Source organism: Pseudochaenichthys georgianus, chromosome 11 (assembly GCF_902827115.2).
Source record: "Pseudochaenichthys georgianus chromosome 11, fPseGeo1.2, whole genome shotgun sequence".
Lineage (NCBI taxonomy): Eukaryota > Metazoa > Chordata > Actinopteri > Perciformes > Channichthyidae > Pseudochaenichthys > Pseudochaenichthys georgianus.
Window position 1 is genome coordinate 1,159,065 of NC_047513.1, and position 71,986 is coordinate 1,231,050.

The 71,986-nt window shown below is 43.2% G+C and overlaps 1 protein-coding gene and 2 long non-coding RNA genes across 5 annotated transcripts; 2 read left to right on the plus strand and 1 right to left on the minus strand.

Moving 5' to 3' along the window:
* Positions 1 to 2,601: 2,601 nt before the first annotated feature.
* Positions 2,602 to 37,530, plus strand: LOC117454837 (high affinity immunoglobulin epsilon receptor subunit beta). 3 transcript variants are annotated; one of them, XM_034094046.2, is made up of 9 exons: positions 2,602 to 2,869; positions 21,721 to 21,820; positions 22,613 to 22,726; positions 23,087 to 23,143; positions 33,400 to 33,537; positions 34,647 to 34,694; positions 34,845 to 34,958; positions 35,631 to 35,718; positions 36,684 to 37,530. In XM_034094046.2, exons 2-9 carry the CDS (start codon positions 21,725 to 21,727, stop codon positions 36,701 to 36,703), a joined length of 675 nt encoding a protein of 224 aa, XP_033949937.1. In that variant the 5' UTR covers positions 2,602 to 2,869; positions 21,721 to 21,724; the 3' UTR covers positions 36,704 to 37,530. The 3 variants fall into 3 exon arrangements, with proteins under 3 accessions (XP_033949937.1, XP_033949936.1, XP_033949938.1); XM_034094045.2 differs by having other exon boundaries at positions 2,603 to 2,869; positions 21,718 to 21,820; XM_034094047.2 differs by lacking the exon at positions 34,647 to 34,694 and having other exon boundaries at positions 2,604 to 2,869; positions 21,718 to 21,820.
* On the plus strand, positions 25,082 to 27,214 carry LOC139434816 (uncharacterized). Its single transcript, XR_011644114.1, has 3 exons — positions 25,082 to 25,393; positions 26,305 to 26,401; positions 26,940 to 27,214. It is a non-coding gene; the product is annotated as an uncharacterized lncRNA (long non-coding RNA).
* On the minus strand, positions 27,103 to 28,903 carry LOC117454838 (uncharacterized). Its single transcript, XR_004553034.2, has 3 exons — positions 28,792 to 28,903; positions 27,687 to 27,778; positions 27,103 to 27,313 (listed from the first exon to the last, which is right to left on the minus strand). It is a non-coding gene; the product is annotated as an uncharacterized lncRNA (long non-coding RNA).
* Positions 37,531 to 71,986: the final 34,456 nt, after the last annotated feature.

The following is a 71,986-nucleotide window of genomic DNA, read 5'->3' on the forward strand; positions in this document are numbered from 1 at the left end:
TAGAGGAGGTGTTTGTGGGTTTTCTATCCGGTTTTTTTGAGCATATAAAGACTGGCTTTTTTGGATTTTCGGGGGGAGAGAGGGGGAAACCCCTGGTATACTCTCTCCTGGTAAGCTCTGTCCTTCAGAGCTGGGTTAATAGCTCTCGGTAAGGTTCTCTCAAACTTGGTAAATATCTCTTGATTTTCTTCATTGAAAGCTGAGTGAATTTCTTGGTTGAAATGCTGAGTGAATTTCTTTGATGAAATGCTGAGTGAATTTCTTTGATGAAATGCTGAGTGAATTTCTTTGAATGCTGAGTGAATTTCTTTGTTTGCTGAGTGGAATGATTTGAGGGGGAGAGAGGGGGAAACCCCTGGTATACTCTCTCCCGGTAAGCTCTGACCCTCAGAGCTGGGTTAGATGGCTCTCGGTAAGTGGTTTGCTGGAAGAAGTTGCTAGAACTACCAGAATACATGATTTGGGCTTTTGCTGGAAGATGTTATTAGAACTACCAGAATACATGATTTGGGCTTTTGAATGAATATGAATTAAGGTTTTAGATAAAAAATATAACCCCAGCATGATATGTTTTGTATGATTATAATGTGTTAAAAGGTAAATATCTCTTGATTTTCTTCATTGAAAGCTGAGTGAATTTCTTGGATGAAATGCTGAGTGAATTTCTTTGAATGCTGAGTGAATTTCTTTGTTTGCTGAGTGGAATGATTTGAAGGAGAGAGAGGGGGAAACCCCTGGTATACTCTCTCCCGGTAAGCTCTGACCCTCAGAGCTGGGTTAGATGGCTCTCGGTAAGTGGTTTGCTGGAAGAAGTTGCTAGAACTACCAGAATACATGATTTGGGTTTTCTGCTGGAAGATGTTATTAGAACGAACCAGAATACATGATTAGACTTTTGCTGGAAGACGTTGCTAGAACGACCAGAATACATGATTTGGGTTTTTTGCTGGAAGATGTTATTAGAACTACCAGAATACATGATTTGGGCTTTTGAATGAATATGAATTAAGGTTTTAGATAAAAAATATAACCCCAGCATGATATGTTTTGTATGATTATAATGTGTTAAAAGGTAAAGACTCTGTATTGGTTTGGACCTACTTTTTCTTCAAATAAACTGATCTCACCTTTTGGATTGGGACAATAAAAGGGAAAACCTGTGCTCTCCTCTCCTGCTTCAAAGGTAAGACTGCACCCTGCCACACACATGTTTAGGTAGGAACACACCCTATTTACTGATACCAAAGTCCTTCGGGATCGCTTAAACAGATTAAAAAGAGTTGTCTGAATTGAAACAGCAGTTAATTGAACCTGGTTCTTCGGGGAGTTAATAGAGGTGAGATCTTGCTGACGTTTGGTGGATCTGAGCCAAGCAGTAAACTTACATAGACTCAGTAACTTCGGTCAGGTCAATTAGTGAGGTCAGAGTAATTTACCGGAATAAATTATCAGGACCTCACCTATACTCTAAACAACATATAAAACTGCGATGGAAACCCTTCTTGTCTGTCAGTGTGATTATGACTGATTTTAATAAGTAACGAAGTAACGCGTGTCGGGGAAATGTTAGTAACTGTAGTGCGATTACTGAATTGTAAAAGTAGTGCACTACTCCCTTACCGACAAAAGTAATATTATTACAGTAACACGTTACTTTGCGTTACACCCAACTCTGGTTATTTTTAGTTACTCTTCTCCCTCTGTTTGTGTGTGTGTGCGTGCGTGTGTGTGTGTGTGTGTGTGTGTGTGTGTGTGTGTGTGTGTGTGTGTGTGTGTGTGTGTGTGTGTGTGTGTGTGTGTGTGTGTGTGTGTGTGTGTGTGTGTGTGTGTGTGTTCTGGCGTGTTTTCACTTACTGTAAGTAACATCTCGTATGGTGGAGAAAAGAAGATAATGAGCTGCAGTGTTGTGGACAATAATTGGATGCAGGCTTTTTTTCACCAAATACAACACGCAAGTGTAAAGAAATCTCAAAATAGCACGGATAATATCACAGCCACAGGGGATGATCTTCAGGTGTATAAGTCACATTTAATGTAATGTAATAACCCAATATTAAAGGGGCACCACTATTATGTCTCTACTGGGACATGTCTCCATGCTTTAATGTTCTAAAGCTCTTTTGTCTCATACTGCCTGTGCTGCAGCACCTCTTTTCACCCTCTGTCTGAAACCAGAGCCCAGTCTGCTCTGATTGGTTAGCTGGCTCTGTTGTGATTGGTCAACCGCTTAGAGATGTCCTGCCCCTTAGCCTGTAACGTACAATGTGTTGGAGTGCTGGCCAATAGAAGTGCAAGCGATACATAGTGATGTCACTATGTTCTGGAAGTAAACAAAGGAGTCAAATGAAGGCGTTTCAGACGGGGTGGGGGGAGACTCCCTCTGAAGGAACACCGGGATTTTAACCATTTACATCTCCACTTACATTTACTTTATTGCATTCCACCACTGTTAATGAATTCCTCACGACACATCAGGGCACATTTGATGTGTCGAGGAATTCAGCTGAGACTAACTTGTTTCAATAAATCATATTCAGTGTTGCTGTACTTTTTATGAAGGAGCAGTCTACGTAACAGGAGCTGTGGGCGTGCATGTGAACTGCATCAGACTGCAGTCTCCGACGCTGCAGCTTCATAGCTACTATTGGCAGCATCACACACTGCTGCAGAGATCCTGAACACACACACACACACACACACACACGCACTGCTGCAGAGATCCTGAACACACACACACACACACACACACACACACACACACACAGTGCCGCAGAGATCCTGAACACACCCTGCAGACCCGATCATCCGGACCAGCAGCCCCACAACACGGACTGTACAGAGCCGGATCACACGGAGACCCCCAGCTGAGGTAAGACGCCCCTCCACAGCGCGCTCTGTCCCGCAGGAGGACCGGCAGGTAACCGGGCCGGGACAAGTGTCATTGAACACAGCGCGGAGGACGAAACAGTCTGCAGCTGTCCTGCAGCATCACTAGTGTGTGTGGGCATAGCCTGTGTGGGGACACTGTCCAAAACATCCTCCCGGATCTCTGTCACTGCGTCCCAGCATCCTGTCGGAGTTATCGTGACAAACTAAGGGTCGTCTGCTGCTGTCTGGGGTTAACGGGAGAATGCTCCGGTGTGTTTCTGTGTTTGTGTCTCTGCCCTCTCCTCGTGTATCAGACGTCCTGAGTGCTGCTGACTCAGCGCTGCTTGGCTCCGCTGCGGACATCCCGTGATCAGCACCTTTATTCTAGACAAGGTGCACGCGCATCACGGCCCGACCCATCTGCATCAGCTGCAGCCTCAGAACACAGGCGGAATAAACAGAGGCGGAAGAATACTCAGATCTTATAATTAAGTAAAAGTACTAATACCGCGGTGTAGAAATTAAATAAATAATCTGCATGCAAAATGTTCCTATGTAAAAATACCAAAATATCAAATCGGAAAGTAGGCCTACTCCTGATCCAAAGCTACCATTTTTGGAATAATATAATATCACTGGAGTTGAAATAGTAATGCATTATTGTCTATCATTTTAATTATGCAGTATTAGTTGATCTTATTATTGCATTGATATAATAAAACTGCAAAAGTATCGTGTAACTTGTGTTGTGAATAATTGTAGTGAACAAAGTACAATATTTGCTGCCAAGAGTGATTAGATTAGTAGTAGCATAAAATGAAGTACCTCAAATGAGTACCTGAGTAAATGTACTGAGTAACTTTCCACAAAGGAAAATAAATAACCTCTGCACTAACTTGACAACACGCGGCAGGCAACAAGAAAACATTTAGCAGCTTGATGACACCCAAAATAATCACTTTAACGTCACATGCACAGCTTCTAGAAACAGCTCTGCATCTTACAGTCGGCTGTGCGAGGAATTCAACCCACAACTTCCCGCGTGGACGCCATGTGATGCTCTCTGCTAGGAGAGGCTGTTGTTTGTGGATTATGACGTTCGTGATGTCAGACATCTGTCAGTGTTGTTCGGGAGGAGTATTACGTTTTTTGGCTCATTTCATTTCCTATTATATTACATATATGTTCGCCTTTTGCTTATTATTAGCCTGTCAAATAAACTGATCTGACATAATGCACACAACATAAAGCTGAGTACTCTTCTTCAATGCCTTTATCTTTGTTGAAATTCTCTTTACAAAGATACAGCCATTTACAGTATGAATAATATGCACCAAAAAGGAAATAAATCTAATAGGCGCCATCTGTAATGTAATCTGTAATCCATTGGACTGTTTACATCCGTGACATCACCTCGTAACACTCACACTTCTATTGGCTAGCGCTCCAACACATTGTACCTGATAGGCTAAGGGGCGGGACATCTCTAAGCGCTTGACCAATCACAACAGAGCTGGCCAGCTAACCAATCAGAACAGACTGGGCTCTTGACTGGACAGAGGGTGAAAAGAGGTGCTGCAGCATTGAATATTAGAGCATGTACAAAAGTGGTGGGGCACAAAAAACTTAGATGTCTATAAGCTTCTGCAGTGAGGTTCATGGCTGGTGAGGCACTGGCACTGACTCTTCAGGTTTACAAATATTATATTTTGACCTAAATCAAAATATAATATTATTTTCAAAAGCTTTTTTTGTCTGATGCTTCAATTAATTTTAAACAGACAGTTAGAAAAATGTAATTTTATCATTTAAATATTGAATTGTTCTCTCTTAGTAAGATCCCATTTTCAATAAAATTGCAGTCTTACCTTGACTTGAAGATGAAGTCCATTTGCCTATCCTTCTGGACAAAAATCTCTATTACTTTTTTGTAAAAGTCCTCCTTATGTTCTTGTAGTTTCAAAAGTCTATCATAAATCTAATCTAATCAATAGATTTATGATTCGAAAATTATAAAAGTAGGGTAGACATGTGGATATTATCCGGCTGAACAAAACGTACATTTATCTAACAGGTTTGTTTCCCACAGATCTTATTTTGAGCTATTTTCTAAAATCCTATGGAGAAATCTCATTGCTTTTAGGTCGAGGGAAGCCATGCGCAGTTTACTTCCGGGTTTTAGGACGCCTCACTGCAGCTCTCTCGTCTCCTCTTCACACACCACACTTTTCGCAGCACACGTACTTACAGCCAATCAGCTCTGAATTATGTGAGATGATGTATGGTGGGGATGGCAGCTCAATGCCCCTATGGTCATTATTTTTTTGCCACACACATTAAATAGGACAATACTCTGAGTATGCGCAGTGTAGTTTTTACAGTCACCATTTACTTAAACAGGGAGAGGGAGGGGCAGGATCGGGTTTTGTCCCACATGGCTCTAAACAGCTCAATAGGCACACTGTAGACACTAATTAGAAGAGCACAGACTAAAACAGCAATGTACAGACGAATCAGATGATTAAACATGATCTTAAAATATATTTAATATATTTTTGCATTTTTTTTTAATCATTATTTTTAATACTTTCTGCTGACACTAGGAAAATGTGTCGGGCCGCTGCAGATCCTGTGTCAGCCAACATTATATTCACTCTCAGATCAATGCTGGAACAGAAACAGTAAATAATGTTTAAGGATCAATGTGACAGTCTCATAAACTCAGACTAATTAAAACATTATTATTACTAAGCAGTGGCGGATTTAGGATTGTAGGAGATCCGGGGCTTAGCCCAGGAGTCGTTGGGTTGGGGGGGGGGTGCAGGGGTACAGTGCTATTTTTTATAAGTGGGGGGTGGACCGAACATCCTTTAGGGGGGTCGTCACCTCCTCTCGGGGGTCCGGGGGCATGCTCCTCCGGGAATTTTTTTTTTTTAAATATTGAAGTTGAAAGCATCAATCTGGTGCAACATTAACCCTACCTTAATAACACCTTAAAGCGGACAAAAGGCACTGGAGAACACTCATTAACACCCTTTAATGAAGCAAACTAATGCCTTAACTCACTCAAATAGTAATTTACTTATTAAGGTGAAACGAATGTGCGTAGAGTTTTAAAGGATGCGGATAGTCTCACCTTGATTCTGGCGCATTGCTTATCGTTTTATAGATCTATTCTCATCCACCATCTTTGTTTGTGACGTAAAGAGTGTAAGAGTCACGTTTCTGAATCGGACACTCTGAGTGGATGCAGTCACAGCCAATCGGAGTCTGATTCAGTCAGTTCTGTTGTTATGTGTACTGAAATATACGGTGGCCCTGAAGTGCAAGACACCACAGCATTTCACAAAACGCCACAGCATTTCACAAAACACTACAGCATTTCACAAAACACTACAGCATTTCACAAAACACCACAGCATTTCAGAAAACACTACAGCATTTCACAAAACACCACAGCATTTCACAAAACGCCGCAGCATTTCAGAAAACACCGCAGCATTTCACATTGGACGGAAAGGGTATTCCTTTAGGGAGAACACTTCTTGTTTGTGATTGGACAGAGCAGCCAGAGAAGCACTGCTGTGATTGGTTGTTTTTGCTGCCAGTCAAGAAATGACCCTTTCCGTCCAATGTGAAATGCTGTGGTGTTTTCTGAAATGCTGCGGCATTTTCTGAAATGCTGTGGTGTTTTGTGAAATGCTGTAGTGTTTTGTGAAATGCTGTGGCGTTTTGTGAAATGCTGTGGCGTTTTGTGAAATGCTGTGGTGTTTTCTGAAATGCTGTAGTGTTTTGTGAAATGCTGTGGTGTTTTCTGAAATGCTGTGGTGTCTTGCACTTCAGGGCCACCGTAGGAACAAGAGCCGGTATAATTCCACGCGCAAAAACAAAATAAAAATTGGAATACGTTATTTTAGTGTCTTAAAAGTAGACTGAGGTATGAAGGGTTAACGTTACATCTTAGAATAATTTGTAGTCATGTTCTACTAACATATAAGGGTATACTTAGTGTGGTTACTCCATGTTTACTAGCTATAACATTGACGTTACATCACTCTTTTTCACTTCTTACTCAGAGTGCAGATATCACCATTAGATTCACAAACCTGAAACATCATCCATTTCTTCACTGCTGGTGATGACATTGTTGTCAGCTGCTGATACTGCTGCTGCTGCAGCTTGTGGCGCCTGCTTTGATGACAATAACTTTCTAATATCCATCACTTTATAGGCTAGCCTATTAGCTTAAAACTCGTCAGGCACTAGGAAGGATCACTTCTTCACTCAGGCTAATGTCCCACAGTGGCTGCCTCTCTGGTGGACTCCGGTACTGGACATTACTCCCGAGACGTTTTTTTTTAAATAATAAAATTAAAATTAAAAAAAATGTTTAAGTGAAACATCCGGGGCTTTTCAGAAAACATCCGGGGCTTGAGCCCAAGTAGCCACCCCCTAGCGCCGCCACTGTTACTAAGTGAGCTAGTTATACGCCATGGTGGCAGGGAACATTAGGAGGAGAAAGTTGTAGCATCATTATATTAACACTAATTTGTACCTGGACAATAGTCGCGGGACATCTCCAGAAAAGTGTTTTTGTATAAAAATGGATATATCTCTCACAGGCTTCGCCCTCTACTGGACTCTATGGGTACTACCTTATCATGCACGCATTCACCTACTGAGACTTCGAGAGACGTAGCCCGGGATAGGCCTACCTGAATGCGCGCGCTTCTCACCGTATAAAAGGAAGCCTCGTCTCCTGACCGTCATCCCTTTCTCTTCAGCGAGCGGAAGTGAACACTGAGCAAAGACGTGAATAGGCTCTGTGCACAAGATGGCGTCTATCAACTTCCGGCGGCTGAGTACTTCCGGTTTGAGTACAGAGTTTTGACAGCTTGACAGCTTGACAGTTTGTTATGTCACACCGAGAGCAAGAAGGAGCAGATTTCGGGGTAAAGAAAAGCGATTGGCCTTCCAGCGTGTAAGAAAGTCGGCACTACATTGCTGTGTGTCCCTTTGGACAAATCCGTCCCGTAGAGGGGGAAATTTGCAGTGTTACAGCAGGAAAGAGCCACAGACAGCTGATAGTGTTGAATATCTTACATGCGTTAAAAAGTACTAAGTTATAATATAATAAACAATATGCTAAAAAAAAGATAAAAAGTTACATAATTTTCAAAAATACAGATAAAAAACAAATCAAATCCTGTAGCAGTTCTTTGGATTTAGCAGCCCGGTATATATTACAGTTATTAATAGGTATATAAAGTATATATTGCACATAAAGCACATAGCTTGACGGTATTTAACAGCAGCAAGTTACACAATGTTATAATCGGGAGATAAGTTTCCATTCATTACGGCAAGCCTGGGCAACAACGATTAAAAGATTTCTTGCTCCCAAACCAATTGTGTATTTCATTACAAAAAGCAGTTATACCATACTATGTTTAGGTACTAATGAATTATATCCTCAAAACAAACGCACACATAAATAACAAAGGAAAATACTTAATTTAATAAATCCACAATATGATAACATTTTACAGATTAATTTAATAAACTTTTACAAAACATAGGTTGATGTTATATCGGGGGGAAAAATACATATTTAAACATTTCTATTAGTCTCTGCATATTTAAGTAATGCTAGTTTATATAACAGATGAACAGATGTACAATATCTAGAAAGTAGATGCAAAAATATATATAATGTGTGCATTTCCAACATATCCTCTGAAAGAGTGTGAGTCGTTGAGTTGAGTAGTGAGCCATTCGTTGTTTTTTTCGTGGTGCGATGTCTGCTGAGAAGTCCTTGTATGCCTCGCTGACTTTGAGGACATCTGGGTCTGGCAGCCCCCCCCCCCGCACGGCCTTGTAACATGTGTATATGATAATTAGGACTTTAAGAACAATTGTACACTCAGACAACAATCACAAAGTTGGAGCAGGCTACAATTACTTAGGACAATATATATGACCTTACACCGTCAGCAACTGTAAACTGCTTTGGCTTAGTGGAAGTGAACACCATGTCACTCACTCGCCTGGTTCCACACCCTATTCATTACACAAAAGAATTGTCAAATGAATTGAAAAGGTCGTTGATGCAACATACGAGATCCGCTCTTGGCACAAAGGAAATACTCATTAAACCGTGGATTGGTTGTGAACACATACTGTACTTGCCATGGTTCTTGGCCTGTGCCATCGCTGCTCTGTTTCAGTGCAGCTGAGGACAGGGGGACAGCAGCTGAGGACAGGGGGACAGCAACCAGGTTGAGTGTGGAGTTGTGTGCGCTCTGGAACAGCAGTGCAACATTGTGGGTGCAGAGTGCTGTTCCAGCTACACAGGAACACGTTGCCACTGCAATCTCCACAGGTGAGCAGTTCTTAAAACAACATGTCAGTCGTTTTACATTTAGGACACTGCTTCGATACAACACGGACAAATGAGAAAGCTGCGAGCAGGCTGATCAGTAGTAGTAGGTGTGGGAAAAGGCTAAACCATGGCAGGTTGTCACATCCAACCTGATCTCACCAGAATGCGTGACTCCACCACGACTCCTTAACACCGCATTGCGTGGTGGAGTCACGAACTTTGTTACATTTACGTGTCGGCACCACGCAAACAACCCCAATGTAAAGTGAATGAGGCTCTTTTGTCGTGGTGCACACACGCATTTCTACAACGTCCCGCAGTGAGCTTTTATTCTATAAAACGTTTTTAAAATCTACTTTATAGCTTGTAGTAACTCACGGGAGGCTTCTTTTATTTTATTTGTATTCATAATAATTTTTATTTTTCGTCAGAATGTATTATGGTGCATTATTTACGTTTTTTTGTTCTCTAAAAACAGTGCATTGTGTGTAATACAACTGTGATTTTTATTAAATGAATTAGTTTTTAAGGAAGGCCAGAGCTTCAGCTGTGTCCAATAGATTGTTCCCTTTAGTTAACGTTTTTTAAAAGAACATTATATTCCGATTTGATCATGTCCCCTTTATTGTATTACGGAGAGCAATGTGAGCGTCCATTCCCATTGGATAACGGAGAATTTTACCCCGGAAGTAAGTATTATCCTTACTGTCGATTGATTTTACAGTCCTATCTGCATTACTGATCAACTCAAAAACACCAGATTATCCTTGTTGATTACACAACATTGATTGGTTTAAGTTGTGTACAATACTTTTGTAATTTTCCCCTTCGATTCGGAGAAACAAAGATTTGTTCAGTTTAGGATGGCCGAAGACACTACACTACCCAGAATCCTCAGCTATTGTTCCGCGTTGCCTCAAGCTCTGTGATTGGTTGACCTCCAACTGCATTCCATATGAAAAAAACGTTTCGTATTCAGCAGTGCTTTCTTTACTCTTTGAAAGTCATCACATGAATGCATTGTAAATAGTACACATCTGTCGTAGTTCTTTCTTTATCTACAGAGATCTGGCCTCAAAATAGACCGGAAACTATTCTTTTACCGTTCTGTTTTAATTTCACAATAAAGTTAGTAGTAATAATTTGTTTTGATATTATTGTTTAATAACAGAATATATCGGTCGTAAACTAAAGCAGAAACAGCAGTATATTTTATTTTGTTAACACTGTAAACTTGACAGCTTTTTAACCCAAACCACCTACTGGTTAAAGCACGTTATTACACGTTTAGAGTAATATTGAAATCTTGAAAAGGGATGTCCAAAATAGCAATTATATACAGTTTTTAATTAACTATTTGTAGAGAATAACGAGTAATGTATATACTTTATAGGGATCTGCAGATAAATATTTAGTCTTCTCAAGCACCAACAATCATTACATTACATTACATTGCATTTAGCTGACGCTTTTATCCAAAGCGACTTACAATAAGTGCGTTCGACCAACAAAATACAAGCTTGAAGAAAACAGAATCATAAAGTACATCAGGCTTCATAGAGCCAAACATTTCAAGTGCTACTCAACTGGCTTTAGATAAGCCAGTCCTCCAATCAAATATCTCTCCTGATTGTTGGCACTTGACAATCACCTTCCCTGTATTTTACTCAGGTGTAACTAAAGTCTGCTTTAAGGGTTGTTTATATTTCACATCATTAATCAGAATCTGTAAAGTAACTAAAATAAATGTAGTGGAGTAAAAATACCAGGTTAACCTTAAAGAAAGCCCTCATACTGACGCTGTGTACAAGAAGGGGAGGAACAGACTCTATTTTCTGAGGAAGCTGAGATCCTTCCACGTGTGCAGCAAGATGCTGGAGATCTTCTAGTCTGTTGTGGCCAGTGCCCTCTTCTTTGCTGCGGTCTGCTGGGGGGGCAGCATCAGAGCCGGTGACACCAGCAGGATCAATAAAGTGATCAGGAAAGCTGGGTCTGTCATCGGCATCAAGCTGGACCCCTTTGAAGCTGTGGTGGAGAGGAGGACACTGAACAGGCTGTTGTCCATGATGGATAACCCACCCATCCTCTCCACCAGCAGCTGGACAGTCAACGGAGCTCCTTCTCCAACAGACTGCTGCAGCTCCGCTGTCACAAGGACCCATACAGGAACACATTCCTGCCCACTGCAATAACTCTGTACAATAAATCACCTCTGGCTGGAAGAGAACTCTCTGCTCCATAGTTTCTCTAATACAACCTCGCTGTACATTGTACACATATATCATCTGTTCAATATTTGATATTCCATATTCCATTGTCATATATTTTTGAATATGTATATTTGCATATATAATATCTACATGTATGTTTTCTATTTCAACACGTAGCCTATATTTTCTATTTTCTTTTTTTTCTATTCTTGTTTGTTTGTAGTTTTGTTTTATTGTAAAATGCCTTGTCTTTTATGCTGCTGCAACAAAAACAATTTCCCAAATTGGGATCAATAAAGTACCATCTTATCTTATCTTATCTTACATCCGGACTAAACCCACCAGACTCAGGGACAGTTTCATCCCACAGGCCATAAGACTATTAAACACCTGAACTTTGAAATAACATCCATAACATTCATCTGGCTGCTGCTTAGAAATGATTTGTCTAATATATCATATATTCCAATCACTTGTATAGACTCTTATTGCACTATTTCACTTTTTTTCTTTTTGTATTGACTTGCACTATTTTTTCTGTGTATCTGTTTTATTGTGTTGCACTGTTGGAGGAGCCTGGGACCTAAGGGGGGGAGGGGGGGGGGGAGGAGACGTTCGATTCCTGTTTTGAATAGTGTGCCGTGATGGGTTTCATCCCATTTCAAAATGCTGTTTGTCGCTCAGCGTACACTTCGCGCGCTGCCACTCCAACATCCAATCACAGAGGTTGAGGAAAACTGAACACATATTTGTTTCTCCAAATCGAAGGGGAAAAATACAAAAGCATTGTACACAATTTAAACCAATCAATGTTGTGTAATCAACAAGGATAATCTGGTGTTTTTGAGTTGATGAGTAGTGCAGATGGCACTGTAAAATCAATCGACAGTAAGGGGAATACTTACTTCCGGGTGTAAAATCCTCCGTTGTCCAATGGGAATGGACGCTCACATTGCTCTCCGTAATACAATAAAGGGGACATGATCAAATAGGAATATAATGTTCTTTTAAAAAACGTTAACTAAAGGGAACAATCTATTGGACACAGCTGAAGCTCTGGCCTTCCTTAAAAACTAACTAATGTAATAAAAATCACAGTTGTATTACACACAATGCACTGTTTTTTGAGAACAAAAAATCGTAAATAATGCACCATAATACATTCTGACGAAAAATAAAAATTATTATGAATACAAATAAAATAAAAGAAGCCTCCCGTGAGTTACTACAAGCTATAAAGTAGATTTTAAAAACGTTTTATAGAATAAAAGCTCCCTGCAGGACGTTGTAGAAATGCGTGTGTGCACCACGACAAAGGAGCCTCATTCACTTTACATTGGGGTTGTTTGCGTGGTGCCGACACGTAAATGTAACAAAGTTCGTGAGTCCACCACGAAATGCAGTGTTAAGGAGTCGTGGTGGAGTCACGCATTCTGGTGAGATCAGGTTGGTCACATCACATACACAGAAGTTCTGCTGTTTGGAATACTGTAATTTAAGGACATTCAAAACAGATACGCTTGTATAGCCTGTCTCAGCTCTCTCCATGTATTATCTTATATTATAACTACATAAAATAGTGTTAGTAGAACGTTGAACAGCTTAACATAGATGTAGGGTACAAAACCAGCACTTACCTAACACTGGCCAATACAAATAACTGGACCCTACATGGATGATACTAACCATTCAGTAAAGAACAGCAGCCGTCACAACCAGTTTCTGGGGTTTCCATGAAAGCAGAGACGGTTTTCAACCTCTCATTAAGAATCTTTGATGAAAGCTAAGTTTGGGTTTAGCTAATGTATTTATCATTTTACGCAAGAGGGTTACAAAACGAAAATAAATCTGTAGCCCCTTCATGCTACACACACATAGCTAGCTACCAGTTGATATGAGCAAATGTATTGTCACTATGTAATCTGTTGCAACACGTCAGCTAGCTGGGATTATTTGAATCCTAAATCACAGGTTACCTACTCTAGCCACATCAAAACCCCAGAACATGAACCTGACTGAGGCTTTGAACCGATGAACACTTTTTATTGTCCTCCCTACTCTGAGATCGTGAGGCTGTTCATGCTTTCTCATGGACCTGTAACAGCTAGCCCTGACGCTCACTCTCCCTGAAGGTAGATCTTTGTTTGAAACTGTGGGGAATTGGATATCATTCATGTTATCCAAAAAAACGTAATAGTATCAACATCAGTAACTGTATCAAGACTGTCAAGTTGTCAAAGTTAGCCAGTAACTACAGCTTTGTTTGTCACTTATCTTCATAATTGTCGACATAGCTGGATATGTACATCTTGAACCCCTTTTCTCTTTTTCTCCTCGGGGCTGAGCCTGCCGCTTATACCAGCCGATGTACATCACTGATGTTAACCTTCGGTAGGTCTTGGAGACATCGAGTGTAAAATAGTGCCTATATAATATCTATACGCTATCTCTCTCGCTATCTATACGCTATCTCTCTTCCCTCTACCGCTCTACTGTAGACTGGAAGTTTACAACCGCACACCCAGCCGCCGGAAGTTGATAGACGCCATCTTGTGCAACTAGCCCATAGAGAAAGAGAAGAAAAGCATGGACTCACCACTCCCTGCCCTGGCCTGATCGCTGGCGGCAGAGCGTGTGGGCCTACCGCTCCCCCACCGCTGCCACCGAGGCCAGTAAACCGCCCTCGACAGGGGTTTTACGGCCCAGTGCATCCTGCGCAGCCGGCGCAGCCGGCCTTCGTCTCGCCCCCGGTGCCTGATATCTGGTAGTGTGTGGAGGCGACTTGGCGGCAGCCATTGAGGACGAAGGCCCCGATAGCAGCCATGGCAGGTATCATCAGGTTGCAAGGCCGCTCAGACACGGCGTGTCCCGGTGTGCCCCCCCTCGATGAGAGTCTGGCGGCCCATCTGCTTCCGCAGGCAGCTGGTTGGGCGGAGGGAAAGAAACCTCTTACCCCGCTGCCGCAGGACCGAGACACCTTAGAATATTTGGATAAAATATTCAGGCTCGGGGCACAGATGGCGGCTGCAGCGAATAATCTCCTCGGTGTGTTAGGTGCCTCCCTGTTTACCCCTCAGACGGACACCCCCGCCCGGACCGCTGCGTTGGTCAGATGAATAATCTGATCCATGGAGTGGCCGCCACAGCGGGGCGGGTGATGTCCTTGGCCACAGTGGCGTCACGTCACGTGTGGCTAGGACTCACCGCCCTATCCAAGAAGGACTGAGAGGATCTCCTTGGAGCCCCTGTGTCCACGGAAGGGCTCTTTGGATCGATATCCTCGGTCACCCAGCGCTTCAGCCGCCTAGAGGAGGAGAAGGTGCAGCTTAGCCGCATGCTACCGCTGGCTCTTCCTCAGGTGCCGTAGCGCGCTCCTCCACAGGCTTCCCTGCAGACGAGGGAGCGCAGCGCGACGGTGAGACGAAGGGAGATGCGCCGGCACCGAGCTCCAGTGCCCATCCACCTCTTCGGCCGGGCTGCCCGACCTCGGCAGGCTCCGCAGCAGCAGAGAACGGCCGGGTGGAGTGCTCCGTCTTCGCGGAGCTGACTTGCGGGGGGAGGAAGCGCCTCGACGTGGGGAGAAAATGTCTCCACCCGGGACGCAAGGGCGAATCCCGCCTCCTCCCTGTATAATGCAGATATCCCTACGTTATCCAATAAACATGAGGTTGATCTGTATCCAAGTCTGAGTGTCATTTGTTTCCACAATTCTACACTCACACACAATGTTGACCATATAAATTCCCCAACTCGCTGCCCCGGTTGTAGCTCCTGTAAAGGAGGTAGCTAGTGGGCATGCGCAGATGAGTGATAAACCGCAGGAAGTGCTATCAGAGCGCTATGCGGGTACAGGGGCATTATGGCCGGCGTATTACTGCCAGGGAACACACTACGCCTAGAGTAAAGACTCCGATTATTGCACTTTACCGTAGTGGGGATATTATGGTGGAGCATGCGCTCACACAAGAGCGCGCAGCGGTGCGACACTCAGACCGAACCCCTCCTTTGTGCCCAAGAGCCTAAGGAGTGCGTTCAGGTCGAGGGCTATTCAGGTCTTCCCCCCCATAGTGGGCCCAGGGAAGCTAAACTGCACCTCCTCTGCCCGGTGCGTGCGCTAGCATGTTATGTAGAGCGCACGGCTGCCCTTAGACGCACCGAACAGCTGTTCGTGTGTGTGGGGGGCGGTGTGATCGGGAAAGCTCTGTCCAAGAAACGCCTGGCAGGCTGGCTCTGCGAGTGCATTGCACATGCCTACGGACAGGCGGGGAGAGCCTGCCCCGCGGGGGTCCATGCACACTCCGCACGGGCTGTAGCTGTGTCAACAGCCTTATTCAACGGTGTGCGTGTGGAGGACATATGCACGGCGGCGTCTTGGTCAACGCCAGGTCCCTTCATAAAGTTTTATCTCTTGGATATGTCTGGCTCTCTATCCTCGTCTGTGCTTCCTGGGGCAACACAGGACTGGTGAGGAGGGGGGGGGGGGCTGTGGGTCAGTGGGCATCTGACCCCTTGGCTTACATTTTTTTCTGGGCCCCCTGGAGGGTCCCGGGGGATGTAGTGCGGGGCGGGAGGGCTGTCCTCGCCTGCTTGGGGGCACTCCACACTATAGTCCACACACACTCTGCACGGGGTCAGTGTCTGAGTCTGGGGACATGGGGGGCACTTGCGCTCTCCCCGTGCTCCTTAGGGACTCGGGAGAGGTGGTGCATAGTGAGCCCATACAGGGCTGGGGACTCTCTCCGGGGGGAGCCCTCAACACTGTTTTCCGAGCACACTTTTCGCGAGGTAAGCGCGTGCTCTGTCAGCCGCAGCCCGGACTTCTACACGGTTACAACCGAGGAAGAGGTGAGTGAGGCGCAGCGGCTGCTAAAGCCGGTCAGGGACAGTGAGGTGGAACGGTGTTGTTGGACGACAGTGTGTGTATACATCGGGGCTCCGCCCACTGTACCCATAGAGTCCAGTAGAGGGCGGAGCCTGTGAGAGATATAAGGAGGGGTTACGTATGGTAACCCTTGTCATATTAGCACAGGCGGAGCCCTCTACTCGGGGCACTGTCTGTCCTATACCGCTCGCTGAAGAGAGGTGTAGGATGACGGTCAGGAGGCGAGGCCTCCTTTTATGCGGTGAGATGCGCGCGCATTCAGGTAGGCCCGAACCGGGGCAGGCTACGTCTATAGAAGTCTCAGTAGGTGAATGCCTGCATGATAAGGTAGTACCCATAGAGTCCAGTAGAGGGCTCCGCCTGTGCTTATATAACAAGGTGTTACGATGTGTGAAGCAGGTAGGACCCAAATGCAGATTAACGTCAAATTCCTTTATTTCAAGGCTAAAATTACAATGACAGAACAGAACACTCACAGAGGACAAGCCAATACACAAGACGAACCGACCAAGACAGAAAAACCAGAACTTAAATACACACAAGACTAATCACACAAACAAGACACAGGTGAGGAGGGAGGAGAACACACAGGGGCCACAGGTGAACACAATTGGGTAATCAGACACACCAGGGAAACTAACGACAGGAGGAAAAACACAGGGAAAAGGACCAGACAATAACCCAGGAGGAAAACATGACAGAGAGAACAGCAAAAACACCCAAACCTAGACATAGAAATGTGACATGACATGAGAATCGTGACAGAACCCCCTCCTCAAGGGACGGATTCTAGACGTCCCTAAACACCAAAACAAAAATCCAACAACGTCCAGCAGGGTGGGTGGAGGGGGTCCGGAGGACGGGCCTTGGCTGACAGCCCAGGGCAAGGCAGAGTTCAAAGAGGGGGTCTCGGGTGGACGGCCCGGGGGCAAGGCAGAGTTCAAAAAGGGGTTTTCGGGCGGACGGCCCGGGGGCAAGGCAGAGTTCGAGGAGGAGGTCTCGGGCAGATGGCCCGGGGACAAGGCAGAGTTCGAGGAGGGGCGAAGACCACAGCGGGCGAACTCAGGGGACCGGGCTCGATGGCGAAAGACCGGACAGCTCCGAAGACCGGACAGGAGCCGGTGTCGACCGGACAGGATCCGGAGCCGGTGGGACAGGTGTCGGCAAGATTCCCCACGGAAGAGGACATAGGGCCGGCAGGACCACCGGCAGGAGAGCAGTCGGCGGAACCTCCAACGGCACAGGACATGGAGTTCGCAGGACCCCCAGCGGAAGAGTAGTCGGCGGGACCTCCAACGGCACAGGACATAGGGTTGGCAGGACCCCCGGTAGAAGAGTAGTCGGCGGGACCCCCAACGGGACAGGACACAGGGCCGGCAGGACCCCCGGCAGGAGAGCAGTCGGCGGGACCTCCAACGGCACAGGACATAGGGTTGGCAGGACCCCCGGCAGAAGAGTAGTCTGCGGGACCTCCAACGGCACAGGACATAGGGTTGGCAGGACCCCCGGCAGAAGAGTAGTCGGCGGGACCTCCAACGGCACAGGACACAGGGTTGGCAGGATCCCCGGCAGAAGAGTAGTCGGCGGGGCCTCCAACGGCACAGGACACGGAGTTGGCAGGACCCCCGGCAGACGAGCAGTCTGTGGGGCCTCCAACGGCTCAGGACACGGGGTTGGCAGGACCCCCGGCAGGAGAGTAGTCGGCGGGGCCTCCAACGGCACAGGACACGGGGTTGGCAGGACCCCCGGCAGGAGAGTAGTCGGCGGGGCCTCCAACGGCACAGGACACGGGGTTGGCAGGACCCCCGGCAGGAGAGTAGTCGGCGGGGCCTCCAACGGCACAGGACATAGGGTTGGCAGGACCCCCAGCGGAACCTCCAACGACACGTGAGTAGGGACTTGAGTGGGAACTCGATAGAGGGCTTGAGAGGGAACTCGAGAGGAAACTTGAGAGTTGACTTGAGATGAATCTTGAGAGGGAACTCGATCGGAGACTCGAGAGGGAACTCGATCGGAGACTCGAGAGGGAACTCGATCGGAGACTCGGGTAGGAACTCGAGAGGGGACTCGGGTAGGAACTCGAGAGGGGACTCGGGTAGGAACTCGAGAGGGGACTCGGGTAGGAACTCGAGAGGGGACTCGGGTAGGAACTCAAGAGGGGACTCGGAAGGGGACTGGAGAGGAGACTCGAGAGGGAACTGGAGAGGGGCCTTGAGAGGGGCCTCGAGAGAGGACCTGTAAGGGGACTTGAGAAGAGACTCGAGAGGAGACTTGAGAAGTGTTTTGAGAGGAGACTTGAGAAGTGTTTTGAGAGGGGACTCGAGAGGGGACTCGTGAGGGGATTCGAGAAGAGACTCGAGAAGAGACCTGAGAGGGAACTCGAGAGGAGACTTGAGAGGAGACTCGAGTAGAGACTCGAAAGGGGACCTGAGAGGAAACTTGAGGGGGGACTTGGGTAGGAACTTGAGAGGGGACTTGAGAGGGAACTCGAGAGGGGACTCGAGAGGGGACTCGAGGAGTGACTTGAGGGGTGACTCGAGAGGTAGCTTGAGAGGAGACTCGAGAGGGAACTGGAGAGGAGACTTGAGAGGGGACTTGAGAGGGAAGTCGAGAGGGGACTTGACATGGGTCTTGAGAAGGAACTTGTGTCAGTCGGTACGCCGACAGGACACGGGGAGCTGGCGTCGGCTGGAGACCCAGCAGGAGACGAGGTGCTGGAGTCGGCCGGTACGCCAACAGGCCTCGGGGAGCTGGCGTTGGCCGGTACGCCGACAGGACTCGGGGTGCTGGCGCCGGCTGGACAGCCAACAGGAGACGAGGTGCTGGAGTCGGCCGGTACGGCGACAGGACACGGGGAGCTGGCGTCGGCCGGAGAGCCAGTCCTGGAGCCGAAACTGGAGTTGGGACCATGGCTACTGGGGCCGGTACTGAAGCCAGAACCATGGCTGCTGGGGCCGGAGCCATGGCTGCTGGGGCCATGACTGGGGCTGGGACCATGGCTGTGTGGGCCGGTTCTGTAGCAGGGACCATGGCTGCATGGGCCGGTTCTGGAGCCGGAACCATGGCTGTGGGGACCGGTTCAGGAGTCGGAACCATTGCTGCTGGGCAAGGAACCTGAACACGGATCCATGGCTGTGTGGGATGGTACTGGAGCACAGTACCATGGCTATGTGGGATGGTACTGGAGCACGGAACCATGGCTGCTGGGTCCGGCACTGGAACCGGAACCATGGCTGTTGGGGGCGGAGCGGAAGCCTGGACCCTGGCTGTGTAAACCAGGTAATGGAGTATGGACGCGTGGCTGCGTGGACCGGTACATGGATCCATGGCCTTGTCGGCCGGTTCTGGAGCCGAAACTGGGGCTGGAACCCTGGCCTTGCGTCTCTTAGGAGTCTTTTGGAGGCTTCGTGGACCTCCAAACGCCAGACCAGACCCCAAGAAAGGGTCAGAACATGCAGACTGGCACTCAGGGCTACGTGAGAAAACCCTAAGCCACTCGGGCAACAAGCTCCAGAGCCAGGGCTTGCGAGCAACCTCCTGACGTGCCTCCTTCAACGCAGCCTCTCTACCCCGTCTAGATGAGGCGCCTTTCCATGTATAAAAAATGTATTCCAGAGAGTATCCAAGACATTCTGCCAGTAGCATCAAATGGGCTGAGTCTGCTGGGTCCATAATGGTCGGTTCGTAATGTTACGATGTGTGAAGCAGGTAGGACCCAAATGCAGATTAACGTCAAATTCCTTTATTTCAAGGCTAAAATTACAATGACAGAACAGAACACTCACCGAGGACAAGCCAATACACAAGACGAACCGACAAAGACAGACAGAAAAACCAGAACTTAAATACACACAAGACTAATCACACAAACAAGACACAGGTGAGGAGGGAGGAGAAAACACAGGGGCCACAGGTGAACACAATCGGGTAATCAGACACACCAGGGAAACTAACGACAGGAGGAACAACACAGGGAAAAGGACCAGACAATAACCCAGGAGGAAAACATGACAGAGAGAACAGCAAAAACACCCAAACCTAGACATAGAAATGTGACATGACATGAGAATCGTGACACAAGGGTTACCATACGTTATGTCTTGTAAATGGCACTGTTGAAGAACCTGCTATCTAAGTTTGTCATACATTACATAATCACACAGTAGTTGTGTATATGTTATGACAATAAACCTTTGAATCTTGAATCTTGAAAAATTGAATTGCTAAAAAACAGGTGGATCTATATGCTATGGATTACAATGGAAATAAGATGACATGTGTTGTAGCCCCATGCTCTCTGATTATTTTTGAAATCCTCTGTGGATTAAGAAGTGGAGTCCCATGATATCTAAAATCAAAGATTCACAAAATCAAATCCACCCTTCGTTGTTGAGTAAAAATAACACCATCATCCCTCCACTTCCTGTCTAACACCAGTGGATGTCAGCATAGTCTTCTAAACCTGGCACACACACACACACACACACACACACGCACGCACGCACGCACACGCACACACACACACACACACACACACACACACACATACACACCAGTATGACCAGGCCTGTGCCTCCTCAAGAGATCTTTGCAAACACGAAGTTAGAAACTGCAATGTTTACATCAATCAGCTGGCAGGTTGATCCTCCTTTACATGTCTGCCTTCCAGTGTTAGGAGAAGTACTCAGATCCTATACTTAAGTAAAAGTACAAATGCTATGGTCTTAAAAAACTGCACTTCAAGTAAAAGTCCTGATTTCAAAATGTAACTTCAATAAGAAATGTCATACTCATTCTCACAAGAGCCTATTTCAGAATAATATAAAGTACAGAGGTATTATCTTTAGTGTACTTCAAGTAATAACAGTTAAAGTACACATTATACAGAATGAACATTATTTAATCCTGTTTTTATACTTGTAGGTGCATTTTAGTATTGTATTTGTTCAAATGGTCAAAATGTAGATTCTAGAAATACTGTGCAGATTAGTATTACAGTACTGCATTACACCATATCAGCTTATCGAGTGTTTATATATGAACAACTGTTCACAGTAACTGTGTTAAAATAAATGTAGTGGAAAAAAGTTCAATATTTGCCTGAGATGTAACAGAGTAGAAGTATAACGTAGCAATATGTGGAAATACTCAAGTAAAGTACCAATATGACAAAAAAGTTACAATGTATTTAGTTTTTTTCCACCACAGCTGCCTTGCCTTTACCAACATATCAGTTGAATGAAGTGAAACACAGAGACATCATTGTCTCTGTCCATATCCTTTTGTCTTTATCTTCCCAAACCTTTAACTCTCCTCTCGATGTATCAGCTGTGTTCCGTCTCTGACTGAACCCTCTTCTGTCCTCTGGCCACCAGCAGCACGATGTCTGTCAATGACAAAGACCCCATGCCTGCAGTGGCGTCCCTCTCCCCGGGACAACTGCAGTCCCTCCTCAAGATGGAGCCCAAGACCCTGGGGGTGAGTCCTGTACACCAGAACACACAACATGCATCCAGGCTGGGAGGCTATACGTCTACTGCCTGATCTGCTGCATGGTCTCCACTTTCTTTGCTTCTTTTGTTCTGTTTTTAATTCAGCAGGTGAACCTGTATGTTCATACAACAGTGTGTGTGAGCTTAACTGTGTGTGTTAAACTGAAACGGAGCATTTTCTGTCAGCTGGTTTGAGTCCTGCTTCTTGAAACTGTAGGATGTGCTCGTGAGTTTCACTGTTGGTGTCCAGGCTGCGGTCTGAACCTGCTGAGTGAAAGGAAGGTCTTCCTATGAGATCATTTCTGATCCTAAACATCCTGGTCTCCTCTTTCCTAAGGTCACAGTGTTCCGTTGTCTTACATAATACACTTCAGCAGAAACATCTTATTGATATTTAGTTTTTTTTAATCTTATTATATCCATTGCATTTTATATTGAGGTAACAGAAAGTAATCAGGTTACATGCCTTTATATTTTGTTTTCAGATTAGGGTACTGATTAAGAATTGTGTACAGGTACCTAGTAATGGTAACAGGATACTTTTTGAATGTAACCCAATCCTGCATGCATCCTGTACAAGGTACCAGCAGACTGCGGGACACACTGTAACCTCACACAGGGACATGAGAGAGGACTTGGTCTTGGATTCTGACTTAAAAGTCTACTCCAGTGCAACTTCCTCCATAGGAGGCTCTGAATTTCAGATGTTTTGCCACAATCTGAATGCACCTGTTGGACTCAAAGTGCTGATCACCTGTCCCCCCCCCCCTCCTTGTAGGCGATCCAGATCGTTATCGGGGTTCTGATCCTCTGTCTGAGTGCCTCTGTGCTCCAAGTCCACGAGGTGCACTTCACAGGAGACGTGGCCCTCTTCCTGGTGGTTGTCATACAGGTGAGTGAGCGGTACATCAGGCTGCCATGCTTTCTCATAGATTGAACTTAGGAACATGAACATGTCATGTCCCGCTGCACCCCCCCTCCCTCTGGAACTCCCTTCCCAGTCACATTGGAAAGGCCAACACTCTGGAATCCTTCCCAAGAGGATGTTCCCCCCCCCCCCCCCCCCCCCCCCCCCCTTTTTACTCCGTACTTGGATTAGGACTACTGTTTATGTTGTTTTGGTTTTCTTTGTATTGTTTCGGTTCTGATGTTATGGAAAGCGTCTTTGAGCATTAGGAAAAGCGCTATACAAATCCCATGTATTATTATTAAACTCGTGTTTCTTCTAAATGCCGTGCACTGTGACCCCCAGGTGACTCTGTCTGGTTCAGTGCTGGTCCACAGTGGGAGGAGACCCACTCTGTTCTGGGTGAGTGACAACACGACACACTGCACAACACACAACCCTGACGCCTCTAGTGTGGGAGAGTGTGTGTGTTGATGTGTTTTAATGAGTGTATGAGGGTGTGTTAAAGTGTGTAACTGTGTGAGTGTGAGTGTCGGAAACCTTGGACACCGTGTTGGGACCCCCACATTTCATTTTGACCAATTCTTCTGATGTTTATTACCGGGCACTGCTGTCATCAGCATTGGCTCTCACTTTGATTCATGAGTCATCGATCCTAATCAAAATTGAAACAGTTCTTATTGTTCCGGTCGCCAAGAGGCTGACATCCATATTTACACTCTGACTGACGTGTGTGTGTGTGTGTGTGTGTGTGTGTGTGTGTGTGTGTGTGTGTGTGTGTGTGTGTGTGTGTGTGTGTGTGTGTGTGTGTGTGTGTGTGTGTGTGTGTGTGTGTGTGTGTGTGTGTGTGTGTGTGTGTGTGTGCGTGCGTGCGTGCGTGCGTGCGTGCGTATGTGCGTGCGTGCGTGCGTATGTGCGTGCGTGCGTGCACCAGTGGCGGCGCCAGAGATTTTCTCTAGGGGGTGCTGTGGGGTAGCTTGACGTTTCATAGAGGGTGCTCAAACATTAAGGGTTTCCCATTAATGCACCGGTGCTACAGTTGAATTTTCTACTGCAACACTCCCCGCACACACACACACACACACACACACACACACACACACACACACACACACACACACACACACACACACACACACACACACAGTGCACCTGCGACTGTTACAATGCAGATGCTAACCACAACGATCTCCGGTAGATACCCACCGGTGCGCGAGCTCTCGCTCTCACTCGCTCGCGCAGGCACACAAAATGGCTCGTGCCACACACAGAGATGAAACACAGAGACCCAGAAGTAAGCTACTTGTACTCACGAGGCTATGCTATTATGTGCAGAATCCCTCTCGCTTTCAGGTGGTTTTGATTGAGTGTCCACACGTGGACGTTTAAGGACTAAAAAACGATAAATGTTTCACTTTGCTGTTAGCAAATCATTTGGTGCTCTAGCCAACAGGAAGTCACTCAAGTGTCACAAAGTAATTTAGCCTATGGGTAGGTCAAAAATCGAATGTGTGCTGGCCATTGGCCTAATCATATCACCTGTGTTGGCTTTATGTTTTTGGTCAAACATTTGTTTGTTTCACATTTGCATTGATGTAATTAATAATTGTTCTAATTTAATAAAAATAATAATAATCATTTTCGAAGAAAAAAAAACCCCACATATTTCTTGGGGGTGCTTTGGCAATCCTGGGGGGTGCTTCAGCACCCCCTAGCTCCCCCCTGGTGCGTGTGTGTGTGCGCGTGCGTGACATATTTCTTTAGGTCAGGCCTGAAAGTTAGCATCACAAGGGCTCCCTCAACAACATGCAATGGGATTTTTATAATCTCTGTGGCAAACAAACATTTATGATACTTATGCTGCGTTCACACCGGACGCGATGCGAATATTCGCCTCACTCTAATCTATGAAGGGCCGTGTAGGCCAAAATTCAAACTCACCTCACACACACACTACTGAAAACATTTGGCCTTGCACACACACTACTGAAATCCTCTCACATTCACTACTGAACACCTCACACACACACTACTGAAAATTAAGCCTCACACACACACTACTGAAATCCTCTCACATTCACTACTGAACACCTCACACACACACTACTGAAAACATCTGGCCTTGCACACACACTACTGAAATCCTCTCACATTCACTACTGAACACCTCACACACACACTACTGAAAACATCTGGCCTTGCACACACACTACTGAAATCCTCTCACATTCACTACTGAACACCTCACACACACACACTACTGAAAATTAAGCCTCACACACACACTACTGAAATCATCTCACGTTCACTACTGAACACCTCACACACACAATACTGAAAATTAACCTCACACACACACTCCTGAAAAACATTTTACTGAAAGGTTCTCAGTAGGGAATGTGCATGTGTTTCACCTATGTGTGTGTGAGGGGATTCTTGCTGTAACGGAAGTCATTCTAATGTAACGGATGTCATTCTAATGTAACGGAAGTCAGTGGTCTCTTTGCTAGCCCCGTTAGCTTCATTAGCTCCAGGATGCTACTCCGAAGTGGTTGTTGTGTTGATGCCTGGTGGAGTATTCTTCATTGAAATATCGCATTTATCGTATGGCTCTGCGGTTCAAACAGACCGTCCATGAATGCAGTTTATTCGGTAAGTACAATTCAAGCACTTTATTTCTTACTTGTCTTTTTATTCAGCTAACAAGCGAGACGAAGCTACATCTGTGCTAACGATGCTATCCGTAGCATACAAGTTAAAACATAATGGAGAAGTGTAACACATTAAGAAGGTTTATACTGTAAAACATAAGGCTTCTCTGTGAGGTTGGTAAAATAAGGTCATGCTTGTACATTAGTGTCGAAGAGCAGAGTACTGTATGAGATTAACCTCACTATAAGATCTGTGTATCTGAAAAATATGAATCTCACATTTCCAGTTGGTTCCAGAAATAACGTTGACGTAGATATTGCAATATGGTTTGAAACTAGCTGGAAATAAGGTCTGTGGTTGAGACGCATTTAAGAGACGGGTCACGTTTTGTTCAGCCGGATAATATCCACATGTCTACCCTACTTTTATAATTTTCAAATCATAAATCTAGTTGCCAGAAGCAAAATGCTAACGGTATGCTTAAAGGAACTGCAGCTGCTTCAACGTCACGCCGATTTAAGATCCATATTCAAACATACAGATTATAAATGGTACAAGTTGAAGCGTTTGTTTGAACAGTTTGCAGGAACTTGCTTTCAAGCAGAACTTGAAAATGTACATAAATAGCTGTTAATAATGCTAACTAGCGAGCTAGCTGTGTAGATCTGCTGCACTATTTACTACAGCCGACTTTATAACAGTATTAAGTGAAAACCATTCAAAATATTTTATAGAATAAATCCGTTATCCAAATCCCATAAAAACACAAGACAACCAGCAATTAGACAATACCCTGTGTCGTATTTTTGTCGGATGAATGCAAGCTGATATTGTCACTTTTTAAAAAACCTAAATAAGGGTTGTTCCCGTTCCCTCTTGTTTTCTCTCTGTTAATACGGATAATACTACAGAAAATGGGCTCCGCGGAAGGTGACACCCTTGCAAACCAAAAAAGAGAAATACAAGTATTTGTATTCCCCCCGGTCATCACGTTTTACGTTGCTTAAGGTAAGTGAACATGAAACTATTCAGCATAACTTTCAATAATAATCTACGGTATTTATTGAGTTTTGGGATATTACTTGCATACAAATCTATAAAGGCCTTAAGGTTTCTAAAACATACAATGTGGTAAATTCAACAGTGGACCCAACAAAGATTCACATTTGTGCACGATTTGTTATTGATTTGTTGCTGTTACTTAATTATACTTTTAATAAATTCAAGTCAAGCTTAGTTACATGTGATGGTAGCTATATGCTCTTACCTGTGTGCCTCCTCCGCAACCAGATTGTATTCAAACTCTTAAGTACCAGTTCTATCTACTTTAAACAATTAAAAAGACACAATCAACTACATTTATTGATATACCAATCTTTATTTTTGGGGCCCCTTCTTCTTTTAAATTAAACTTTCAGACATGATATATTGAAATACAGTAATAGTTTTGTCTATTTAAAAAAGAATGAGCCATTCCTTACAGTTAACTTCATATTTCTTATTGTCTAAAGCATTTATGACACACATTTTCCCCTCATATTCACAGTGTGGATCAATTGAGACAGCGTGCAGAGACTTTGGGAGAAACCTCAGCGTGACGGATGTCCTGTCTGTGGGTTTGGCTGGAGAAGGTGGAGAGGTCTTTCTCTGGGATGAGGACGTGGCCTGATGGAGGAGGACGTGGCCTGATGGAGGAGGACTAGGCCTAATGAAGAAACCCCCTAACTGCATCTGTGAGCCCATACTGGGCTCAGCTGCCACAAACAAATGATGGTCCTGTTTGACTTTGTGTTCACAATAAAAGTGTAGTTTCTTAGTGAATGTCCTGTATTGGTCTTTAATCTGAAATCAGCTTTTCATTTTCTTCTTGCCCCTCTGAGAAAACGGTGAGGCAGTTGTGTCCTTCAGGTATGTCCTTTCCTAACAGAAATGACAAACATATGACATTATTGCAGAGCAAGTGTGTTATTTATGAAACGTTTGTTTATTTAGCGGCTGTAGAAATAATGTGTTTTTTTAATTCATCACTTTGTACTACGAAGATAATCAGATTATGAATGAACAGTCTGCAGTTAATCAACATTAAAATATCTTATTAAATAATATTCAACTGCTCGGTTGTCTCACTGCAAGAACCACTTTTACCACGTCTTTTACAGACAATATGTAGAGACCAATGGTAGCAATTCTCACAATGTAAAATAATAATTGCCTTAAATACATTGAAATGTGAAAGCTGATTATAGTTGTTACTTTATCTATTTAAACCAGAACGTTTCTCGATTCCTTGTACCTTTGAGTCCATGCTGAAGTTCACTGATGTTTGGAATAGGTCCGTCTCTCGTGGTCAGCATCCTCTGGTCTGTCTGCCGCATCACCTGGAAACTTTAAACAAACAGATATATATGTAAAGTAACAATGTGTTGGTCACAGACTTTTTTACATGCAAATGTCATGAGATAATCTTTTTGTTATCCTTAAAGAAAGTGCTGGATATCAAAGCCCTTACTGTATCTTATCAGTTGGATTGTGTATTATTGTCTAGTTGTGGTCCTTTTTATTTTAGAATCGTTTTTCATGAGACAGTCAATTTAAATATTTGTCCTATGCCATATTCACATTCATTTGTAACACACACGTAAGGGTAAAAGACAAACATCTTCAACACATGTAATGCAATGAATAAGCTTCATTGTCACAGAAGCACACATAACGTCATATCTAATATTTAAACAAATCATTTCCTTGTCCCTAAAGCATTGACTGAGCTATTTTTCGTCCTCAAATGCAGGCATTAAGTTACATGTTCATGTTCTGCTGCCACAATAAGTCGGTTTCTCCAGTGTAATGATAATAAAATGCTAAGTAAGTATTGGTAATAATATTAATAAAAACAACAACGTTTGGGTTCGTTTAATATGATGAACGTTAACCAGTAAGCTTCAATAATCAACTCCAGCTCAACAAACCATATTGCAATATCTACGTCAACGTTATTTCTGGAACCAACTGGAAATGTGAGATTCATATTTTTCAGATACACAGATCTTATAGTGAGGTTAATCTCATACAGTACTCTGCTCTTCGACACTAATGTGACGCTAGCTGTCTGCATCGTCGAGCATAGCTATTTTAAATTAACAATAACAATGCATACAGTTACCTAAGTAGAAAGCTAACTAATGTACAAGCATGACCTTATTTTACCAACCTCACCGAGAAGCCTTATGTTTTACAGTAGGCTATAATCCTTCTTAATGTTTTACACAATGTTTTACACTCCATTATGTTTTAACTTGTATGCTACGGATAGCATCGTTAGCACAGATGTAGCTTCGTCTCGCTTGTTAGCTGAATAAAAAGACAAGTAAGAAATAAAGTGCTTGAATTGTACTTACCGAATAAACTGCATTCATGGACGGTCTGTTTGAACCGCAGAGCCATACGATAAGTGCGATATTTCAATGAAGAATACTCCACCAGGCATCAACACAACAACCACTTCGGAGTAGCATCCTGGAGCTAATGAAGCTAACGGGGCTAGCAAAGAGACCACTGACTTCCGTTACATTAGAATGACATCCGTTACATTAGAATGACTTCCGTTACAGCAAGAATCCCCTCACACACACATAGGTGAAACACATGCACATTCCCTACTGAGAACCTTTCAGTAAAATGTTTTTCAGGAGTGTGTGCGTGAGGTTAATTTGCAGTATTGTGTGTGTGATGTGTTCAGTAGTGAACGTGAGATGATTTCAGTAGTGTGTGTGTGAGGCTTAATTTTCAGTAGTGTGTGTGTGTGAGGTGTTCAGTAGTGAATGTGAGAGGATTTCAGTAGTGTGTGTGCAAGGCCAGATGTTTTCAGTAGTGTGCGTGTGAGGTGTTCAGTAGTGAATGTGAGAGGATTTCAGTAGTGTGTGTGCAAGGCCAGATGTTTTCAGTAGTGTGCGTGTGAGGTGTTCAGTAGTGAATGTGAGAGGATTTCAGTAGTGTGTGTGCAAGGCCAGATGTTTTCAGTAGTGTGCGTGTGAGGTGTTCAGTAGTGAATGTGAGAGGATTTCAGTAGTGTGTGTGCAAGGCCAGATGTTTTCAGTAGTGTGTGTGTGAGCCTAATTTTCAGTAGTGTGTGTGTGAGGTGTTCAGTAGTGAATGTGAGAGTATTTCAGTAGTGTGTGTGGAAGGCCAGATGTGTTCAGTAGTGTGTGTGTGAGGTGTTCAGTAGTGAACGTGAGAGTATTTCAGTAGTGTGTGTGCAAGGCCAGATGTTTTCAGTAGTGTGTGTGCGAGGTGAGTTTGAATTTTGGCCTACACGGCCCCTCATACTAATCGCATCGCTCTAAACGCTCGAGTTTCACCGCGGCTGTCAGCCGTGTTTACTCGTATCAAGACGCGCTGGCTTGGGGGCTCCAACTACAACAAAATGAACATATTTTACCGTGATTTAATTGTAATACACGTTTCAAAATGATCCCGAAGTAACAACATACTGATACCGGTTAGTGAAATCCATGAATTAATGCTTTGACAAGTCTGCAGACAGACGGCAGGCGAACAACCTTTTAGAATGCGTGTTTTCTGAATGGAATCGGATCGATCCGGCTAAACTAACCTGTAGCTGCTCCGTCCACACTCACAACCAAGCCCACCTTAACCTGCCATCAGGCCCTGGGGCTGACAGGTTTTGTAGGCCTCCTATTTAAACAACAAATCAAAGTCATTTATAGCCTCGGCAGGCACTGTGATCGCACTTCTCCACTCTGCTCTACGCGCGCCTTGTCCTCTCCTCCAGATGAGTGACGTATCGAACTCACCTGTCCTTCCTCCTCATCCCGGCCTACAGGTTTAAAATAACCTGTAAGCTTCGGAATTTTTGGTAATAGCTGCTTGTCTCGAAACTCCTTTTCCCTCAACAATTTCCTTTCCCGAGCGTCACTCTCAAACTTTTTCTTCTCAAACTTTTTCTCCTAAACAACCTTCATCTGTCACTCAATCACTCGCAATTTGAATAAGTCACATGTGAAACATATTCTCATTCTGATTGGCTGTTACAGTAAGTGGTGCCCACTGACTGTTTCGGAGTCATCTCTGGAATCCATCGATCTGATTGATTAGTGGAGCAAATGATCAAAATACTACGGAGGGAAGATATTTTTCTTCCCTTTACAAGCTTCAAAAATGTATTTATCGTGTGATTTTGGAAATAAAAGTTTCATATTCTGAAAGCCAAGACTTTGTTTATTTAAAATTTTCAAAAACCATCCGAAATAAAAAACTTTTATTTATTTTTTATTTATTTTTGGCTCATGATAGGCCCCCGATCTCCGTAGGCCCCTGGGCTTCAGCCCAGGTCAGCCCGTGCATTAAGGCGGCCCTGCTCACAACAACGTCCTACAGACAGAAATAAACCAGCGACTGTGTTCGCCATGACACAGACAGTCTGTGGTTTGTACTTGTTTAACTTTTGTCTAGTTTCTGAACAGATATGAGGAGCTGTGAGCTCTGAGGGTTAACAGCTAACGGCTGATGTTTTGATTTTGTGGTTCAACGTCAGTGACGGCAGGCTGAGATCCTCACCGCTGATTGGCTACCGCGAGATTGCGTCACGTGAATTTCATGCTCGAGTTGAACAAATTTAACTCGAGTGTTTGTCACAGCCACCTTCAATCGCCTCAATCGCGCCTCGGAATTCGCATCAACCACTTCATGCGCGCCGTCGGAGCGAATTTGCGTCTGTCCACGTCTCTACATTGACTTTACATGTAATCGCGCCGTCCCCAAACATCGCATCGCGTCCGGTGTGAACGCAGCATTAGACATTTTGTTCAGCAGGATAATCTCCACATATTAGCACCACTTTATGATTATTGAAAGGTAAACATAATCGTCAATAGTAAAAAGCTAATGTTAGGCTTTCAAAGAGCTAGTCACGGTCACATGGCTGCACATCACAACCGCTAAGCTAAAGGCGGTGGTCCCCTTTAGCCACTTGTTGGCAACTACTGTTTTGAAGACAAACAGAAGCTTCAGACATTCACCAGCAGGGTATTTACTGATGTATTTTATGTTTAGTACAAAACATGCAAATCTCTTCAGCTTGTGTTAACTACAGACCTTATTTGAGGCATTTCAAAAACACTTTGGAAGAACATTTACACGATATGTGGGAACTGCTAAAATGTTAACCCATTTCCGTACACTTTCCTGTATAACTCTACAATCTGTTATCTTTTGAACATAGAACATTTCATATTTGAAACATTGTTTTAAACAATGCGTTACTGTATTATGTGTTTGTCTGTGAAAATGATTTTCATAGTTGTGTAAGATGGAAGATTTGCCATTTCTAGGATCATTGTCTTTTATTGCAAAGTAAATGAAATACAGCGTTCTCATTATTACTGGCCAATGGAGGCCAAATGTGAAGCCTGCTGCAGAGTGCTGCCTGCAGACCATACTGTAGACCAGAGGTGCCCAGTACTTCGACCGCGGGGGCAATGCTGGTAGATCGCGAGTCAGTCATAAAAAAAAAAATCCAGCTCCGTTAAAATAGACCACAGGTTTTGATCCCTCCTCCCTTGGCCTCCCTGCCACTTAATTCAGGAGTTTACTTGATTGACAGAAAAAGCGACCTATCGCTTTCCAGTCTGTTAACCCAGAATGCAAAGCGATACAAAATCAGTCAAGTGCCGGGAAAACTCAAATTAAGTTAGAGACAAACAACAAAATGAGTGCGGGACCGAGCCAGAAGCTAAAGACAAACCACTTCCACCCAGAATGGGAGGAAGAATATTTTGTTGTGATTTCACATTCAAAGGTTATTTGCCTTATTTGTAAAGCAAGCGTCGCTCTGCCAAAGAAAGGTAACGTGGAGAGGCATTATCGGAGTGTTCACAAGGCATAGCAGCGACTTCCCTCCGAGTAGTGAGTTGAGAAAGAGAAAGGTATTATTGCTACACAAACATTATCTCGTAGTCTTAGTGTCGCCAACTCGTTTCTAACATGCAGAAAGACAAACAAATGCGTCTATGGTCGGTGTATTTTCGACCTTTCCAATCCAGACGAGATCTCTCTCCCGTCTGTGTGCGAGGGGGCGGGGCAGTTTACACACACGCAGCTGCTACATGCAGCAACACACGGCGGGGATGGCGGAGAGAAACCCTCCAAGGTGTGGTTAAATGTTACCCGTCTTGAGGTGGACGATGCTCGTTGCCAAGAGAGTTCAGCATGTAAGGGCGGTAACACGAGCAATGTCTAAACATTTAGCAAAAGTGCTCCACATCCAGACGGAGGAATGCACCGGGTTCCACTGTCTTTCTAGTAGCTCTGTAGCCCCGTCCACGAGTAACGTTTCCACGTCAGGTGTTATGTATGCTAGCAGCAACACACGGAGTTAACACAATTATACAAACATGGGTTAATGATGAGAGGAAACTGAGTTACTCTTTATTTAGTTACAGTTTCAGCTATTCTGTTTACAGGTCTGTCATCACATTATTTAATACTATTTGTTAAAACATTGTTGATTCTTTTGATGTGAAATATTATTTATTTAATTTAAATAAAAAGCAATGTTAGTTTTGTTCACAATTTGTTTAGTTAATTTAATAATATATGTATTTTTGAATCAAGTATTCATCTTGATTGTCTTCATTGTTAGTTTCCACATGCCTAAAACAACCTCAAGCTACATCTAAAAGTTGATGGCGAAATAAGAGCGCTTGAGAAATTGTGCAAGGCAGATAGTAATAGTCCGAATAGTCGATTAATCGTTTCATTCATCGATTATCAAATGAGTCGTTTGTTGCAGCCCTATTGTCGTTGTCCCATGTATAAATAAAACGTGTTATTCAGCAACCCTTGCAATTTGGGATTTTATTTTTGGTTGCTCGACCTCGGTGAGCTGGTCATTTCAAAAGTAGCTCACCAGCCAAACAAGTGTGGGCACCCTGCTGTAGACAGATGCAGCATCGGAGAGCTATTGAACATGACTTTCTGATCTGCAGGTGAAGGCTGTGCTCGTGCTGCACCTCATCAGCGCTGCGTTCTCCACCGCCGCCCTGGGTCTGATGTCCAAACACCTGCCGTACCGCCAGGACTCGTACCACTGTGAGCACTGCCGCCGGCTGGAGCTGCACGCCGTGGTAATGTCCGCCAAGCCTGCAACCTGAGCACTTACAAGTAGATTGAAGGTGTTAATGACGATCAAACAATCTGTGCTAAAAGAATATAGCTACTAACGTAACAACACAGTTATGTTACAGCCTCAGCACTTAAATCCACATGACTGAACTACATCTCCAACATGGATCATTGATACAAACTAGCCTCAGTGTGTCTGTCTTTGGGAGATGTGAGTCTTGCCTGGTGCAAGACTGAAACAATGTCTGCAGGACAGAAACAAAAGAGTCCCTCTCAGATTATACTCTCGTACTTTGTTTTGATGAAACTCAAAAGGTGTTTCCATAGTTACAACAGTGACTAATAGGCAACACCTGTGCAGTCACACTGGACAATGTTAATTATTGGTCAGGGACACAAAACACCGGTGCTCAAAATGCCAAACCCTTATTGCCAGCTGTTTGTCACGGATTAAGGTTGGACCCGAGCGCAGTTAGAGAGGGGGGCAGGTTTACGTAACCAAGGTCAAGCTTTAATTAAGAACAAGCTGATTTCACACAAAACAAGGAGAACCGCAACAATACCAAATCAAACTGAACAAGGATAGACTGGCTGTGGGAAACAAGTGGCAGAGACACAGAAGCAACACTTGGAAACCGGCAGAGACGAAATACACCACACATGTAGGACCGACAGGACCAGAGAAGACGAACCAAGGGGAGTAGGGACTACACACACACACACACACACAAGATTACACTATACATAACATTTGTGTAGACAAAACACAGCTGGAGAAGGGAGGCAGAAACACAGGACAGCAGGTGAACACAATCAGACACACAGGCAGGAACACTAGAAGACAGGAAGTCAAACCAGAGAAGACACAAAGAGGAAATACATTAAATGTTAAAGTTTCAAAAAATGTGTAATTTGAAAAGAAGAAACTGTAAGGACGAGAGCTGACCTACTTTATAGGTGTGAAAATGTTTCAAACTAACCTTAATTAACCAAGTCTTGATGGAAATTGTCATGCCGTAGAGCAGGCTACAGAGCCGCATGCTTTCATAGTTGACACTACATGTTGTGAAAAAGCAGACTCCATGTTTCTCTGTCTTTACGTCCACTGCAGCAACATTGTTTCAGGAAATGCACCGGGCTGATCGAGCAAAAGTGTAAAGTAAGTGACTGACTACTGTTACAACTCGTACTTAGTAGAGTGCATGGAGAAGACAGAAACACTTGTGTTGAAGTCAGTGTCACGGTCAGAGGCACTCAGCTCCCCCTGACCCCCTCCCCTCCCCCTCTGCTCCGGGGCTTCTCTCTGCAGCTGCTGATCGACGGGATCCTGGTGACCCTGGTGATCTTCCTGGTGCTGGAGCTGCTGATCTGCATCACAGCCATGCTCTTCGGGCTGAGCGTGCTGGCTGCGGAGGGCCCACAGGTATGCTCCTGTTGATACTGCACACACATAGGACGACGCTCTGACGTCATCACCCTCGCTCATTTGTCATGTGTTTACAACAAATGGTATGTTAACACTTTTCTCGTTCTTAATAGATATATTTAAGGTCGATATGTGTTAACTTTATTTAAAAAAAGCAGATCTCTGTGTCCGCATATAGTTTTAAATAAAAGAGGAAAGAAATATCAATAAGATGTGTATTATCTAATGTGTCCTTAAAAAAGAAGAAACCAAGATATTTAGGATCAGAAATGATTTGATTGATAGGAAACGCTGCTTTTCGCTCAGCATATTCAGGCAGCAGCCTGTACACCAACACTGAAACACATGAGCACATCCTACAGTTTGGAAAAGAAGAAGAAACCAAGATATGCAATATTAAAAATGTGTCCTCTGGTAAGAGCAGCAGAGGTCACGACCTTATTACTGAGTACTTATTCTGATATATTGTGTAGCCTGTGTTAAAACCTGTGTGTGTGTGTGTGTGTGTGTGTGTGTGTGTGTGTGTGTGTGTGTGTGTGTGTGTGTGTGTGTGTGTGTGTGTGTGTGTGTGTGTGTGTGTGTGTGTGTGTGTGTGTGTGTGTGTGTGTGTGTGTGTGTGTGTGTGTGTGTGTGTGTGTGTGTGTGTGTGTGTGTGTGTGTGTCCTGCAGGCTCCCGGGCAGCCTGTGTACCCACAGACCCGCCCCCCCCCCTGTTCCAGCTGTGCAGGTGTCTCCAGCTGTGGTCGAGACTTCTCAGGTAGCATACAGTCTTTGATACTGACATATTATTTGTTCAATAAACAATATGTTTATGACTTTTGTTTTGTAAGCTAGAGATGTTAGATAGGTACAATACAGTTTTCTTTTAATTCTGAGAAAAAATACTTTAAAATGCTGACTTTAATCTCAGGATTCAGAATATTCATTTGTGGTCAGATCTCAAAAGTTGTGGCTTTAATCCTCCTCCATACAGACGTATGTTTGCACTTGGATCATATCTGGATCCATTTCTAGACATGTGTAACTTCACAGGAGTCGGACTATGTTTGCGCATCACCCAATTATACTGTAATAGTTTTATCAAGAATACATTTGTAAGATTCCTAAAAAAAACTCAGGAGAAAGTTTCTTTTGAAATCTCTCCTATAGTTGAGCAGGCAGTCCATCGTCGTCATCACGGCGGGACATACATGTGTCCTTTGCATTGGACATTTCCTTCTGAGACCTGTGTCAACAGGGTGCTTTTACTGGTGCCACTTGTATTTGATCAATAAGGCAAGGCGCTGATTAGTGTACATGTGTTCATACCAAATGAGGAACACGTTTGGTTTCTGGAAGTGTTTGCATGACCTTGATGGTGGAGAAATAATCCTGCATAGTGCCTTCAACCTCTGTTCAACATGTGGTTGCGTAGCCACAGCACAACGCTGGTTCAAAGGTTTTATTTCCAGGAGGTATTGGATGTGAGGGGAGTGACAGAGAAGGATGAGGGATGTCTTCCGTCAGTCAGGCAGAGGGACACTCAGGGTGGGGGGTCTCTGGCATGTTTCTGCCTGATCAATTCAAGCCCCTCAAACGTTACCCAGAATGAGACAAACATATGTGTCGGATTAAATAGAAAGAGATTAAGGGGGGCCGAAAGAGGGGATGCATGGTCCAGGGGGGTGATAAGTTAACTTATTAACTTCCTGTTCCTGTTGGATCTGCTTCCTGTGTCGACAGGTGGCTGTCATTGTAACTGAGGCCGATTCAGATCAGGTGGAGGAGATCTCCACCCCCCCCACTGAACCCCAGGTGGAGCCCATCGAAGATGGGTTCTCAGAGCCCTGAACTCAACACACACAGACACACACACACACACACACACACACACACACACACACACACACACACACACACACACGTCAGTCAGAGTGTAAATATGGATGTCAGCCTCTTGGCGACCGGAACAATAAGAACTGTTCTGATTAGGATGGATGACTCATGAATCAAAGTGAGAGCCAATGCTGATGTCCCAACACGGTGTCCAAGGTTTCCATCCTGCCATGAATACACACTGCTGCACCTACACACTGAACAAACTGAAACGTTGACTTTAACTAAATGTATTATGTCAACATATTTCACATGAATGTATTAGGTTAGATTAAAGCATTCATATTAAGTTGAACCTAATATTTTTGATTGAAATGGAATGTTTTGGGTTTCGACTAACCTAATACAGTTATGTGAATATCTGTTGACGTAATTAATTGAATTAAAGTCAACGTTTCAGTGTGTTCAGTGTGTGTTGTGGTTCTGATGGTGATCAGTGTTACTAGTCATTTATTCTTCAAATAATATCGTCACTAAAATAGGTAGAGAGTAGAACAGATCTAGAGACATAAAACCAGAGAAGCATTCTGAGCTGGAGGGGGAGGAAATGTGCACTCACTGATACTCTGTGCACACTGTTAGTTACAGTGAAGGTCCAACATGTCAGCTTGCACTTTGTTCTGCCTTTCAAATATCTCTAACTGCTCTGGCCATCATTGACTGTTGAAATAAAATGTTGTTGTCTAACCTTTAACCTTTTTAGTGTGTTCATGCACATTCAAACTGACCTTGATGCTATTACAGAATTCATTGATAAAAGAGTATGACGACAGCAACTCTACTCTTTATTGTTCATTCATTGTTTGTTCTTTTATTTTTAGACCTGTTATCTTGAAAGTTGGGAGAATTAAATCAGTCACCAGAGGGCGAAAGTATTCACACGCAGGAATGATTTTACAAAAATCTATCTATACTGTCTCTTCTTCTTCTTCTTCTTCTTCTTCTTCTTCTGGTGGAGGTGTGTTTTTGAAGAGGGAAGAGGGATTTTCACTTTTATTTCGTTTGTTTCTGTTTCAATCGTTTCTTTAACTGTATGATCTTTCGTTGGGATATTTGTACTCTTTGCAAGTACGGTTAATACTTTTTCGTTATTGTTTTTCCGTGCCTCGCGGCGGGGATGTCGTCCTTCGGGGCTTCGCCGTGGGTTTGGTGGGTCAGGCCGCAAGCACAGTGGAGCAGGTGTATGAGGTGTGAATTGTATGAGGTGTGATTTGTATGAGGTGTGATTTGTATGAGGTGTGATTTATGCCAATGAACGAACTCACTGAGCTCACTAACGTGTCGATCGTCGCATACCATGCCGTGAACTATGCCGCGAGAGAAGTAACGTGACACGCTCGTCGCCACCCCTCTCGTCTGAGAAACTACGTGACGTCTGCGTCTGAAGTTACTTTACTTATCACCCAACCCTGTCTCCTAAAAATTACGTTCCCACAGAACTAAACTGCATTCTCAATTACGTTTAGCTAGAAACGTATTTACTCCCACGTTACGTTTGTTATGAACATATCTCAAATACGTTTATTTTCTACATATCTTCTAGAAACATGTTTTCTCCCAGGTTACGTTCCTTATGAACGTATCTGAAATACGTTTATTTTCTACATATCTTTGCCATTTATTGTCTTGCTTATAATGATGATAATAGTCATTTATAAATATCATTTTAGAGCACACCTTTGAAATCGACAATCGGGCTCGATATATGGTTAAATTAAAATCAGTAGGCGAGGCTGTAATTTCGCCAGCTGTTACTCTCATGAGCGAGGCAGAACATAATAGTTTTAACATGCCAAGAAGCTGCTGTGTCGTTTATTGCACCTCAAACATTAAAACAAATCCAGAGTTACGTGTTTCTGTACTTCCTCTAAGAAGAAAGGACAGTAACAGAAGAGCTCTGTGGCTTCAGGCTTGATCGCCGTTCAAATTACAGCGTTGGTTTCCCCAAAAGTGGGCGGGGCTGTAAAGTGAAGTAGATTTTACTCTCATCTATTATTCAAAACCATTCTATTTATTCTAACGTATTACATGCCAGTGTTTTATCTTTTTATTTTTTTGTTTTTATTTTAAATCGTATAATGTCGGACTTTTTTTGTCATCTTTGAGGAAAAGAAATGGGGTTTAGAGATTCAAAATACTGAAATCTGTATTTTTTAAAATCTCTTCCTTCTAATTTGTTATTCTTTTCTAAATAACACACTGTTATTTACTCAACAATAGCACACAATTATCCTTGTTTTTATTTATTCGTTTAATTCTATAATCTTGGGCATTTTAGCATGCTTTTTAGCCGTAAATAAAGTCACCAGAAACAGACGGGATTTCGAGATTTAGGATGGCCCAAGACACTACACTACCCATAATCCCCAGCTATCGTTTGGGACTACAGTCCGTTGACAAACCCCGTGATGTTGCGCCAAGGTTACGCCGAGCGTCAAGCTCTTTGAAATGGAACGAAACCACGGCAGACTATTCAAAACTGGACTCGAACGCCCCACCAGAACTACACATGCTGGCTATTGTGTTTCGCAACATGTTCTCTATGGCACGTCTCTACTGGGAATTGTAGTTTTAAAAGACGTTTTTTCCCAAATGTAGAAGTTGACAGTATTAAACTGTGTACAGCCCTGGAGGTTTAGGCGATAGGAAACACATTGGTGTGTACACATTTAAAACATCTAATTACTAAATGGGTGAAAATCGCTTGTATCCATAATGGGCAGCATTAATATATACCCACACGACAGCTCATTGTTACTTTGTTATTCTACTCCACTACAATTCAGAGGTTAACCTGGTATTTTTACTTCACTACATTTAGTTTAGTTACTTTGCAGATTCTGATTAATGATGTGAAATATAAACAACCCTTAAAGCAGACTTTAGTTACACCTGAGTAAAATTCAGGGAAGGTGATTGTCAAGTGCCAACAATCAGGAGAGATATTTGATAGTTGGTGCTTGAGAAGACTAAACATTTATCTGCAGATCTTTATAAAGTATATTCATTACTCGTTATTCTCTACTAATAGTTAATTAAAAACTGTATAATGGATATTTTGCATATCCCTTTCAAGATTTCAAGGTTTTCTAAGGTGTATTGATCTTATACACAACTTGGGTCGCAGGTTCCTCAACAGACATCTATCAATATGTGTGTACTGTATACCTCCACCATTAAACTGTCATATTCTGCACATTTCTTATTCTATCTACATACATAAGAGTATAATTAATGTGTATAATATCATTTAAAATAAGTGTTTCAACATAGTTAGCATTGCAGGAAAGCAATATTTTAGACGTTAAGTACTTTGTCAGGCTTAATATTCATCTGTAGATAGATACCCCCAGAGCTTTTTTCTTGTTTAAAAGGAGACCTTAATCTGTTATTTAATGTTTAAATAAAGGTTAATTCGTTTTTCTGTTTTGCTCATCCTCCTATTAATATCTTTGAACATCCAGCACTAAACTGTTTTATTGTAGAGATCACTTAGTATCTTCTTGACTTTTTATATTCTATATTTCTATCATTGACCTTCTACTTTCCCCCTATGAAAGTATGTACTCTTAATATTGTTTTGATCAAATAAGATTATTCAACAAAAATAATTCAATAACATGCTTTAACCACTAGGCGGTGCACACAAGGTACACACAGCACACTAATAATAACTTTGTATTATTAGTGTAGACACTTATGTATAACATCTGAAGATGTGTAATTGTATTCATGTTTTTACATAATTTTACAGGATATTGCTATACTATTTCTCTTGTTTTACTTCTTCACATTAATATCTGATTTGTAAAACATCACAGACAGAAAGGCATAGGCTATCCTTCATTTAATAGTAAGCTATTGAAATTGTGATTCCATAGATGTGTCTCCCATCACCCAAATCCCCTGACTATTCTCTCAACTCAGTATTTAGATTCTTATATTCAAAGAAAATCAGTAATATCTTTAAAAACTACAAGTCCTTTTTTATCAGCTGTGCACCGTTATGGTGTAAATATAACCTATATACCAATTGGATCAAATATAAAAGTCAGCCGAATTACTATTGATACTGCAAGGAGACGTATTTTGTGAAAAGAAATTGAAGATGTTGTTTAATTGTTGATATATTTATGATCCACGTCAAGTATTCAGTTTTGGCAGCAGTTCTCCTGTTTGTCTCTCTCTATAAATAAAGAATTACGGCAGATGTGTAATATTTAATGCAGCCGAACCGTGTATTACAATGCCGTTATGTGATGACTTCCAAAGAGAAAAGCAAGCACACTCTGAATTAGGTATTATTTTATTTTTCGTTGTCGGATATCATATCTCCATATCATATCAACACCATATCCCAGCGTGCATTGCGGCTAAAACATCCAATCAACAAGCTTCAAGCTGAGGATCTTGGGTAATCAGTTTAGTGGGTTTGTGGTGTGTATCGCTCAAAATGTCCCGTCTGTTTCCGGTGACTTTATTTACGGCTAAAAAGCCCAAGATTATAGAATTAAATGAATAAATAAAAACAAGGATAATTGTGTGTTATTGTTGAGTAAATAACAGTGTGTTATTTAGAAAAGAATAATAAATTAGAAGGAAAAGATTTTAAAAAATACAGATTTCAGTATTTTGAGGCTCTGAGCCCCATTTCTTTTCCTCACAGACGGAAAAAAAGTCAGACATTATACGATTTAAAATAAAAACAAATAAATAAAAGATAAAACACTGGCATGTAATTTACGTTAGAATAAATAGAATGGTTTTGAATAATAGATGAGAGTAAATCTACTTCACTTTACAGCCCCGCCCACTTTTGGGGAAACCAGCGCTGTCATTTGAACGGCGATCAAGCCTGAAGCCACAGAGCTCTTCTGTTACTGTCCTTTCTTCTTAGAGGAAGTTCAGAAACACCTAACTCTGGATTTGTTTTAATGTTTGAGGTGCAATAAACGACACAGCAGCTTTTTGGCATGTTAAAACTATTATGTTCTGCCTCGCTCATGAGAGTAACAGCTGGCGAAATTACAGCCTCGCCTACTGATTTTAATTTAACCATATATCGAGCCCGATTGTCGATTTCAAAGGTGTGCTCTAAAATGATATTTATAAATAACTAATTATCATTATTATAAGCAAGACAATAAATGGCAAAGATATGTAGAAAATAAACGTATTTAAGTTACATTCATAACTAACGTAACGTGGAAGAAAATATGCTTCTAGAAGATATGTAGAAAATAAACGTATTTGAGATACGTTCATAACAAACGTAACGTGGGAGAAAATACGTTTCTAGAAGATATGTAGAAAATAAACGTATTTGAGATACGTTCATAACTAACGTAACGTGGGAGTAAATACGTTTCTAGCTAAACGTAATTGAGAATGCAGTTTAGTTCTGTGGGAACGTAATTTTTAGGAGACAGGGTTGTATCACCTAATAACCCAGTAATGTTACAGCTACGCAGTTGCTGTTCAAGCTAGACTCTCTTTCAATATAGTTTTGTTATTAAAATAATGTTACACCTCTTGTATGCCCTGAACGCCAAAACAACCACAGACAAGAATATATATTTGTAATTATCAAAATGATAAAGGCTGAAAAAACAGGAGAAGCCTGTCTTCCCTTGGTCTCCACGAGGAAACGCCACTGTGTGTCACCAAGTTTTCATAGTTTTGTGTGTAAAATAGATAAATAAATAGTGAACACGACTTTATGTATTTGTTTATGGTTTATTTATATGGAGGGTTGCAGTCAGGGGCGCCGCCAGGGATTTTGGGCCCCATGAAAAGCAGTATATAGAAGTTCAGAGAAGAAGCAACCCCTATATATTGTTTATTTTAGTTCGTTTCATTTTGGCACCATGGCAGAGGGAAATATAGAGTTAATGTGCGGAGATTAATTTATAATGTCCCGTTTACTAAAATATGTATTGTTTTATGATGTTTAGTTGACAAAATAGTCACTGAGCTACATTTTGCTGCACTCAAGCATACATCTGAAGACAAGAGTTGTGTCTGCCTTTGGCCACAAGGGGGAGTATTGTATTAGGGCTGTCAATCGATTAAAATAGTTAATCGCGATTAATCGCAAATTAATCGCACATTTTGTATCTGTTCTAAATGTACCTTAGAGGAATATTTTTCAAGTTTCTAATACTCTTATCAACATATGAGTGGACAAATATGCTTTATGCAAATGTTTATTATCATTTGAACAATGACAAATATTCTCATGAATATTAAACACAACAACCTGGAACCTCTCTCATACAATAATACAATACAAATGGTGTGCGCGCATGCACGTGTGTGGGTGTGTGTGTGTGTGCGCGCGCGCACGTTGGAGCTATGTGCAACTCAAGGCATATGCTCGAACGGGAGCTGCCTGGACGCTGCAATCATGTTGCACTATCCGTGCTGAGTGTGCTGACTTCTCCTACAATGTCCCGCTGTCTGACTTCCTGCATCAAGTCAAGTGCTCGGCGCAGTTGTGGCGAAATGTCGCTCCTCTGTTTTCATTTAAACAGCTCCTTATCTGTTAGCGCAACTAGCTAGCACCAGATGCTAACAACAACAATGCACGTAAGGTCTCTCTCTCGCTCGCTCGTGCCACACACACACCCTCCCGGTCCTCCCGATGGCCATTCGGTGCCTGCCGGTGAGCGTGGAAGTGTGGTCTGCTGCAAGCGGACGGCAGGAGCGGGGCTGTTAGCATCAGCTTGTAGATGGTATTTTAAACTCGATGCGCTCTGAAACTACGGGGCGGCCGAGGACAAAAAATACACATGCTTTAATCGCGTTAAAATAATTAGTGGCGTTAATTTGTTTTTGCGTTAACGCGTTTAACGCTTTTTTGTTGCAGGATAATAATTAACCTTGCCGTCAGTTTCAGTCGGTCCAGTCCACACTAATGTAAACAGCAGCGCGCTGGTCTCGTGAGAAACGGAGAGTGGAACAACCAATCACATCTTCAATATTCTCCTGAAATTGAAATGTGCCCATTCGCTAGTCTGACAGGTGCGTGGTTCTCACTGCGCCTCATACCGGTGCAACTTCACAAATATATGCTGCATTAATGGATTTGGCCTGCAGTCACCGCATCTGGGCTGAATTACACACGTATTATTTTAGTCCTGTGTGTTTATTAGAGGCCATGTCAGCAGGCCACATCATATTATGCCAGCGTTGCGTTCACAAGACATACAAGCCACAAGCTGGCAATCGAAACATGCTATAACCTGAGGGACAGTGAATGAGACACACAGACAATCCCACACACACCTTGAGGGAGGGAGGGACAGCTGATCGCAGTGCAGCAATCAGCTGTTCCCGAGCAGAGAGAGAGAGAGCTGATAGCAACACATCCTCACTCCCAGGTCGGCCTATGTTGACGTTATGTCAAGTCCCCTGCCGGCTTTTTCCAATGCAAGGGGGGGGGCCTTAGCGTCCATTTTCAACGCAAGGGGGGGGGCCTTAGCGTCCATTTTCAACAAGGGGGGGGGGCCTTAGCGTCCATTTTCAGCTTTCCGGGATGTCCATGTGCTTCTATGGACGCTCATGGAAGCACGGCATTCGTTTGTGTCAACTGCCCTTAAAGGCAATGAAGACACTACACTACCCAGAATCCCCAGCTATCGTTTGGACTACAACATGTGCTCTGTTTGACAAACCCCGTGATAGTCCTCAAGCTCTGTGATTGGAGAGTGTGCTCCGAGGGTTACCGAGCCTCGAACAGCACTTGAAATGGGATGGAACCACGGCAGACTGTTCAAAACTGGATTTGAACGGGTCCACCGCGTCCCCCCCCTCCCCCACCCGTCCCCAGAACTACACATGCTGGCTATTCTGTTTCGCAACATGTTCTCTATGGCACGTCTCTACTGGGAGTTGTAGTTTTAAAAGACGTTTTCGTATTTCCCATAATAAGAAGTTGCCAGTATTAAACTGTGTACATCCCTGGAGGTTTAGGGGACAGGAAACACTCACATTTAAAACATATAATTAATAAATGGGTGAAAATTGCTGGTGCCCATAATGGGCAGTATTAATATATATACCCACACGCCAGCTAAGGTCAGAAGAGCTTTATTTAACAGCTGGACTTATGTTTGTGACCCCTCCTCTTGTTCAGTGATAACATTACATTACATTACATTAATTGATAAGCCTGAAACATGCACTTGTCAAGGTTCAGAGAAACATTTTGCAAATATGGCAGTAGCCATCGATCAGCTTAAGATAAGATATACTTTATTGATCCCAAGTTGGAACATTTGCGTTACATCAGCATGTGTAACAGTTAAATATGCAGTGGTGTTTATTTGAAAATCATTTAGTATAATCACACAAATTCTGTGTTTTATATTTAACAATTCTGTGTTCTTTATTTATTGATTGTTCAATACCTGACAAGGCCGGAGATGAAATATCTGCATACATCATAAGAGTATAATACATTATGTATAATATCAGTTAAAATAAGTGCTTCAACATAGTTAACATTGCTGGAGGTATGCACACATATTGATAGATGTCTTGTAATGCACTGTTGAGGAACCTGCGACCCAAGTTTTTCATTCAGTGCAGAACTACACCATAGTTGTGTAGGCCTATATGATATGTCAATAAACCTTAGAACATCTTGAAATCTTGAACGGGATGTGCAAAAGTCATTATATACAGTCTTTAATTAACTATTAGTAGAGAATAACGAGTAATGAATATACTTTATAGGGATCCTATTAATATCTAATAATAAAAATAATGAAATTCAATAACATGCTTTAACCACCAGGTGTCTCTTTATATCATCTGTGCACCTTTATGGTGTAAATACAGCCTATCTACCAATTGGATCAAATATAAAAGTGAGCCGATACGGTACTGATACGGCAAGGAGACGTATTGTGTGAAAAGAAATGTAAGATGTTGTTTAATGGCTGATATATTTATGATCCACGTCACGTTTTCAGTTCCTCATGTTTGTCTTCTCATCAGGGCTCTATAAATACAGAACTACGGCAGATATGTAATATTTAATGCAGCCGAACCGTGTATTACAATGCCGTTATGTGATGACTTTCAAAGAGAAAAGCAAGCACACTCGGAATAAGGTATTATTTTATTTTTTTTAAATGTTTTCGGTCTGTTTCCGGTATTTGTTAATGACGATGTGCTGTGAGATGTGAGACTGGAATTGCAGAGGGGGAAATAACGTATCTTTAGATGCGGATTTTGTTAAACTAATATGTTTGCGCTGTGGACCAACACTATACATTGACGGGGAAGGGGGTAGCAATAAAGATAACACCATTAAACAGTTACACAACATAACAGAAATAATATCGATAGCAGCGTCCCTAGCAACCACCTTGGTAACAATGAAAACGTTGGACGCAATTTCCTGAAGTAATCTTCGTAATAACTAGCAAACTAAAGATCATGTACATCCACTGCACACATAATCTGAAATAACAACTCATATTTCTCGCATCAAATGACATCAAAACGCATTTTAATGGCCAAACTAACTTTAAAATAGGCATTTTACACCCAGAATAAAACGAAGTTCGGCCATGTTTCTTTTTCTGCAGGGAGAAATGATAGCTGGGGATTCTGGGTAGTGTAGTGTCTTCTGCCATCCTTTACTCCGAAAAAAGATTTGTTTCTCCGAATCGAAGGGGAAAAATACAAAAGCATTGCACACAATTTAAACCAATCAATGTTGTGTAATTAACAAGGATAATCTGGTGTTTTTTAGTCGATGAGTAGTGCAGATATCACTGTAAAATCAATCGTCAGTAAGGGGAATATTTACTTCCGGGTGTACAATTCTCCGCTATCCAATGAGAATGGACGCTCACATTGCCTTTAAGGGCAGTCGACACAAACGAATGCCTTGCTTCCATGAGCGTCCATAGAAGCACATGGACATCCCGGAAAGCTGAAAATGGACGCTAAGGCCCCCCCCCTTGCGTTGAAAATGGACGCTAAGGCCCCCCCCCTTGCGTTGAAAATGGACGCTAAGGCCCCCCCCCCCTTGCGTTGGAAAAAGCCGGCAGGGGACTTGACATAACGTCAACATAGGCCGACCTGGGAGTGAGGATGTGTTGCTGATAGACACAACTCTTATTAATCCCCGTACCAGATACTATACAATGCTGACGGAGGCGAGACGTACGTTATTCACATGCTTAACCACACGTAAGTCATTCACGCGCTAATACACACGCACGTCGTTCACGCGCTAATGCACACACACGTCGTTCACGCGCTAATGCACACGCACGTCGTTCACTCGCATATGCACACGCACGTTATCAACACGCATATCTAAAGATAGCACTTTCAAAGCTACGCCGCCGCCACGTGAGCGCGTACTTTGAGCGCACCTATGATACGTCGTCGTGACGTCGCCTGTATTGTACGTCAACCCATTCAAAATTGATGGAGGCGTCGGCGCACGTTGACACGTTAGCTCTCCACTCAGTTAGCTTAGATATCTGTTCTTTGGCACAAATCGCACCTCATAGTTTGTGCCAAAGAACGAACTCACTGAGCAGACAATCGTGTCGATCGTCGTCTACCATGCCAACACACTCTCACTCCATAATGGTCCAGGAGCGACGTTTGGTCAGTGTCCGTGGCGTGCAGTTGTGACGCTCCTAGGCTCCTTCAGCGTCATAAAGGGACGCAAATAGCTTTCAACTGATTGCAATGTATTCCCATCTGCGTCGGGATTTGACGCTCATGGAAGCACGGCATTCGTTTGTGTCGGCTGCCCTTAAAGGCAATGTGAGCATCCATTCCCATTGGATAACGGAGAATTGTACACCCGGAAGTAAGTATTCCCCTTACTGTCGATTGATTTTACAGTGATATCTGCACTACTCATCGACTAAAAAACACCACATTATCCTTGTTAATTACACAACATTGATTGGTTTAAATTGTGTGCAATGCTTTTGTACTTTTCCCCTTCGATTCGGAGAAACAAATATGTTTTCTGAGTAAAGGATGGCAGAAGACACTACACTACCCAGAATCCCCAGCTATCGTTTGGACTACACCATGTGCTCTGTTTGACAAACCCTGCAGTCCACTGCTGCCGCGGAACCCAGTGTCGCGGGGGCTGCGGATGAAGTAGGGATATGGGCATAGATATGTCTCATAATTATTTGTGTGAACATACAAATAATTTGTGTGTAAATATGTGATTTGTAAATGTAAAACAACATCCACAAATGCATTTAAAAGATTTGCAAACTCACAAATACATTTGCAAGTGTAAAACGGATCTGCAAATACGCTAAATATGTTCACAAATTAAAAAAAAGATCTGTGAATATCTCTTTAACATTTACAACTTTCGATCAGGCATTTCTGAATCCATTTTGTATTTGTGGACCAAAAATGCGCTCGCGGATCTCAACTCTCTGTTCACGGATCTCAACTCTCTGTTCGCGGATCGTCTTTTTACACACACGGAATTTTGAGACATATTTTCCGCCGGACTCGGCTAAAATCTACTCGTGTCACTCGGTTATTTTCGGAAACCACGTGATGGCCCGCTGATGACTACATTTCCGCATGATTTCAAAGTAAGAGCATGATGGTTTGTTTAATGCTCTGTTTTGTATTATAATGAACAGCGGAACGTTAGATGCATTCTTCATCACCATCACCCTCATCATCATGTTATAGTGATACAGTTAGTTTGTGTTATTGGTTCAATATAGCATATCTCGAGCACTTTCGTTGATGTTGAAGTGCAGGCTATAGGCCACTTCCGGGTCCCGGGGGGGAGCAGCTGGCGGCGAAGCAGCCCAGATAAAACTCTTTCTTCATTGTTTGTTGTGTATTCAGTCAAGCGGGTCAAAGTTACAAAGCACTTCACATCTTATTAATCGGCCTAATTTGACTTTACCAGTGCAGTAATAAAGTAATCTGTAGAAAAGCACCGTATTTAGGTCAGCCTTCATAGTAAGGCTACATTAAATGTTATAATATTCATCGTGTCCTTTCCACTGATATATTCCTGTCTATTGCTTTCATTTGTATTTAATGTTATTGTGTTTATACTTGTTTCCACACATTTCACAATTTGGGATGAATGAAGTATCTATATAACCCCTTGCCCTTATTCCTCCGAGCTTAGCACTTTCTACTTTTGTTGTTATTTTGTTTTACTTGCTGGTAAGCGCTTTGAGCACCAGGAAAAGCGCTTTATAAATGTAATGTATTATTATTATTATTATTATTATTATTATTATTATATATGATATCCATCTATCTATATATCTATCTATCTATCTATCTGTACCTGCAGAGTACAGGACTTAAATATTGTACATATTATATCAATCCTATAATATTTGTTTCTAACATTTAAAGTGCTTAAAACAAATGTGGGATATTCATTTGATAAAAGTAAGTGACAAAGAAATTAACGATTGTCATATTTTATTATGTAGGATACAGAACTGGACTGTAGTCAAGCAAACTTACTTAATAACACATTCCACATACTTGTTCTTTGCGTCAGTGTTTCAATGTTGTATTTTATAACCATATAAATTATTAAAACAATTAAAATACATGCCCTACCGTTGATTGTGCACACTTTTGCCTGAAATTAATCTCCCACTGCCAGGCCCACGCACAGTCAATATAAGTAATTATATTAATGCATAGGAATGTAGTGATACTTCTTTATTCTTCTTTGTATACAATTACAACGGTACATAATAGCGGAAGAAAAGTATACATATTTTTACAGATCCCCTACATTGACTGGGAGGCCAGTGGTCATCTGCGTGAGGAACACTGGGAATAGTTGTTCCTGTCACCCGGAGTCCTCTGAGTGATCAACAGATGGAACACCTTAATGCTAATATTGACCCAATGTTACCATCAGATTCATTTGGAAAGGACATCTACTTGAACACATTACAGTTGGTTCTCTTTACGACTGGAAATTAAGAGCAATGGATCCATGGACTACCAGTAGCAGACAAAGTATTCAGATACTTGACTGAAGTAAAAGTCTTGCCTTTATAGTCTTACTTAAGTAAAGGTATGTAAGTACTAGCCAAATGGACTTACATTTGAAGTACTCATTATGCTTTAAAAGGTTCTCTGTATGTGTTAAAACTTTTGATTATATAGTTGCATTAATGTGTATGTGAAAAATAAAATAATAGATCAGATAGACAGACAGATATAGATAGATGGATATCATATATAGATAGATACTTCATTCATCCCAAATTGTGAAATGTGTGGAAACAAGTATAAACACAATAACATTAAATACAAATGAAAGCAATAGACAGGAATATATCAGTAGAAAGGACACGATGAATATTATAACATGTAATGTAGCGTTACTATGAAGGCTGACCTAAATACGGTGCTTTTCTACAGATTACTTTATTACTGCACGGGTAAAGTAAAATTAGGCCGATTAATAAAATGTGAAGTGCTTTGTAACTTTGACCCGCTTGACTGAATACACAACAAACAATGAAGAAAGAGTTTTATCTGGGCTGCTTCGCCGCCAGCTGCTCCCCGGGACCCGGAAGTGGCGTAGGCTATAGCCTGCACTTCAACATCAACGAAAGTGCTCGATATATGCTATATTGAACCAATAACACAAACTAACTGTATCACTATAACATGATGATGAGGGTGATGGTGATGATGATGATGATGATGATGATGATGATGGTGATGGTGATGGTGATGAGGAATGCATCTAACGTTCCGCTGTTCATTATAATACAAAAACAGAGCATTAAACAAACCATCATGCTCTTACTTTGAAATCATGCGGAAATGTAGTCATCAGCTGGCCATCACGTGGTTTCCGAAAATAACCGAGTGACACGAGTAGATTTTAGCCGAGACCGGCGGAAAATATGTCTCAAAATTCCGTGTGTGTAAAAAGACGATCCGCGAACAGAGACTTGAGATCCGTGAACAGAGAGTTGAGATCCGCAAGCGCATTTTTGGTCCACAAATACAAAATGGATTCAGAAATGCCTGATCGAAAGTTGTAAATGTTAAAGAGATATTCACTGATCTTTTTTTTATTTGTGAACATATTTAGCGTATTTGCAGATCCGTTTTACACTTGCAAATGTATTTGTGAGTTTGAAAATCTTTTAAATGCATTTGTGGATGTTGTTTTACATTTACAAATCACATATTTACACACAAATTATTTGTATGTTCACACAAATAATTATGAGACATATCTATGCCCATATAGGGATGAATATCGTGAGAGATGAAACAGGGACTGTAGAGAGTGTGGTGAGTGTGAGAGGAGAACATGTGGAACCAGGTAAACGGGTGGGAGATGATTTAGCGGGACAGGTGAGGACCGGGGCTGTGGGACAGGTGGAGGCTGTTGGCACACAGCAGGAGCTGCCGTCTGGTTCTGGGAGGCAAACAGAGCTTCAACAGGCTGCAGACAGCAATGAGGTGACAGAGATGGACACAGACTGTGTTTCAGTTGCAGATAGTCTCTCTCAGAATGCAGAGATATATTCTTTGGAAGAGATTCATGTCTTTTCAGATGAGTCTTTTGGCAAGGCAGTGGAAGTGAGAGACTTTTCCCTGACACTAACAAGTTTCTTCATACAGTGAGCACTCTTCAGAAAGTTGTAGGGTTAGACCTGCTGGATGAAAAGAGACGCTATCGTCTCAGGAAGCATGTTACGGAGCGTCCACACTACAGCTTCAAAAAAAGCTTGGAGCTGGGCGTGTCTGGAGCTTGGGGATTTTATTCAAGCAACACGGCCAACAACCAATCACATGAATCTCCCGCCCCCGACATACAAAGCAAAAAACCCCGGGGATTTTATGGAAGCAATATATATATAAACTCCCCAAACAGGCGAAACCCTACCAGTTTCCCCACTGTCTCTGCCACCTCCCTCCATGCCTGGTTCCTCCGGTTTGTATCCCGGGAGGTGAAGAGGGTCTGGTCATACAAAACCGGGTGATTCGCTACGGCGATAGTTAGTTTCTCCTCCGACTTTTTTTGAAATATAGAAATGAACGGCGGGATATCTCTCCCAGCTTAGACGCGGTTTGATTGGCTACGGCTTGAGCTGTCAGATTTTGGGAAACGGGATTTGATTGGCTGGCGCTGGCTACTCCGGCGTCCAGGCGACCAGAAGTTGAACATTGAGACGGACCGCTCTGCTACCCACAATTCAGTTCGGCGAAAAAGCGAGGCTACGTGACGTCACCCCATTGAAAGTGAATGGGCAGATTGGAGTTTTCGACGCTGTCGACGCTGTAGTGTGGACGGGCCGTAACTGCTATGAAAAAGGTACGAAAGGAAGCAAAAGAGGGAGGAAACTGAAAGGGTCTAAATAATGTCAACATGATCATGCAGCACTGGGTGTCTCCTCTCTGCTGTGTGGACCTGTCTGTTCTTCTTCTCTATCTCCTTCCTCTAATGCAGGCGTTAAGGGTTGCTTCTTTAAACATTAACGGGGGTAGAAGTGCACAGAAAAGAGCTTTAGTGCTGGAGGTCTTTAATCAGAAAAAATGAGATGTGATATTTCTGCAGGAAACGCACAGTGATAGCCTGAATGAGACGGACTGGGGAATGTGGTGGGGGGGTCAGTATGTACTCAGTCATGGCTCAACCCTCAGTGCTGGAGTAGCTGTTTTTTTCTCCCCCTCTCTAAATGTTAAGATTGTATCCAGCACAGAGATAGTGGCAGGTAGAGCCTTGATGGTGAAGGTGGAACTGTTAGAGTTTTTTTTCACTTTTATTAATGTTTATGCACCCAATCAGGGCCCTGCACGTGTATCTGTGTTTCAGTTATTAAAAGATGAGTTGGACACTAGTGTACAGGGGGAGTGTGTGATAGTGGGGGGGGACTGGAACGCTTGCACTAATGTCACTTTAGACAGAATAGGACGGGAGCCGCATCCTCAGTCGTCCCTTTTACTGTCACAGGTGATGAGAGAGGCTGACTTAGTGGATGTGTGGAGGATGAAGCATCCTTCTGTTAAACAATACACCTGGATGAGAATGCTAGATGGGGGCGTCAGTGCAGCCAGGCTAGACAGATTTTACACGTCTGCTTCTTCTCGTGCAGTGAACTGTCACACCCAACCGGTTGGTTTCACAGACCATCAGCTAGTTTCTTTAGATCTGGTTGTATCCAACACAGAGAAGCCGAGATCGTTCTGGCAGTTTAATGTTAACATTTTACAAGATTTGACTTTCTGTGAGAATTTTAAATTATTTTGGATCAACTGGAAATCAAAGAAAGAGTCTTTTCCCTCCCTGAGTCAGTGGTGGGAGGTAGGAAAGGCTCAGGTTGGAGTGTTCTGCCAACAGTATACAGCCTACTGCACTGCAAACATTAGGAGAGCTATAGAGCCGTTAGAGAGGGAGGTCAGAGAGTTAGAGTGTGTTTGCTCGAAATATAGAACAGTCCCTCCTAAAACAACAACAGCTTAACTGTTTTCTTCAGGAGAAGGCCAAGGGAGCCCTGATCAGAGCCCGTTTCACTTCCATGAGAGACATTGATGCACCAACCACCTTCTTCTTCAACCTGGAGAGGTCTGTGGGCCAAAGGAAGCAGATGGTATGTCTGCGTCTCCCTGATGGACAGGTAACCTCTGAGCCTGCTGAGACGAGGAGGCATGCAGTGTCCTTCTACACGGACCTGTTCAAAGCCGAAGGTCGTGACGTGGAAGCTGCTGATGAACTTCTTCAGGGTCTTCCACAGCTGAGTCCAGCCGGAAGTGACACCCTGTCTCTGACATTACGCTGGAGGAACTGACCTCTGCGGTGACACAGATGGCCTCCGGCAAGGCTCCCGGCATAGACGTTTACCTGCAGACTTTTTATAACATTTCTGGAGTATTCTGGGACATGACTTGCTAGAAGTGTTGATGGAGTCCTTTGGGAAAGGGACTCTTCCAGCTTCCTGTAGGCGTGCAGTGATCTCACTGTTGCCTAAGAAAGGAGATCTAACCCTGCTGAAGAACTGGAGACCTGTGGCTCTCCTATGTACGGACTATAAGATACTGTCAAAGGTCTTAGCTAACAGACTGAAGGTTTTTATCGAACTTCTTATCAGTCCTGATCAGACATATTGCATCCCTGGCAGATCAATTGTGGACAATTTGTTTGATGTTTGCAAACTGTATGATATAAATGTTGGTATTATTTCTATTGACCAGGAGAAGGCGTTTGATCGTGTGGATCACACGTTTCTGGCGGCCACATTGCAGGCTTTTGGTGTTGGGAGCATTTGTTGTCCTGTACAGTGTTTGTACAGTGATGCATGTTGTGTTGTGAAGGTGGGGGGGGGCGGAGCAGACCTGTACCAGTTAAAAGGGGGATCAGGCAGGGCTGCCCTATCTCAGGCCTATTGTATAGTATTGCCATCGAGCCGCTTTTGTGCAGACTTAGAAACCGGCTGAGGGGCCTGTGTCTGCCAGAGTCAGCTCAGGCCCCCCCGGTGGTTGTATCAGCTTATGCTGATGATGTCAGTGTTTTTGTCCAGGGTCAGCGAGATATCCAGGAGCTACAGGACAGTCTAGCTTTGTACAGGAAGGCTGCTTCAGCCAAAGTGAACTGGGAGAAGAGTGAGGCAGTTTTGGTAGGTCAGTGGAGTGTAGGAAATAGGCCCAGTCTTCCTGGTAACCTTAGCTGGGGAAACAAGGGTTTAAAAGTCCTGGGAGTTTGGTTGGGGTCCGAGGACATGGTGGCACAGAACTGGGAGGGATTGCTGGAAAAGGTGCAAGCTAAGTTAGCCAAATGGAAATGGCTGCTCCCCCAGCTGTCCTACAGGGGAAGAGTTCTTGTCGCCAACAATCTGGTTGCCTCGTCTCTGTGGCACAGACTGCAGGTGTTAACCCCACCGCCGGGCCTCATGAAACAACTGCAGCGGCTCCTCGTGGATTTCTTCTGGTCGGGTCATCACTGGGTGCCAGCATCGGTCCTGTACCTGCCTGTGGCGGAGGGGGGGGCAGGGCCTCGTGGACATTACTGCAAGGACTGCTGCTTTTAGACTGCAGGCGGCTCAGCGGCTGCTGTCTGGTGCCTCTCCCTGCTGGCTGGCTATGGCCCGGCTGTTGCTCTGGAGGGCGGGGGGCTTTGTGTTGATAAACACCTGTTTCTGCTGAAGGCCCCTGCGTACAAGATAACTGGACTTACACCTTTTTACTGCTCAGTCATCAATGCCTGGAAGATTCTGAGTTTTACCAGACCACCCGACCCCCGGCCTGGGATGTGGCTGTTTGAGGAGCCACTGTTTGACACTGGTTTTCTTTCTGGAACCCTTTTCTCTTCAGCCACCCTAAAGAACGCGTTCATTGAAGCGGGAGTGGTAAAACTTGGCCATTTGACGGGGGTCTCCACAGAAAAACTGGCTGAGGTGACGGGCATTCGATCAACCCGAGTTCTGGAGAACCTGGTAGATGAGGTGTGGCAGTCGCTGTCGCCATCCCACCGGACTTTTGCTCTGGATGCAGATCTGGCTGACCAGTGGAGAAAGGGACATGAGTATGTTTTTCCTGCCTTGAGTGTGGGTCCTGCGGTGGGGGAGTGGAGAGAGGAGGATGGTCTCCTGCTATCACTGGGGACTCTAACACCTGGAACGTTCACCTCCTGCAATGGGAAGAAGCTATACCTTAGCTGTGTAAAGGTGTTAAACCTCAGCTCGCTTGCAGGCGTCAGAGAGTCGAGGTGGACGGATGTGTTTGGGCTCTTCCCCTCAGGGCAGCTGGCGGATCCTGTATAAAGCTCCGGTTGAAAAACAGATGGCTGACATCCAATGGAGAGTTATACACGGAGCAATAGCCACTAACAAATACAGAGCTCATTTTGACCCGGGCACAAGGGGAGACTGTCCGTTCTGTTTTATGGCAGAAACATTGGAGCATTTAGTCGTGTCCTGTCCCAGATTGGCTGGTCTTAAAACATGTTACAGGAGTGGGTGGAAGGGTTCGGGGAGGTTTTCTCCATACCACTTTTTGTCCATGGGCCCAAATACATCCTGAGAAAGAGGGAAACCCTACTGTTGATGAATTTCTTGTTTGCTAATGCAAAATGAGCGATCTGGAAAAGTCTGAAAAAGCAACTTGCTGGAGTGGGATGGACGGTGCTCTGTCTGAGGGGGCTGGTGGCGGCGCGTCTGAGGGTGGAGCATGCGTACTATACGCTGATCAATCACCTGCAGGGGGCTCTGGATGTGTGGGCTGTGGGGCGGGTTCTGTGCTCGCTGGGGAGAAGGACTCTCTATTATTGAAGTTTTAAAGGATAGGTGTAGTTTTTGTTTTTAAAGTGTGTAAAAGAGGATGTTTTTAAATGGGTAATATGTTGAAATTATATTTATTTTGATAGTCATGAAAATCTGGTTATTTATTTGAAATTGTAATGTATTAGGGTTGCAGGGTGTGTGTATAGTTAAAACAAATGTAAATACAATTTGTTTTAAAAAATAAATAAAATATCTTCTTCCTCTTCCTCTTTTATCTTAGTAAAAGTTTCTATCTCTCACATCAGCTGACTCAGGGAGCTCTACAGCCTGTCTAGCATCTGACACCCCCTGTCCTTAGTCTCTTGGAAGTAAAAATCCATCCCAAAATACTTTGAAAGTATAAAATGTAAATACAAATAAAAGAACAGTGGAGGATCCTTCTCCCTGGATGGACAGACGTGCAAAAGATGTCATGCGTAGGTAATAACAACCAAATAACCCTGATTCTAGATTAGGTTTGTGTCCCAAAAAACGTATAATGATATTGATGAAGAGAATTCTGAAAATCTGGATTGAGTGTGCTTCTTGGCAATGGTGGACATAATGACTAGAGGTGAAGGGTCTTGTCTTATACAACCTGAAGGACAGAGAAACCACATGATAAACGTGCTGCTAATACAACAGGTCTGCCATGCCCTTGTGCTCTTTGTCTGCTAACTTATGTGCAGCAAGCTCTACTTCGAATGTCCAACAGCTCGTGATACATTAAAAACAGTATTTACCTTTGTATGAATATGGATTAAACCCAGTGGCGGCCGGTCCATAGGGGTGCTAGGGGCACCCCTATGGACGCGCCCCTAGCGCCCCCCTCTTCCCACATTAAAAAAATATATATATTTAAAAAATATATATTTTTATTTTTTAATAAACAAGGTAAATATTATATAATTGGTATCAGTAGTTTAAAATTGTGTTACGATGTCTAAAGTTACTGATAAGTCACATGTTTCCTGCCTGGCCTTGCCCGTGTATCATTACCCTCTCTCGTCTGGGCGCTATGCACAGCGCCTAGACGAGAGTGCAGCAAGTGCAGCAGAAGCCAACTGTTGCTATCTTTAAACTATGCCGACGAAACATAATTTCAGCCAATCAGCGTCGTCCAATCTAATGGTCACAGGGCGCCTACGTCAGCGCCCGGTGCAGTCTGTGAGTTGTTTGGACTCGTATCCAAGGAGACAAAACAGGAAGCTGTCATACACTCTGGAAGCTATCATTAGCAGCTAATGAAAACTCAGTTTTTTACATAAAAATGGAATTATGGATCATCAATAAATGTTTCAAAGTGACAGACACATTGGATTAACCTATGGATTAACCTTCAGCCGCGTTTCTCGTTTTTGATCAGAATTACAGCAAAAGGTGAGCATATCTCCGTGTTTGGCTACGCTACGTTGTGTGATGTCTGTATTTGCTTCCCCTGTCGCGAGTTCTGATCGCTCAGTGATGATACCTATATTTCTAGAATCTGTGGAATCTCAGCTTGTTAGCATAAGCTTGTTTGTGCATATCCGATAAGTATATCGATTGATTTATACCTAGAGTGCGTTAGCATTTTTCCGCTCAGGGCTCAATTAGACGCTTCTTGTGAGACTTGTGTTTTGTTTCGGTAAACATGGTTCATATCATCAGTTAGCTGAGTTTCTTCCTGTTAAATGAGTAGGACACATGAATAGTTTATTACATTTTAAGAAGCCCTGAGACACAGTTTCGTGAGAGAAAAAAACGGGGTAAAAAAGCCCCTTAACAGGTTAAATGGGAATTAAATCATTTTAAGTAATTGTGAGGGTTCCCAAAGCCCCGGTGTTCTGCAGTTTGTGTGGGCCTACTGTACTGTTGCACAGTTTATACTGTAGAAACTATGTCCAGGACAAGGTGTTTGGAAGTTTTGGAAGATTCATAGCCAACCACACTGAAGATTATGAAGGTATTGATCAGTCTTCTCATATTTTTAAGCCTCAATTAGTCCTTCCCTCCCCCCCTCTAACATCACCAGAAGTCATAATTTAAGGGGTCTTTTCTCAATTTGTTTTACCGGGGGAGCATCCCCCCGGACCCCCCTAGTATTGTTTGGTCACCATTTCCACAGCCCCACCTAAAATATTTTCCACCAGTTGCCACTGATTAAACCTATGCACACTAACAGTGTTGTAGTGGGGATTTTCTTACTGGGTGGACGCTATTTTAATTAGGTCATCCCAAACAATGCCACACAAGTGCGCACGCGTGCACTCACAAAACAGGCAGACAGGTCCACAGAAAGTACCGGTATGCTTCGTCCTACTTTAGTTACTGTACTGCAAAAAGCAGACGGCGCTGCGCTCAACACACACAGACTCAAAACCATGGACACACTGGCACATAAATTACATAAACAATTTATAGGCCTAAATTGCATAAGCTACAGTATTGCAACTAAGCAGACAGCGCTGCTTCTCTCTCTCTCTGTCTCTCTGTCACACACACACACACACACACACACACACACACACACACACACACACACACACACACACACACACACACACACACACACACACACACACCTCTCTTGTTTCCTCCGCCACATCTCCTCCGTTCATACCTCTGGGAAACCAGTGGCGGACCGCCCATCGGGACGAATCCCGATGGGCCGGTACCAAAGTGGGCCGGTCGGGCCACTCCGATCAGGCCACTAGGTCCACCGATTCCCCGCAGCGAGGCTCCCCCCGTTGACGGTTCGCTTTTTTTTTTTTTTTTTCATGTCCCTTTTAGAGGCTCCGTAAACACACACACACACAGAAAAAATAAATGATAACGGTCATATACGCTTATCAAGAAGACTATTACAAAGAAGTGTAATGAACATTTATTTACAAATATAAGCCACAAACATATGCATTTTGTTTCTAAAAGGCTCTCTTCTTTAACCCTTAAATGGGAAAGCACATATCAATATTTTGGATAATTATTTGATTGCTATGTTCTTCATTACACCCTTGTTTCACTGTTATTACACCTATTCTACACATTAATACACCCATATATGACCCATATAACACCAATAATTACACTTATAATACAACATTATCACACCCACACAGTATTACACCCGTATTCTTACATGGACACAGCCTGTCCAATGTGTATTCCCCGGGATACTGAACGCATTTAAGGGTTCGATTTAAAAATGTTAACCTTTAGTGCTTAAAGGATATTTGTCTTCAACAAATGCAATCAAGGACTGTTGTATAGCCAAGCAGTGAAATGTTATTAATCTCCAATGACCTCAAACACCCTGATTATATGTTTCAATATTGAAGGAGAAAAGGCTGCAAGAGACGAATAGAGCAAGAAGAAAACAAGACTCTGTGGGAGGAAGATGTTGGACAACAGGACACATTAGAGAACTATTGAGTTGAACGGTTATATTTGTAAAGATCACATTTCCTACAATCTTAATTCAAGTGAAGTCGTGTTAAAGAGGCCTTATACTGCTGTTTGGGTTTCCCTCTCCTGTAGTGGGAGTGCATGTAAATGGTCTGCAAAGGCTAGAATCCCTGTGTTCCCTCCAGAGGGAGTGTCTCCACTGAACCTGGTTATTTATCACTCCACTATAGCCATTGAAAAGAATCAGTGGTGTAGTGAAAAGGTGCATACCGCTTGGAAGAGTGTCAATATTTAATGGTGATGCATTTCACAGGGTTATACAGGGCTATGACGATAGCACACAAACAAAGACCTGAAAGGAAACGATTGTCTAATTGCAACAATTGTTTGAATGGCACTGTGGTTACACACTTCTGGGCAGGTCACAGTAGTGACACCTTTTCTTTTGACGGTGCAGTCGCTAATCTGAATCACGATGATAAAATATCAAGAGCTCCACTGTTTCTTACTTGCTTGAGAAGCAACATTTACTCAGAGCTGTTAATAGAAAGATTAATAGCCACCGCATTGTCAGCAGAACAGAAGAACACAATGGCACTGTGCAAAGGAAACACAATGTGGGGTGTAACCAAATACAATGTGACTGCGGCCACATGAATGTATCAAAACCACACACACCACAACACACGCTCCCTTGAGTTACATCTTTATGTGTTCTTGATTCATCTTTCTTTCTTTTCAGTTGGTCTTTGCTGAAGTACCATACGTGTATCTCCTATATAATGTGGTAGTTCAATTGAAGCAGGTCGGACTTAGTTCATTTACAACACTCCATTGTCCAAAGGAAAGATCTCTGTATCACGATCTTTTTAAAAGTAATTTGCTACCAAGCTCCAAGAACTCAAGGGAGTAGCGGATCGGTTGGTTTGGACTGATCCTAAAGAACTGGCGAGGTGTAGCTAGATGATCTGCCTTCCAATCTGTTCCAAAATCATCGCAGAGGCCTCCAGACACCCTGGGAGGCCTGGAATTCCAGCCTTCTGGCAGTTGGTGTCAATATATCCATTGTCTGCAGGTAGTTGGTCGTGTTATGGCCAGCACTGAGAAGATTATTCTACATTTAGCAGGTGCTCCTGAATTGTCCATTGTTTCTTGGAGTCAATCAATCAATGTTTATTTATATAGCCCAATATCACAAATGTTACATTTGTCTCAGTGGACTTCACAGTTTGTACAGAATATCAGTATGACAATACGACACCCTCTGTCCTCAGACCCTCTGTCCTGAGACCCTCTGTCCTCAGACCCTCTGTCCTCAGACCCTCACATCGTACAAGGAAAAACTTCCAGAGAAAACCCACTGTTTAAAGGGGAACATGGGTCTTCATCCCCAAGTACCTTCTTGGGCATGAGGACTACTACTGGTCTTTGCCACTTAGCAAGAACTTGTTGCTTTTTCCAGGCAATTCTCATGAGGTACCGTGGCAGTTTGAGAGCTACTAGGCTATGTACAGGCCTGGTGCTGGTGAGGCCCTTTCCACAACATCTCTGGATCTGCTGAGCTTGGGAGGCATCGCAGAGGCCTCCAGACACCCTGGGGAGTCTAGGATTCCAGGCTTCTTGTAGTTTGTGTCAATATATCAATCAGGTAGTTGGTCGTCTTTATGGCCAGCACTGAGAAGATTCTTCTACATTTAACACGGCGCTACTCCTGAATTGTCTGATGTATTTGAAGTCTTCAACCCCAAGTACTTCATTGGGCATGAGTTCCACTACTGCTGTTTGCCACTAAGGAAGAACATGTTGCTTTTTCCAGGCAGTTCTCATGAGGTACCGTGGCAGCTTTGGGGAGTTCCAGAGCTTCTAGCGTACGTTGAGGCCTGGTGCTGATGAGGGCATTGCGCCTTCCACAACACCTCTGATTTTATCCGGCTCAAAATCAATCATCAATCAATGTTTATTTATATAGCCCAATATCACAAATGTTACATTTGTCTCAGTGGACTTCACAGTGTGTGCAGAATATCAGTATGACAATACGACACTCTCTGTCCTTAGACCCTCACATCGTACAAGGAAAAACTTCCAGAGAAAACCCCACAGTTTAAAGGGAACATGGGAGAAACCTCAGGGAGAGCAGCAGAGGAGGGATCCCTCTCCCAGGACGGACAGACGTGCAATAGATGCCGTGTGGAAATTGAAAAGATAATACATTTTACAACAATAATTGGCTAAGTGTCCACCATTAGGCTTTGCTCCTTTTATTCTTCCCTGCCTTCACCAATGTTGCGTCCGTTAGCGCTGTGTTTTTTCATCCGCCTCGCGATCAAGGTACCTCTGGGCCTTACTCGCCACATCTGGCTTTCTGCTGATGCTCACTTTCTCCTGCAGTGTCTTCTTCTCATTGCCGACAGGCCCTCTTCTCCAAGGGCCTGTCGGTTGTTTTCACGGAAGAACAATTACATCCAACCTAGCAATGTTGTTATCTTACCGTCTTCAAATCAGGTCATGGAACAGGCTGCGAGCCAATAGTTAAGGACTTACAGTCGAAGCTAGCAGCAAAACATGGTAACGCTAGCTTCAAGTTCAGTTCAACTTCAGGCTAGCATGCAGTGGATCCTGCTGTATCGTGTCGAGCTCTTCAGAAAGAGCTTTGCAGTGGATTCATTTCAGTACAAAGGTCCGGTACACTCTAAAAACAGATGCCTTGGCTCTAGTGTTAATTTCGTCAGCTATTTTTTAATTTAGTTTTAGTCTTAGTCCTGTGTTAAATTTCCTTTTTAGTTTTAGTCATATTTAGTCACCTTCATCCTGTTTTTATTTAGTCAAGTTTTAGTTGACTAAAAGTCTGAGCATTTTAGTCTTATTTTAGTCGACTAAAACAGTAAACATTTTAGTCAAGATTTAGTCGACTAAAAGTCTGAGCATTTTAGTCTTATTTTAGTCAAAGAAAACTAATTATTTTAGTCTACTTTTTGTCAATGAAAACTGTCGAGTCTTTTTTAGTCATCAGATTATATAGAACATTTCAGTCAAACTAGTCTAGCCAAAACCAATAATTTGTCATTTTAGTATATAAATAAATAAGATTATCTTGTCCTTATTTGATGAAAAACACAGGTTGAATGATTAAGAAAGCAGCTTTGCAGAGAGTATCTGCTCAGGTTTGTGGTGTTTTTACCAGCTGTGTTATGGCCACATTGCTTCCCTTCTGATAAAACAATGCATTCGCTTTTTTTTTCTCCGCCTCATTGTAGCGAAAATGGGCCCACATATCACATAGTTTCTTTCTCCCAAGCAGTGGGGGCTTTAGACGTTTTCGTTGTCAGTCATTTTGACGGACAGGATCGTAACATTTCCGTCATAATCCATTATTACCCGTCGAGTGCACAATTTATCAATCGCTCGCACTGACGGGGGGGTATTCGGTTAACGCGACCACTGCTCCTAAGCCCTGTTGTTGCCATTTTATTTCCTGTTAAATAAGGTTAGTTAGACCAGAGTCTTCCTGACAGTTCATATTGTGCCGCTGCCCGGTGTAATTCAAATCTCCCACCGCGCGCAGCACAGAAACAGCTGCTGCTCTGCCGCAGCACCGGAAATGGAACTGCTGGGAGAAAAACTGACTATCAGAGATGTAACGTTATCTTTGATAATATTTCGTCTCCTCATTTTTCGTCAACGAAAGTAAAGAGAGATTCTGTCATAGTTTTAATTTAGTAAACTACATTTTCGTCTCGTCACTTTTCGTCAACGATATTGCATGATGATTTCGTTACAGTTATTGTTTACTGCTGTCGGTGCCGTCTCGTCATCGTCTCGTTTTCGTCATGGTAAAAAAGGTCGTTGACGAACATATTTCGTCATAGTTTTAGTCAACGAAATTAACACTACTTGGCTCAAAGAAAATCAAGGCAACAGTTTGCATCGATGTTTATTGAGTTAAGACAACTTCTAATTAAATTCTGTTAAAGCAACAAAGTTATTTGAGTTAGGGGAGAAGGCTTTTCCTCTACAGTCAGAGGTGTTTTTAATTACCACTTGGTAATAATTGGAGCATAAACACAAGTTTTGAAGTTGATTACTCAAAAGATGAAGTTGTTCCAACTTGTTTTACCACATGATTTAAAAGGAATTTTAAGTTGTATGAACTTAATTACCATCATTACATTACGGGACGGGTGGCGCAGTGGTCTGTGTATCCGATCATCAGATCAAGGGGGGTGCTGGGGAACTTCAGTTCGAAACCCGCTCCTGCCCCCACTGCGTCAGGCCGTTGTGTCCTTGGGCAAGACACTTCACCCGGATTTGCTCCTGTGGGTATTGTCCACAGTACATGTATGATACCAATGTGTACTTGTAAAAGCGCCTCGATGACTTGGCGTGAAGATGGATGGTGTGGCGATCATCAGATCAAGGGGTGAAACCCGCCGCTGCTGCGTCTGTAAAGCCGGTGTGTTCTTGGGCAAGACACTTCACCTGAACTTGCTCCTGTGGGTATTGTCCACAGTGACTGGCCATTGCATGTGTGATATATGTGTAATGTGTGTATATGTAAAGCGCTTTGAGTCATTGAAAAAGCGCTATAATAAATGTAAGGAATTATTATTAAATCATTACACACAATTAAGTTGACAACTTATAAATGAAGTTGCTCCAAATATATTGTATTCAATAGTTTTTTTTCTTAGCTTTTTCATGTTTTTGCCTTTAAAGAAAGAAATTAATTGATTCCAAAACAAAAATATTAGGCAATTCACTTTTTATTTTGAGCTGCAGTTGTTTATTTCAACACATTTCAATCAGGAGAGAATTCATTTTGTTTGAACCTTTATTGACACATGCCACATGGCATCCTGTTGCCCTCAGGCAACAAACCACTTTTTTCGACCTCTAAATATTTTTAGTTTTTTAAATATACACAATGTCACCTGACATGCTGGTGTCCAATAAGACGAGGGAATTATATGGGTGTGGCATTATTGTCTGGGGGTGGAGCAGTCCTTTCTGCAAGCAAAGGACTCAGGGCCACCACTTGGTAAGATACATTTAACTTTTTAACATATTAGAAATGTACACAACTTAAAATAAAAAATACATGCATGTGCATGAATATGTAAAGAAGTATATTTGATTATTTAAAAACGTATTATGTAATTTATAAATGAGCTAAAACTATATTTTTTTGTTCGTTGCCTCAGGGCAACACTGTGCCACTTGGACCACTTTGTTCCAGGCAATATCCTGCAAGTGTGCTCAGCTGTAACTTGATCAACCTCATCAACGTTTTTACATCTACTGATATTTACAGGAAATAGATAAAACATGTTCTGGGCAGAAAGGACACGACCTAACAGGGCTACTCCGTCTGACAGTGAGGGTCACACACACACACACACACACACACACACACACAAACACACACACAGAGACATACAAACACACACACAGGCACATACACACACACACAGAGACATGCAAACACATACACACAGACACACATACACACACAGAGATACACACACACACACACACACACACACACACACACAGAAAACCTTTTGAATTCATATAGAGTTGTTTTTTCTATTGCTTCTGGATTGTAGAATCCTTGGTGTTTCCCCTCGTGGCACAGTGTTGCCCTAAGGCCACAAACCAACCCCTGGTTGAGGGGTGGGGGGGGGGGGGGTTACATGTTATAGTTGATATAATATCAGGGACCCCTAAGCTCCGAGAACACATGGTGAAAAAAATTGTTCCACTCAAAATAAAAAGTCATGCCATCGAGGGTTAAGTTATCAAGTCAATTGCTTACTACAACTTGAATTTAGTTTGAAGTCACTTAACGCAGAAATCAGAATTCAAATTGCACACAATATTAAGTTGATGAAATTACCAACATTATTACGTCAACAAAACTTGTAAATTAATGTTTGCAACTTAAAATGTTTATCTAAATCAATTAACTCACATTTTTATCTTGCAACCATGCATTTAACGAAGTGGAGGTGAGAGGTCGCCTGAATGCGTTTTAGAGCGTGGGCTGCTGTGTTCAGACGGTAAGGAATTGGAGTACATTGTAAAGCTAGAAGGAAGAAATACAAAGAGTCAATCATGCACACACACACCAGCGTCTCGTTTAAACCATTATGAGACAGATTTAATTGTTTAAATAATCAACATATAACAAATATTTCAAAGAAATATGGTTACAATCAAAGCATACATATTCAGTTCCTTTGAATTGATTGGGTTACCAAGTAACAATTACTTAATACAATCATGCATTGCATTATATACAGCTATCACTCAAAGCTGTGTTAGCTTGTAATGTTGCCATTATTCATATCAGTATATACACAATATTTATATATAGTAAACTTCCAAATGTGAGCTGAAACATGGCGCACACACAAGAGACTGAAATAAATAACATATTTGATCATCCCTGCTGCTCTTCACCGTGGAAGGAGGTTGTGTTCGGTCAGCAGGCCTCAGGTCCCTGCAGCCTGTGAAGGAGAGGGGGGGGGGGTCAGATCTCAAACGTATCATCCCATTGGCTTATTCCTCCTCTGTAACATCCAATCACAATGAAACATAAATCTGCCTTTTCAATGCAATCCTTCTGATGATTTAGAAAGCCCTGTCCAGCAACAACCCCCATGTGTGTGTCACTACAATGTCACTTACCAGTGTTGCCATAACTATTACCGGTTAATACAAATGCAATCATTTGCGCGATGGACACGCGTAAGTGTTGAGACCTTGAAATGACAGTATGAGAGAAAGGTTGGGGAACCTCCTGGAGTAAAACTATGGTCATACCAAAGAAAGGGCCGCCGTTTCATTCATCTTTTAGAAGGACATTTGGTTACATTAAAGTCACCGGTGCACACAAAGTGGACAGAGAGTATTCATAAATATATCAGTACTAAATATCTTTAATACATATTGTATATACCTGAACTAAGCCATGATTCAAGCGGCCACACCATGACTTGAACATAAGTAAATCACAAAGAGCCGTTTCCTCGCCATGAGACCTAACTGCTCCCCGTGTGTCCTAGCCGGGCGAGTCTTGTTGACATTGTGTCCTGTTGTTTGTTGACTACGCTTTATATCCTCTGTTAGTACAGTAGGATTTATAGAAAAGCATGCCTTTGTTTCAAGTGCACATAAAGCCCAGCCTCCTTGCATCAAATCTTTGGAGTGTGCGTCAAACAAGTGTTGTACTGAGTAAGCCCTGATTGAGAGAGTGGGCGCGGTCAGAGGCAGATATCGCCACTAGATATCTATCCGTCACAAACAGCAGTCAGACTTCAGCCGTTTACATAATGATACATCATTCAGCTGGATCGACCAACAACTCTTCAGGAACTTGCCTTGACTTTTCGTATAATGTCGATAATGCCTTGGCTTTTCTGAGGAGCATTTCCTCGAGCCATGTAACAGAGTGTTCGGCTTCAAAGAGTGCACAGCAGTACACACAGATTGAGGGTATTTCTTTAGCTCTCGCAATGTAAAACAAACCGGTTTCGTCATTCCAGTTTGATACTTTAGGTGTCAACATTTGAAAATAGATTGACTTTGTGTCGTCTTCTCTTTTCTTATAATACATGCCTGTAAAAAACGTATGCTTTGAAATCGGTGTGCTTTACATTTGAGTTAAAGAATTGCCCTCCGTGTTTACTGTTTACTCTTTCAGTGAAGTTGAAGCCTGCAAGGTGGGTCGAGGCGGTGCCTCCAAACAAGCCATTACGGCGTTATGCAACATGTTGGGAGATGCAATCGTTTGTATCTACGGCTGTACGATGATGGATTGTAAGATAAAAAAACAGTTGAATTGTGACTGCAGTTTGTAACTGATCGATATCAGAAATGCCAAGGCATTGAAGGCATTATACAAATGGTCAAGGCCAGTTCCTGAAGAGGAGACATGTTGTCCGATCCAGTTCTTTTTCTTCTACCACTGATAAAACTATAAAGATGGACAAACATAGTTACATACTCATGAAGACAAACATAGTTATGAACATTATGAACTATTACACATATACTGTAGGGAACAAACACATGTGTCAAATGATAGTCAAATGAAATATTGTCACGTTGCATGATCATGTACAATATAACAATGTCCCTATTTATTAAGCCCTACATCACCATTTGATAAGGTGTGTAGGTTAGTTCAAACAGTAATTGAAACCCAGCCTTGGCCGCCCAGCAGAACTAACTTTGGAGCCTCACGATGCAAACGATGTTACTCGCGACATCTATTTATCACCATCAGATTACCATTGAAATGGTAACGTTAATCAAACATCACATTATAAACACAATTCTTCAGACATAATGTGTACGCCTCTTGGAGCTTTCGCCCCTCACTGCCCTTCTCAATGCGCAAGTGAGACAGGATATGCTGTGTCTGTATTAAAGTTGCTAAAGTCACTGATCATTACAATCCAGAAGGTAATGGCCATATACTGTACCTGGACAGCCATCAGTATACTGTGCTTAGAAATACAAAATGAAGTGGTCTACCTGCTGCTTGATGGCTGAGAGAATCTTAGGGATTTATACTATAGAAGCCTGTTTTGTTCTTCTTGGGTGGATCCCCCTGTTCAAAGAGAGGACCAAAAACAGAGTCAATATCAATAACTTACGCTCAAAGCACTTTTACAGTAGAAGTTAGCATTGCCTTTGGGAGCAGTTAGGGGTCAGGACACTTCAACGCGTTGACCTTCCAAGCGGTAAACCACTGCAGTACTTGTAGTACTTACCACAATGACAGGGGTTGGCACCGGTGTCTGTGTCACTGGGGTTTGAGGTGAGTATACAGGCAGAGGGTTCGGGGATGGTTGTTCCTCTTCTCTGTAATATGGATCCTCAGCAGGGTCCATACGACCACTTTCCGTTCGCATACAACACCTTTGAACCAACTGAAAGAACGGAGCAACAAAACAGTTCAGATGATAGCTAGCAAACAACTTTATCAGAAAGCTATGTCCCAATTCATTTCCTCACAAGGCACGGTCTTGAAAGGAGTCCAAAGAGAATCCTGTGCCCCATCCTAAATGTTGTAATGGTCTCACTCAGACACATATTTGACCAGAATTCAGTGTTTTTAAGGATGCTGGAGGCCACAGAGGCTCCATAAAGCCTTCAATTCTCTGCAAGAAAGGCTGCAGTTCTGTAATATGGTTTATCTCAAGGGAATTATCATTCAAATCAACTTTGGTCGGTCTTAAATTGCGTACTTATATGTATGCAAAGTATGGCAAAATGCAGTGTACTAAGATAACCTAGATGGTGCACTCATAAAGGTCAAAGTTTAGTGTGGAACATTTCTCAAGTCAACTCAACAATCGCCTTCTTGGCTACGTAATGGAAGTTACGTGACCAGGCCGGATTGTGCTTGCTTCAGTAAACACTGCACTTTACAAATAAAATGAATACATGTGTTGGTTTTTCCACTATTAAATAATGTACCATTATACAGGTGTCAAAAATAATCTACAGTTATCTGTTTAGGGTAAATTAAGAATCACAAACAAACATGGCCAGCTAGTAAGCTAGGTAGCTGGCTAACAGCGCTATCGTCACTTCAGTCAGGCAACTCACGTGTTCCTTTAACATGTTTATTAGAGCAGCATATAGTTGAGTTTGGCGACTAGGCTCGGGCATCATCACTCCATAGATATACATAGCACGATGAATGATGATTAAATAACTAACCCCCAAAACTGCGTGGAGATTAGATACTAGCCCCCAAAACTGCGTAGCCCGAGCCTGACGCTGGTGATGTGAGACTGATAAGTAGAGGGCCTGGCGAGCTGCCATGTGGCCATTCCCCCTAAGCACAGCAGCTTTAAGGGGAATATACTACTTAGTGAGACTGCTATGTGTAGGCCTGAGGAATAGCCCAGAGCCGATTCTTCCCTGAGCACAGCGGCTTTGAGAGGAATATACTACCTATATATGCTACCTAATGAAACTGCTATGTGAAGGCCCGGGAACAGCCATTCCCCTTAAGCACCACGGCTTTGAGGGGAATATACTACCTAGTGCCTGCTATGTGTAGGCCTGGAAGTGACCAGTGCCGACCCCCCCCCCCCCGCACCGCGGCTTTGAGGGGAATATACTACCTAGAGAGACTGCTGTGTCTAGGTCTTTGAGGCAGCAACAATGAGCTTTCCCCCCCAAGCATGCAGCTATGAGGGGAATATACTGTAATGAAATAAATATAATCTAACCCAGCAACCACCTGGTATGCAATAACAGGATTCTACAGATATACATCTTTGAACGTTACTCATCATCGAGTAGTGCAAGAGCTCATGGTTGTTTGTGCTGCAAGGATCTCATTCCTGTGAAGCATGATATAGCGCTGGTGGGCAGAAGATGCCCGACGGCCCAGGATACTCAGGGTTGAGGTAGGCGGATATAGAGCTGCGGTTGTGGCTGTGCAGATTCTTAAACCGTGGGAATAGCGATCTGGGGGCAGGTCGCAGCTTAGGCAGAGATCACGCAGCTTGGAGGAGAACCCTCGTCGTTGTTTCGAAACAGTGCGTATATTTGATCTCCAAAGTTAATTCAGTAAGGGAGAGATTATGCTGAGGATTAAAAGGTGAGAGCTCTGTGTATTCACCACCTGAGAAACCAATAGAAAGCTGTAACAACTGCATCTGACGTTTATCAATGTATAGTGAAACCCCTTTCCTGAACTTAGACATTAACCTTTGCACGGGTGCAAAGTTAAGAGGCAGTCTGCGTGGAGGACGTGCCTTCTTAAGGCCCTTGAGGAGCAAATGAATGAACTCTAGCGTGGCTTAATACGAATGAACAACTATTATATATATATTGCATAAGTACACAGAGGAGGTTGGGACAGAAGAAGACAAAGTACCAAGCTGATTGTATGCTTTGAATCATGCTCTTGGTTGGAGGCAGAATATGGGAAATCCTTGAGGGCTTGACGTGTAGATCCAGAGTCATTTGGTTGAACGAGGGCATGGCAAGCTGGTGGGGCAAACCACTCATTGTGAAATCCCCCGAACCAGCAGAAGGCGCAGCATCTGTAAGTAACTAGAGAGGATCTGAGGACACCGCAAGGTCATTATAAAAGAATGAACATAACCTTCTACTCATCGCAGAGGGGCTAAGACCAAAGATCTGAGCAATAGCCATCTCTAAGATTGCATTCATGCCGAATAGTCCGCGTCTTTACACCAGACGCAAGTGTATTACATCGTTTCATCTGCAGAAGGTTGGGTTTGCGTTCACCCAGGCAACCTCAAACAGACTATGAACTGTAAACTAAAGTCTTTGTACGGAGATGCTTTTTCAACAATTGGCGGGACATTAAGCGGATACAATGCAGATCCCAGCCATTCCCACAGTAGCCTGCATCATGGAGCATTGGCAGGTTATTTTCAGACTGCTGTTAATCTGGAGAGTGCATCAACAGACTATGCGGCCGGCGCATGGGATTATAAATCAGACAACGTGCATTAAAAACATTATAACACATAATGAGACGTTATGCAGTGAGGAGGTTTCACCGATGACAGGTGGCTCTGATGAGATTGCACCACTGCCTTTTCTCTGTACACAGGGGACCCGTGAGGTAAGCAGTCACCAGAATTAATGCATGAGCCTATAGGTTACTGTATGTTCACAGCATAGATAGCAAAACAAGCGATGACGCGCAAATAGTTGTTCCCATGTTTTGATGCGGACTACGTCACACCAGCAATGAACCTCTCCAGAGTTTCCTAGCGAGCGACCCGAGACCACCTCTTTTAGGCGGAGCAGAGGTATCGGACTGCTTCCACACCAATCCAACGAACCGCATCAAGGGGTTAACGCTACAGGGACCGATTCAATAGGACTACCCAAGCAGGTGTGAACGTGACCTAAGACTATGGTGCCTTAAGGTTTCAACAGAAAGGCTAGCGCTTGTTCCTTATAAATATAAAACATCTCTTTTAGAGAGACTACCAGTGGGAGACCATGATTGAAGGCAGTAATCAGTATTGAATGTATTACAAGTCTGATATGTAGTATGACGTAGAGCACTTTGAACATTTGGAAAGGCGCTAAATAAATAACATGAATTGTAATTATGGCTGTTCTGATGCGGGACAGCTTGTCTCGTGGCAGTGAAGCTTGCATCAGCACACTATCGAGAATGATACCGATAATTCTAGACGTGTGGAAGGGCTTCCAGTTCCAGTTCTGAAAGAGGTAGGCCTAGCTGTTGAAAAGTTCTATCTGGGAAAGTTAACAACTAGGAAATGGTTAAAAGATGGACACCAAGGGGTGCTTACAGGTGTTGCAGAGAATCCAGCATAATGCTTCTGATGAGGTGTCAAAGAAACGTGGGCTACTATGGCAACCAAATGCACATTTGATTTGTAAAACCTTAAAATACATATGCCACATAAGGCATGGGATGTCTGCTTTCCCTGCCAT

Coding starts and splice junctions, on each gene's coding strand:
- LOC117454837 (XM_034094046.2), top strand. CDS start 21,725: ATGTCTGTCAATGACAAAGACCCCATGCCTGCAGTGGCGTCCCTCTCC. Junction 33,538..34,646: donor GGCTGGAGCTGCACGCCGTG/GTAATGTCCGCC, acceptor CGTCCACTGCAG/CAACATTGTTTCAGGAAATG. Junction 34,959..35,630: donor TGGCTGCGGAGGGCCCACAG/GTATGCTCCTGT, acceptor TGTGTCCTGCAG/GCTCCCGGGCAGCCTGTGTA.